This window comes from Scyliorhinus canicula, chromosome 16 (assembly GCF_902713615.1).
Source record: "Scyliorhinus canicula chromosome 16, sScyCan1.1, whole genome shotgun sequence".
NCBI classification, from domain to species: Eukaryota; Metazoa; Chordata; class Chondrichthyes; order Carcharhiniformes; family Scyliorhinidae; genus Scyliorhinus; species Scyliorhinus canicula.
Window position 1 is genome coordinate 143634990 of NC_052161.1, and position 71213 is coordinate 143706202.

At 50.4% G+C, this 71213-nt stretch overlaps 2 protein-coding genes across 2 annotated transcripts; one reads left to right on the forward strand and one right to left on the reverse strand.

Moving 5' to 3' along the window:
- Positions 1-14031: 14031 nt before the first annotated feature.
- On the reverse strand, positions 14032-42331 carry LOC119979746 (peptidyl-prolyl cis-trans isomerase H). The gene is made up of 9 exons (XM_038822351.1): positions 42191-42331; positions 36881-36945; positions 36769-36792; positions 29859-29903; positions 28770-28812; positions 26251-26343; positions 25632-25719; positions 21747-21787; positions 14032-14790 (listed from the first exon to the last, which is right to left on the reverse strand). The coding sequence occupies exons 1-9, from the start codon at positions 42254-42256 to the stop codon at positions 14722-14724; spliced, it is 534 nt and encodes a 177-aa protein (XP_038678279.1). The 5' UTR covers positions 42257-42331; the 3' UTR covers positions 14032-14721.
- A 1926-nt stretch (positions 42332-44257) lies between these two features.
- Positions 44258-48738, forward strand: taf10 (TAF10 RNA polymerase II, TATA box binding protein (TBP)-associated factor). Its single transcript, XM_038822234.1, has 5 exons — positions 44258-44438; positions 44546-44685; positions 45407-45471; positions 46015-46129; positions 47452-48738. Exons 1-5 carry the CDS (start codon positions 44372-44374, stop codon positions 47539-47541), a joined length of 477 nt encoding a protein of 158 aa, XP_038678162.1. The 5' UTR covers positions 44258-44371; the 3' UTR covers positions 47542-48738.
- Positions 48739-71213: the final 22475 nt, after the last annotated feature.

The window sequence follows — 71213 nt, forward strand, 5'->3', positions numbered from 1 at the left end:
TCACCTGGGTACTGTGAGCCTGGCACCCTGGCAGTGCCCCAGCCAGCCTGGCTTGGACATCATGACAGTGCCAGGGTGGCACCCAAGTGGCACTGCCAGGGTGCCCAGGTTGGCAGTGCCAAGTTGCCCAGGCAGCATCAGCAGTGCCAGGGTACCACCCTGCCCAAAGGCAGGCCACCCAGGCGCCTCTGATCTCCTGGGAGACTCTCCCAAGTGCCGTTTCACCTATTCCACATCTGTGGAGACCAATGCTAAATGGCGCTGGCTTGGGGGCCCGAGGCCATAATATATTGGCATGGATTGAGAATTGGTGAGCAAACAGGAAACAGAGAGAAAGAGTAAATGGGTCTTTTTCAGAGTGACAGGCGGAGACGAGGGAGTCCCGCATGGATCAGTGCTTGGGCCCCAGCTGTTCACAATTTGTAACCAAGGTTTGGATGAGGGAATCAAATGTAATATTTCCAAGTTTGCTAACGGCACAAAACGTGGTGGGAATGTGAGTGGCGAGGAGGATGTTAAGAGGTTTTAAGGTGATTTAGACAAGTTGAGTGAGTGGGCAAATACAGTATAATGTGGATAAATGTGAAGTTGTCCACTTCAGACTGAGACGTGGAATGGCAGAGTATTATTTAAATGGTGATTGGGAAATGTTGATGTGCAAAGGGAGTTGGGTGTTCTTGTACACTCGTCACTGAAAGCAAACATGCGGGTACAGCAAGCAGTTCGGAAGGCAAACAGTATGTTGGCCTTTATTGCAAGAGGACTTATGTAAAGGAACAAGGATGTCTTACTGCAGCTGTACAGGCCCTGGGTCAGACCACAGACTGGAATATAGTGAGCAGTTTTGGTCTCCTTATGCAACAAAGGATATAATTGCTGTCGAAGGAGTGCAGCACAGGTTCAGCAGACTGATTCCTGGGACGGCAGCATTGTTGTATGAGGAGAGATTAAGTTATGAAGGTCTGTATTGATGGAATTTAATAGAATAAGAAGGGATCTCATTGAGCGGTATAAAGTGACGGGGCTGAACAGACTATATACAGGGATTCCTCTGGCTGGGGCGGGGGTTAGAACAAGTGAGTCACAGACTTAGGATATGGGGTAGGCCATTTAAGACCGAGATGAGGAGAAATGTCTTTACTCAGAGGATGGTGAACCTGTGGAATTTACCACCTCAGAAAGCTGTGGAGGCCGTTACTGAATAGATTTAAGAACAAAATAGATTTCTAGGCTCAAGGTGTTAAGGAGTCTGGAGAGAGCACAGAGGGAGCACGGAGAGAGCACGTAGGGAGCAGAGAGAGAGCACGTAGGGAGCACAGAGAGAGCACAGAGAGAGCACAGAGGGAGCACAGAGAGAGCACAGAGGGAGCACAGAGGGAGCACGGAGAGAGCACAGAGAGAGCACAGAGGGAGCACAGAGAGAGCACAGAGGGAGCACAGAGGGAGCACGGAGAGAGCACAGAGAGAGCACAGAGGGAGCACAGAGAGAGCACAGAGGGAGCACAGAGAGAGCACGGAGGGAGCACGGAGAGAGCACGGAGAGAGCACGGAGGGAGCAGAGAGAGAGCACGGAGGGAGCACGGAGAGAGCACGGAGAGAGCACGGAGAGAGCACAGAGGGATAACGGAGGGAGCACGGAGGGAGCACAGAGAGAGCACGGAGGGAGCACAGAGAGAGCACGGAGAGAGCACGGAGAGAGCACGGAGGGAGCACGGAGAGAGCACGGAGAGAGCACGGAGGGAGCACGGAGAGAGCACGGAGGGGCACAGAGAGAGCACGGAGGGAGCACGGAGGGAGCAGAGAGAGAGCACGGAGGGAGCACGGAGAGAGCACGGAGGGAGCACGGAGAGAGCACGGAGGGGCACAGAGAGAGCACGGAGGGAGCACGGAGGGAGCACGGAGGGAGCACGGAGAGAGCACGGAGAGAGCACGGAGAGAGCACAGAGAGCATGGAGAGAGCACGGAGGGAGCAGAGAGAGAGCACGGAGGGAGCACGGAGAGAGCACGGAGAGAGCACGGAGAGAGCACGGAGGGAGCAGAGAGAGAGCACGGAGGGAGCACGGAGAGAGCACGGAGAGAACACGGAGGGAGCACGGAGGGAGCACAGAGAGAGCACAGAGAGAGCACAGAGAGAGCACAGAGAGAGCACGGAGAGAGCACGGAGGGAGCACGGAGGGAGCACGGAGGGAGCACGGAGGGAGCACGGAGGGAGCACGGAGCGAGCACGGAGAGAGCACAGAGAGAGCGCAGAGGGAGCACGGAGAGAGCACAGAGAGAGCACAGATAGAGCACAGAGAGAGCACAGAGGGAGCACAGAGAGAGCACAGAGAGAGCACAGAGAGAGCACAGAGAGAGCACGGAGGGAGCACAGAGGGAGCACGGAGGGAGCACGGAGGGAGCACGGAGGGAGCACGGAGGGAGCATGGAGGGAGCATGGAGGGAGCACAGAGGAAGCACAGAGGAAGCACAGAGAGAGCACGGAGAGAGCACGGAGAGAGCACGGAGAGAGCACAGAGGGAGCACGGAGAGAGCACGGAGTGAGCACGGAGAGAGCACGGAGGGAGCACAGAGGGAGCACGGAGAGAGCACGGAGAGAGCACGGAGTGAGCACGGAGAGAGCACGGAGGGAGCACAGAGGGAGCACGGAGAGAGCATGGAGAGAGCACAGAGAGCATGGAGAGAGCACAGAGAGAGCGCAGAGGGAGCACGGGTGTGTGGTGCTGAGATAGGAACAGCTATCATCATATTGAATGATGGAGCAGGCTCGAGGGCCTGAATGGCCTACTCCTGCTCCTATTTTCTCTAGGGCCAATCCTCCTGTCACTTTGTGCCCGGTGCAAATCCCGCAATGTCACGAGAATTGTGGGCCAGCCCCAAAATGGAATCTTCACTGGGTGCAATTCATTTCTGATTCCCCTGACCAGTTCCAGCTAGTGTGATCAGGATCTCACCCAGACACAGCGAGAAACTGATTACAACTAATTTCCATTCATTTTAATCTCATTAGTGAGATTAAAGTTGAATACAACTGCCTCTTATTCTTCACCTGACCCCCCCACCCCCCACCCTGTATTAGGTCACATGGGCATGATTCACGACTGGTCCCTCTGAGTGGGGGCCAGGTGCCATGGACACCAAAGGAAGGCAATACGGTGAGTACCATCCCTACACTTACCTCCAGAATGCCAAAATGGGTCCTTCAGGGATAGGAGGTCTTTCCCGGGATGGGGGCCATGTGGCAAGTCTTCCCTTTTTCATGTTGAAAACCTTTGATATCTCACCCAGCATGTCAAGTTCAAAGATCTGTCAGATCTTCCTTCTGATGTGTGGAACTCTTTGAAGTGTATTTTTCATATTCAGCTTCATTCCCATTAACCTTTTCAAGTGTCTGGGCATTATGAGAAGCCTAAAAGCTTTGAACTGCATTGTTTACAGTCAATTTCATGGTCTATTACCTTTGACAAGCCTCTTGATTGATACATCCAGACCTATTTCATAGGAGAGTCTGCTTTGTTTGTTTTTATAGCTCATCACAGCCCATTACCTCTGAGGTGCTTTCTCTTTTGAATACGTGTTGTTTCTAACCACAGTTTTTTCATGGAGGCTTTTTCTTTTAAATCCTTCCAAGAAGGACCGGGGAGGGATTCTCCATCTTGCCAGTCCCGTTTTCTGGCAAGGTGCCCCCCACCAGCAGCAGGATTCTCCGTCCCCACAGCCGGCTAATGGTGTTTCACATTGTGATCACCGCACAGTCGAGAAACCCATGGGTGTGTGCGTTGCCAGCGAAACAGAGGACCCGCCGATGGAGAATCCCGCAGCAGGTGCTCTGTCTGACTGTTTTGCAAAGTGGATCTTTTTCAACCTCTTATTCTGCTGGAGGTTATTTTCAGCCACTGAAGAAGCTGGCACAGCTTCGAAGGCGTCTCCATAGTGGAGTGTCTCTGTCTTGTGTGTGTGTGGGGGGGGGGGGGGGGCAATGATGCCTCTCACTGGGGGTGCAATGACACCTGTGACTGCGGGGGGTGGGGGGTCCTGTGTGATGTGGGGGTTGACCTGATTGTTTAATGATGGGGGAAGGATTTACCCCTCTGTAGTGAAGGGTTGGGAATGCTCTGGAGGGGGGTGGCAGGCCTTGTCAATTTACTGAGAGATTGGGGCGCTCTTGGAAAACAATGCCCTGATCTCAGAGGAACCGAATCTGCCGGCGTGTTTGGACCTCGTTCTCTCCGAGCCGGTGCAAAACCCACCCCCAATGACTAAGTGTGGGTGAGTTGTAATCAGGATCGTGCCCACCCACCCCGCGGGAATCACATTGCACCAGAAACGACTCCGAGTCATTTTTTGGGCAGAATTCCACCCATGATAAACATTTCCACCTGCACTTGTACACCTTCCTGATGTCTCAGTGGGTCATGGTCTTTGTAGGGTCTGAGTCAAGAGGCAGGTACAAAGCCATGTTCCAAACAGCGAGGTGACCTCTAGGTGCAGTATACACCTGAGAAACGCATCCGTACTCCAATATTGATTGATAAGGATGCAGATGGCCAACCTCCTCCAACCACCAGCTAGAGTATTGAGCTATTCCATTACCTGTCATTCAAAATTATCTGCACTTGGATTCCTGTTGCGATAATTTTTGCTGATCTCTTTAGTCTTTGTGAAGATTATAAGTAGACTGAACTGTCCTTTGAGACTGTAACAGTCTGTGTTTTGTCCCCTTTTTATCACATTTCTCTTGTCCCAACTTTTTACTGGAACAATTCCATAATGCGAAGAATGTCAAACCTATTAGCAGCCCACTGTCACTTGTTAAAAATCTGCTCAATAGATTGAACTCTTGTCCTTCGTCAAGGGGATGTCTGACAAATCTGTTGAGTTCTTTGAGGAGGCAACAAGGAAGTTAGACAAAGGAGAACCAGTGGATGTGATTAATTTAAATTTCCAGAAGGCCTTTGACAAGGTGCCGCATAAGAGACTGTTAAATAAGTTAAGAGCCCATGGTGTTCAGGGTAAGATCCTGGCAGGGATAGAGGATTGGCTGACTGGCAGAAGGCAGAGAGTGGGGATAAAGGGGTCTTTTTCAGGATGGCAGCCGGTGTCTAGTGGTGTGCCTCAGGGGTCGGTGCTGGGACCACAACTTTTCACAATATACATTAATCATCTGGAAGGAGGAATTGAAGGCACTGTTGTTAAGTTTGCAGATGATACAAAGACCTGTAGAGGAACAGGTAGTATTGAGGAAGCAAGGAGGTTGCAGAAGGATTTGGACAGGCTAGGAGAGTGGGCAATGAAGTGGCAGATGGAATACAATGTGGAAAGGTGTGAGGTTTTGTACTTTGGAAGGAGGAATGGAGGCATAGATTATTTTCTAAATGGGGAAATGCTTAGGAAACCAGAAGCACAAAGGGACTTGGAAGTCCTTGTTCATGATTCTCTTCAGGTTAATGTGCAGGTTCGGGCAGCACGGTAGCATTGTGGATAGCACAAATGCTTCACAGCTCCAGGGTCCCAGGTTCGATTCCAGCTTGGGTCACTGTCTGTGCGGAGTCTGCACGTTCTCCCCGTGTCTGCGTGGGTTACCTCCAGGTCCTCCGGTCTCCTCTCACAGTCCAAAGATGTGCAGGTTAGGTGGATTGGCCATGCTAAATTGCCCGTAGTGTCCAAAATTGCCCTTAGTGGTGGGTGGGGTTACTGGGTTATGGGAATAGGGTGGAGGTGTTGATCTCGGGTAGGGTGCTCTTTGCAAGTGCCGGTGCAGACTCGATGGGCCGAATGGCCTCCTTCTGCACTGTAAATTCTATGAAATAGGTTCGGTCGGCAGTTAGGAAGGCAAATGCAATGTTAGCATTCATGTCGAGGCTGTATAAGGCTCTGGTCAGACCCCATTTGGAGAATTGTGGGCCCCATATCTGAGGAAGGATGTGCTGGCCTTGGAATGATCCCTGGAATTAAGAGCTAGTGTCTTATGAGGAATGGTTGAGGACTCTACTCTAGGTATGTGAGTTCAGAAGGATGAGGGGGGAATCATATTGAAACTTACAGGATACTGCGAGGCCTGGATAGAGTGGACATGGAGAGGATATTTTCAATTGGAGGAAAAACTAGAAGCAGAGGACACAATCTCAGACTGAAGGGACAATCCTTTAAAACAGAGATGAGGAGGAATTTCTTCAGCCAGAGGGTGGTGATTCTGTGGAACTCTTTGCCGCAGAAGGCTGTGGAGGCCAAATCACTGAGTGTCTTTAAGACAGAGATAGATAGGTTCTTGATTAATAAGGGGATCGGGGGTTATGGGGAGAAGGCAGGAAAATGGGGATGAGAAAAATATCAGCCATGATTGAATGACGGAGCAGACTCGATGGGCCGAGTGGCCTAATTCTGCTTCTATGTCTTATGGTCTTCATGCCTCTCCTTACTTCCTCAAATCACATCCTTACTTTTGTTTAATCAAAGTTAATGTGCTTTGCCTGCATGAATTTGAGGAAGCTGCTTTCAGATGTGGTTTCTCAGTGCTTTTGGAAGTATATATATTATAAAAGTTAGATATATTGTACTATATATAGCTCTCACAATGCTTTACATTATGCTTCTAATATGAATAAGTTAACCCTGTGAAAATCTGCCCAGGAGTTTTTGCTGTGACCTGTTTGAAAGTACAGTATTCACAAACAGTTGTACAATTTGTTTTGGGCATGCACGTGTTTATCAGAGAGAACAGCACCTCACAAGAGAATCTGATAAAAATAAGGGGCAGTATTCTCCATTCCATAGACTAATTGATGACGCCAGTGCAGTTCCACAACAGCAAAACTGATGCCGCACGTGGACCAGCTACCGTTGAGGGGCTAGCACCGGGGCCACGTGGACCAGCTACCGTTGAGGGGCTAGCACCGGGGCCACGTGGACCAGCTACCGTTGAGGGGCTAGCACCGGGGCCACGTGGACCAGCTACCGTTGAGGGGCTAGCACCGGGGCCACGTGGACCAGCTACCGTTGAGGGGCTAGCACCGGGGCCACGTGGACCAGCTACCGTTGAGGGGCTAGCACCGGGGCCACGTGGACCAGCTACCGTTGAGGGGCTAGCACCGGGGCCACGTGGACCAGCTACCGTTGAGGGGCTAGCACCGGGGCCACGTGGACCAGCTACCGTTGAGGGGCTACGGTGGGCCACGTGGAACACAATCGATTGCAATAAGAAACGGTGCGGAATTCACCAGGTTCACGATTGACACTCAGGAGGCTGACAAGCTGCAATCGCATTTACACACTGCACTCCCCACACACACCATCCCAGCCAACAAGATGGCAGCGAAGAGAGTGGCGCCCCATTTTACCGACGGCGAGCTAAAAACTCTCTGGGCGCCGGCCGCGGTGGAGAGGTGGGTGACGCTGTACCCCGGCCGCCAGCCGCTGCCATTCTCCGTGCCTGGGTACAAGTGGCAGGGATGGTCAGCGCTATGGGCACCACTGTCCAGACCAGCTGCAGTGCCGGTAAAAACTGCACCACTTCCTCAGGGTGGCCAGGGTGAGTAGGCAGCACTGAGCCGCTGGCACTAACCTGCCTCCCACACACCCGTAACCCCAACCCCATCCCCACTATGACCGCAGCAGAACTCCCATTCTGCACCACATGCCAGCACCCATACGGCCAGCATGACTGGGTGCCCTGGCCACTGAGGCCACCAGCTACTCACCTCCTGGGCTGCACGCGCTGGACTAACATTGTTTTCTGTCGTCCAGCCCCCCCTGCTCCTCCTCCTCCACCCACGAAAACTGGAGGGGAACCTGGTAGCCCCTCACTGTGGCAGAGCAGAGGACCCTGGACATGTTCGGCAGCCCGGAGCAGGGAGGTTGCCTGGGTGGAGGTTGGCCACGGGCGAGGAAGTGAGACCCCAGAGAGGTGCAGTTCCCTGTGACATGCGTGACAACCCCTCACCCCACCCCAACCAGCTGCCGGTCAAATCATGCGTCGTCTTGTGTCTTGCTGGACCTGGTCGAGATGGGATGAGTCTGTCTTGACACCCCCCGCCCCAGCCAGTGCCACTGCCGGAGCCCCCCCTTGATTAGCACACTGACGGAGAGAACAGCTCCAACAACAGCCGCCCCCCCATCCCAAGACTCAGGACACCCTGAAGCCCGGGTCGGTGGGTGACAGATTTCCTGTCACAGCTGTCTCCAACACCCTCCACCATCCCAGAGACACTCACCTTGGTTGGGCACTTCAGTGAAGAGGTTCCGAGGATACTATCTGGTGCGCGCCACACAGCTGATCGGGTCCAGCAGGTGGGAACACCAGAGGGGGAACTTCCAGGTAGTCAGAGGGTAGGCTGATCCGAGGGACTAGCTGCCGTCCAGACGGGTTGCAGGCTTCTGGAACGGACAGTCACATCGATTGTGGATGCAGTCGCAGCCCCAGCCGGAGATGGTCCACTCCCTGTACTCCATGGCCGCGAGCATGCAGACCCTGACCGAGACCAGAGTGGGCCTCCAGTACTGGCAGTGGCAGGGGAGCCTCAGGGGATGGCTTATTTCATCATTTCAAGTGACATTTCTCTATCTGTATGATAATGTTCTTTTCCATCTTGAAATATTTGTTTAACTATTATCCTCTAACCATAAAAATTTCTTGATGGATAATTTAAAAGGAGCAAAAGTGAATCGAGACCAGGTTATCATGGACCAAGATAGAGGAATTTGAAATCCTGATGTTTACAGCACGGAAACAGGCCCTTCGGCCCAGCTTGTCCATGCTGCCCAGTTTCTATCACTGAGCTAGTCCCACTTGCCCGCATTTTGCCCATATCCCTCTATACCCACCCTGCCCATGTGACTCTGTTTTTTAAAGCATAAAATTGTACCCGCCTCTACCACTGCCTCTGGCAGCCCGTTCCAGACACTCACCACCCTCTGTGTGAAGGAATTTCCCTTTGGTCTCTTTTGTATATCTCACCTTAAACCTCTGCCCTCTAATTCTAGACTACTTTTGGGAAAATATGTTGACTATCTATCTTATCTATGGCCCTCATTATTTTATGGGCCTCTGAAAGCTCACTCCTAAGCCTCCTACACTGCAGGGAAATGGTCCCAGCCTATCCAGCCTCAAAGCTCAGATCATTAACGGCTGGTACCATCCCTCATAAATCACTCCTGCATTCCTCATGCAGAGGACTGGGACGAGACTTGCAAAACCTAAATGCCAGCCTCGGTCAGTGAGGATAAAGAACCCAGTTCTGTGAGGCAGACGCTTATTTTAAAGGTTTCAGTTGCCATCAGCCCAAAAGAGGAAATATACTATGCCCAGTTTTAATTTGTTGTTACTTGAAAGTTTCTAGTTCATGCAACAAATCAGCAACTGAAGCAGAACATAAAACCCTTTGTCTTGTTAGTCAACTATCTCTGCTGCTAAATCTCCCCATGAGACATGTCAACAATATTTGAACATGTTTCGAGGCATTTATTAAATGCCATCTGAAAATCCATATTCACCACTCTATGTACTCATTTTATCTGTCCAGTGATCCAAGAGCTGTTAAATTTATCACTTTTTGACAATAACAAATCTTTCTGCCTGCCCTTAGTAAACACAAGCCTTTTTAAATACTCACTCATTTTATTTTGAAGTTTTGTTCTCAAAGGTTGTCTCCAATAGGCATTATTTTGATTGATCTATGCATAATCTGTTTTTTATTCATTCATGGGATGTGGGTGTCGCAGGCTGGGCCAGCATTTATTGCCCATCCCTAATTGCCCTTGACGGACAGTTAAGAATCAGCCACATTGCTGTGGGTCTGGATTTACATGGCAGATTACCGAACATTAGTGAACCAGATGGGTTAACAAAGAAAATTACAGCACAGAAACAGGCCCTTCAGCCCTCCCAGCCTGCGCCAATTCAGATCCTTTATCTAAACCTGTCGCCTATTTTCCAAGGATCTACTTCCCTCTGTTCCCCGCCCGTTCATATATCTGTCTAGATGCATCTTAAATGATGCTATCGTGCCCGCCTCTACCACCTCCGCTGGCAAAGCGTTCCAGGCACCCACCACCCTCTGCGTAAAAAACGTTCCACGCACATCTCCCTTAAACTTTCCCCCTCTCACCTTGAAATCGTGACCCCTTGTAATTGACACCCCCACTCTTGGAAAAAGCTTGTTGCTATCCATCCTGTCCATACCTCTCATAATTTTGTAGACCTCAATCAGGTCACCCCTCAACCTCTGTCTTTCCAACGAAAATAATCCTAATCTACTCAACCTTTCTTCATAGCTAGCACCCTCCATACCAGGCAACATCCTGGTGGACCTCCTCTGCACCCTCTCTAAAGCATCCACATCCTTCTGGTAATGTGGCGACCAGAACTGCACGCAGTACTCCAAATGTGGCCTAACCAAAGTCCTATACAACTGTAACATGACCTGCCGACTCTTGTACTCAATACCCCGTCCGATGAAGGCAAGCATGCTGTATACCTTCTTGACCACTCTATCGACCTGCGTTGCCACCTTCAGGGTACAATGGACCTGAACTTCCAGATCTCTCTGTATATCAATTTTCCCCAGGACTCTTCCATTGACCATATATTCCGCTCTTGAATTAGATCTTCCAAAATGCATCACCTCGCATTTGCCTGGATTGAACTCCATCTGCCATTTCTCTGCCCAACTCTCCAATCTATCTATATTTTGCTGTATTCTCTGACAGTCCTCCTCGCAATCTGCAACTCCACCAATCTTAGTATCATCTGCAAACTTGCTCATCAGACCACCTATACCTTCGTCCAGATCATTTATGTATATCACAAACAACAGTGGTCCGAGCACGGATCCCGGTGGAACACGAGTCACATTTCTCCATTTTGAGACACTCCCTTCCACTTCTACGCTCTGTCTCTTGTTGCCCAGCCAGTTATTTATCCATCTAGCTAGTACACCCTGAACCCCATACGACTTCACTTTTTCCATCAACCTGCCGTGGGAAACTTTATCAAATGCTTTACCGAAGTCCATGTATATGACATCTACAGCCCTTCCCTCATCAATTAACTTTATCACTTCCTCAAAGAATTCTATTAGGTTTGCAAGACATGACCTTCCCTGCACAAAACCATGCTGCCTATCATTGATAAGTCTATTTTCTTCCAAATGTGAATAGATCCTATCCCTCAGTATCTTCTCCCAACAGTTTGCCTACCACTGACGTCAAGCTCACAGGTCGATAATTCCCTGGATTTTCCCTGCTACCCTTCTTAAATAAAGGGACATTAGCAATTCTCCAGTCCTCCGGGACCTCACCCGTGCTCAAGGGTGCTGCAAAGATATCTGTTAAGGCCCAGCTATTTCGTCCCTCGTTTCCCTCAGTAACCTGGGATAGATCCCATCCGGTCCTGGGGACTTGTCCACCTTAATGCCTTTTAGAATACCCAAAACCTCCCCCTTCCTTATGCCGACATGACCTAGAGTATTTAAACATGCGTCATGTCCCTCTCCTTGGTGAATACCGATGCAAAGTACTCATTAAGAATCTCACTCATTTCCTCTGACTCCATGCATAAATTCCCTCTTTTGCCTTTGAGTGGGCCAATCCTTTCTCTAGTTACCCTCTTGCTCCTTATATACGAATAAAAGGCTTTGGGATTTTCCTTAACCATGTTAGGGGCAGCAGGGTAGCATGGTGGTTAGCATAAATGCTTCACAGCTCCAGGGTCCCAGGTTCGATTCCCGGCTGAGTCACTGTCTGTGTGGAGTCTGCACGTCCTCCCCCTGTGTGCGTGGGTTTCCTCCGGGTGCTCCGGTTTCCTCCCACAGTCCAAAGAAGTGCGGGTTAGGTGGATTGGCCATGCTAAATTGCCCGTAGTGTCCTAATAAAAGTAAGGTTAAGGGGGGGTTGTTGGGTTACGGGTATAGGGTGGATATGTGGGTTTGAGTAGGGTGATCATGGCTCGGCACAACATTGAGGGCTGAAGGGCCTGTTCTGTGCTGTACTGTTCTATGTTAGCCAAAGATATTTCATGACCCGTTTTAGCCCTCTTTATTGCGCATTTGAGATTTGTCCTACTTTCCCGATATTCCTCCAAACCTTCATCAGTTTTGAGTCACCTCGATCTTATGTATGCTTCCTTTTTCATCTTAGCTAGTCTCACAATTCCACCCGTCATCCATGGTTCCCTAATCTTGCCATTTCTATCCCTCATTTTCACAGGGACATGTCTGTCCTGCACTCTAATCAACCTTTCCTTAAAAGACTCCCACATTTCAAATGTGGATTTACCCTTAAACAGCTGCTCCCAATCCACATTCCCTATCTCCTCCCGAATTTTGTTATACTTGGCCTTTCCCCAATTTAGCACTCTTCCTTTAGGAACACTCTCATCTTTGTCCATGAGTATTCTAAAACTTACGGAATTGTGATCGCTATTCTCAAAGTAACCATCGACTGAAACTTCAACCACCTGGCCGGGATCATTCTCCAATACCAGGTCCAGTATGGCCCCTTCCCGAGTTGGACTATTTACATACTGCTCTAAAAAACTCTCCTGGATGCTCCTTACAAATTCTGCTCCATCTATGCCTCCAACACTACACGAGTCCCATTCAATGTTGGGGAAGTTAAAATCTCCCATCACAACCGCCCTATTGCTCCTAGATTGTTCTATAATCTGTCTACATATTTGTACCTCTACTTTACGCTCACTTTTGGGAGGCCTGTAGTAAAGTCCCAACAATGTTACTGCACCCTTCCTATTTCTTAGCTCTATCCATATTGCCTCAGTGCTCGAATCCTCCATCGTGCCCTCCTTAATCACAGCTGTGATATCATCTCTGATGAGTAATGCAACTCCTCCTCCCCTTCTACCTCCCTCTCTATCCCTCCTGAAGCATTTATACCCTGGGATATTTAGTTGCCAGTCTTGCCTTCCCTCAACCAAGTCTTAGTAATACCAATAACATCATATTCCCAGGTACTAATCCAAGCCCTAAGTTCATCTGCCTTACCTGCTACACTTCTTGCATTAAAACAAATGCACCTCAGACCACCTGTCCCTTTGCATTCATCATCTCTTCCCTGTCTACTCTTCCCCTTAGTCACATTGAGTTTATTATCTAGTACTTACTGGCTTTAGTTGCTGCCTCTTTACTGACCTCTAACTTCCTAATCTGGTTCCCATCCCAGGTTCTTAACGGCAAATCGGTATTGATTTCATGGTCATCACTAGACTTTTAATTCCAGAATTTTGTTGAATTTTTCACCATCAGCAGTGGCGGGATTTGAACCTGGGACCCCATAGTCTGGGTCTCTGGATTACTAGTCCAGTGGCAATACCATTATGCCTCCGCCTCCCCCATACATAACCTGGTTTACACTTTTTTAAAGCAAAACCGTTAAAACTGGCAAGCTTCAAGACCCACTGTACATATTTCATTTTTGAAAGATTGCAGTCAGAGTATTTGCTGAACTGGTCACTGATTTCTTGCCATTGCTTAGGATTGTTAACATTGCCATCTCAACAATGATCCCATAGCCACAAGAACACCCAGTCTCACTTCCACCACAATTTGTAGAAAACACAGAGGGCTGGATTCTCTGTTTGGGAGACTATGTACTGACGCTGGCGTGGGAACGGTGGCGTTTTAAGCCTGAAAAAACGGCGCAAAACCTCCACCGATCCTCCGTCTGGTGGGGGGCTAGCAGGCACGCGGCGTAAAGTCCCCGGCTCTAGCTGCGGATATGGCCAGAGAATTGCCGGGTCCGTGCCCGCCCTTGCCTGCAGCTGCTGCGCCGTGCAACATGGCACCAGCCACGTGCAGACCCGGCCTACCTATTGTAACCCCAATTGGCCAGGCTTGCCATCCCCGGAGCACCCCCCACCAATGCCCCCACCCGACTCAGTCCACAGTCGCCACGCCGGGTTCCCCACACAAATTAGCAAACGCGCCTCACGCCATCGTGGAGGAGGGTGAGGGTGGGTGGGTCCAGAAGTCGTGCGAGTACGCCGTTTTGGAGGGGACTGCATTGGTCATCACATACAGTCACTAATATTCAAAAGTTTTATTTCAAATTTATCAATATTTATTATCCATTCGGGTTCAATAAAAAATGTTGCGGTCTGAAAAACAAATATAAACTACATGTCCAACTTAAGAAGTACAAACCTTCAGAGCTGAGTAATGCACACAACGTTATGCTTTGCCTTAACTGGAAGTAAGCAGGCTGACAGAGAATACATACTCCTTTTCAAAAAATAAAACTCAATCATTTGAAGTCTTGGTTATTAAAAAAGACCATTAAATAAACCAAGATTATACTTCCAATCAGAAAGGCCATTTTCTGGACCGTCCTTTTGTGATCAGCTGGGAAGGTTTTCCAGAATTTACACTGGGTCACTTGACATCCAGCTGTTCACCGGGGCTATTTTTTAAATCTCAAGGTGAGGTTTAAAAAAAAATCTGTGCCAAAATCATCTTCTTTTAGAAAGGGGAGAACTGTTTTTGGACTAGCCCATGCATAGCAGATCAATTTCACACGGAGCAGGTGAGAATCTCAGATGAAAAACTTTGAAGTCAAAACCCCAGATCAGCGTAGGTGTGATTCGCCAAAACAACAAAGGACCATTTAGTTTCCGTGGATATCATAAATAACATGCAGGCCAAAATGCAGATCTCTTTACACTTCTTAACAAATAATCTTGAGGTGAAGAACCAGACTTTTGTTCATCAATCTACTCTACATTTCTCCACATTGTGCAATCACCACCGGAAGTTTAGGCTTGTTGCTGGGTCCGGCAGGAACATTCTGCAGGCAGAAGATACATAAATGACGAGATAACAAACATGGAAACTTTCCTGCAGAACATGCTGCTTTATTTTCATAACCACAATCTTAATATACGAGTCAATCTTCTACATATATATGGGGTGCCAAAGCCAGAGTCAGTGATCAAATGAAGCAGTCACAGGACAGGTGAATCATTAAACCTGAGCAAGATTGATTGAGATGGCGGCCAGGAAACAGATTGAGCACGGTGAATCGCAGAAAGTCGATATGTATGTACAAAAGGTAATTAAAAAGGCAAATGGAATGCTAGCATTTATTACAAAAAGACTGGAGAATAAAAGTAGAGAAGTGTTGTTGCAATTGTATAGGGTGTTGGTGAGACCACATCTGGGGTATTGTGTACAGTTTTGGTCTCCTTATTTGAGGAAGGATGCGGTGGCATTGGAGGCAGCTCAGAGGGGGTTCACCAGATTGATCCCAGGGATGAAAGGATTGACGTATGAGGAGAGATTAAACCATTTGGCCTTATACTCACTGGAGTTTAGATGAGAGGAGATCTGATCGAGGTGTGTAAAATACTAAAAGGGATTGGCAAAGTAAACGGAGACCAAATGTCCCCCCTTGTGGGGCAATCTAGAACGAGAAGACACAGATATAGGTTGAGAGTCGGTAGATTTAGAACTGAGATGAGGAGGAACTACTTCTTGCAGAGGGTGGTCAATTTGTGGAACTTGCTGCCCCACAGTGCGGTGGAATCTGAGTCATTAAATAGTTTCAAGAAGGAGATAGATATATTGCTGATAGAAGAGGGTGGTGGGTGCCTGGAACACTTTGCCAGTGGAGGTGGTAGAGGCGGGCACGATAGCATCATTTAAGATGCATCTAGACAGATATATGAACGGGCGGGGAACAGAGGGAAGTAGATCCTTGGAAAATAGGCGACAGGTTTAGATAAAGGATCTGGATCGGCGCAGGCTGGGAGGACCGAAGGGCCTGTTCCTGTGCTGTAATTTTCTTTGTTCTAAAACGGGTTAAAGGGAAATGGGCAACAGATGGGGAGGTGGATTTGAGACCAGGAAGCAATCAGCTGCGATCTGACTGAATGGCGGAGCAGGTTTGATGGGGCAAATCTATGTCCCTAAATATTTTTTATTTGTTCTTGGGATGTGAGCATTGCTGGTTAGGCCAGTATTTATTGCCCATCTCTACTTGCCCTTGAGAAGGTGGTGGACTCTCTTCTTGAAACACTGCAGTCCACGTGGTGTAGCTACACCCACAGTGCAGTTAGGGAGAGTTCCAGGATGTTGACCCAGTGACAGTGAAGGGACGTTGATTAATTTCCAAGTCAGGGTGGTGAGTGGCTTGGAGGGGAACTTCCAGGTGGTGATGTTCCCAAGTGTCCGCTGTCCTTTGATATAGTGGTTTTGGGTATGTAAGGTGCTGACTAAGGAGCCTAGCTAAGTTGCTGCAGTGCATCTTGTAGACCAAGCAGGCTGTTTTGTCCCGGATGGTGTCGAGCTTCTTGTGTTGTTGGAGCTGCACTCATCCAGGCAAGTGGAGAGTATTCCATCACACTCCTGACTTGTGCCTTGTAGATTGTGGACAGGCTTTGGGGAGTCAGGTGGTGAGTTACTTGCTGCAGGATTCCTAGCCTAGACCTGCTATTGCAGCCACAGTTTTTATATGGTTAGTCCTGTTGAGTTTCTGGTCAATGGTGATGTTGGTAGTGGGGGATTCAGCGATGTTAATACCATTGAATGTTAAGGGGCGATGGTTAGATTCTTTCTTGCTAGAGCTGGTCATTCCCTGGCACTTGTGTGGCATTAATGTTACTTGCCATTTGACAAACCCTCAGGTCCGGATGGATTTGAACCTCATGTCTTGAAATAAGTGGCCAATGAGATAGTTGATGCATTGGTTTGAATTCTCCAAAATTGCCTAGATTCAGAGAAGGAGTTGGAGATAGCGAATGTAATGCCTTTATTTGAACAGCAAGGAAGCCAAAGCAGGAAATTATAGGCCACTTAGAATAGGGAAATGTTAGAACCATTATTAATGATTTGATTCCAGGATTTAGAGCCATTATTAATTATTTTACACCAGGAAAATCCAAGGCAATCGGGCTGAGTCAACATGGTTTTGTGAAAGGGAAATCACGTTAACCAATTTACTGGAGTTTTTTGAAAGAGTCACATCTGCTGTGTTTAAAGGGTAACTGGTGGATGTACTGTACTTAGATTTCCAGAAGCATTTGATAAGGTGCCACATCAAAGGTTATTACAGAAAATAAAAGCTCATGGTGGAGAGGGTACCATATTTGCATGAATTGAAGATTGGCTAGCTGACATGTAACAGAGTTGACATAAATGGGTGTTTTCTGGTTGGCAGGATGTAATGGGTAGTGCGGCAAAGGGATCAGCGCTGGGGCCTCATCTTTTACAATTTATATAAATGACTTGGGTGAAGGAACTGTAGGTATGGTTGCTAAATTTGCAAATGACAAAGATAGTTAGGAAAGTAAATTGCGAAGAGGACATAAGGAAGCTAGAAAGGAACAGAGACGGGTTTCACGAGTGGGCAAAGGTCTGGCAAATGGGAGTATAATGTGGACAAATGTAAAATTGCCCGTTTTGTTAGAAAGAATAAAAAAGCGTATTATCTAAGTGGCGAGAGACTGCAGAGGGATCGTTATGTCCTAGTGCATAAATCACAAAAGGCTAGAATAGAGATACAGCAAATAATTAGCAAAGCTAATCAAATGTTATTGTTTATTGCGAGGGGAATTGGTTACAAAAGTAGGGAGGCTATGCTTCAGGTGTACAGGGTGTTGGTGAGATATCTGGAGTATTGTGTACAGTGTTGGTCTACTTATCTAAGGGAAGACGGAAATACTTTAAAAACTGTTCAGGGAAGCTTACTCGACTAATACCAGGCATAGGCTGGCTGCTTCATGAGGAAAGGTTGGACAGGTTAGTTTATATCCACTAGTTTAGAAGAGTGAGAGGCAACTTGATCTAAACCGTAAGATCCAGAGTGGTGACTCTCTCACACAGACCTTCACACTTACACGCAAACTCTTACTCTCGCGCTCGCACACCCACTCGCACCCTCATTCTCTCGTGCGTATAACACACTAACTCGCATTCACACACACTTCACTGTCATCCTCACATCTTCACACATACATATCCTCACACACACACCCTCACATGCATCCTCACTCGTGCACAAGCATACCGCAACACAAACACTATCGCAGCACACACCCTCACTTTCTCAAATACACCCTCATGTTCACGCACTCACACAGGCCCACACATTCTCACACGCACACACCGTACATCTCTGAAACACATCCGGATCTCTCTCAAACACGCCCTCAAGCTCTAACATGTTCTCGCTCACAGAAACACACCTCCGCCCCTGTCTCGTCCAAACACCCCCTGCCCACACACCCTCGCCCCGTCTCTCTCATGCCCACCCTCGCCCCGTCTCTCTCGCGCCCACCCTCGCCCCGTCTCTCTCGCGCCCACCCTCGCCCCGTCTCTCTCGCGCCCACCCTCGCCCCGTCTCTCTCGCGCCCACCCTCGCCCCGTCTCTCTCGCGCCCACCCTCGCCCCGTCTCTCTCGCGCCCACCCTCGCCCTCTCTCTCGCGCCCACCCTCGCCCTCTCTCTCGCGCCCACCCTCGCCCTCTCTCTCGCGCCCACCCTCGCCCTCTCTCTCGCGCCCACCCTCGCCCTCTCTCTCGCGCCCACCCTCGCCCTCTCTCTCGCGCCCACCCTCGCCCTCTCTCTCGCGCCCACCCTCGCCCTCTCTCTCGCGCCCACCCTCGCCCTCTCTCTCGCGCCCACCCTCGCCCTCTCTCTCGCGCCCACCCTCGCCCTCTCTCTCGCGCCCACCCTCGCCCTCTCTCTCGCGCCCACCCTCGCCCTCTCTCTCGCGCCCACCCTCGCCCTCTCTCTCGCGCCCACCCCCGCCCTCTCTCTCGCGCGCACCCGCCCTCTCTCGCGCGCCCGCCCTCTCTCTCGCGCCCACCCTCGCCCTCTCTCTCGCGCCCACCCTCGCCCTCTCTCTCGCGCCCACCCTCGCCCCTCTCTCTCGCGCCCACCCTCGCCCTCTCTCTCGCGCCCACCCTCGCCCCCTCTCTCGCACCCACCCTCGCCCTCTCTCTCGCACCCACCCTCGCCCCTCTCTCTCGCACCCACCCTCGCCCTCTCTCTCGCACCCACCCTCGCCCTCTCTCTCGCACCCACCCTCGCCCTCTCTCTCGCACCCACCCTCGCCCTCTCTCTCGCACCCACCCTCGCCCTCTCTCTCGCACCCACCCTCGCCCTCTCTCTCGCACCCACCCTCGCCCTCTCTCTCGCACCCACCCTCGCCCTCTCTCTCGCACCCACCCTCGCCCCTCTCTCTCGCACCCACCCTCGCCCTCTCTCTCGCACCCACCCTCGCCCTCTCTCGCACCCACCCTCGCCCTCTCTCTCGCACCCACCCTCGCCCTCTCTCTCGCACCCACCCTCGCCCTCTCTCTCGCACCCACCCTCGCCCTCTCTCTCGCACCCAACCTCGCCCTCTCTCTCGCACCCACCCTCGCCCTCTCTCTCGCACCCACCCTCGCCCTCTCTCTCGCACCCACTCTCGCGCACCCACCCTCGCCCTCTCTCTCGCACCCACCCTCGCCCTCTCTCTCGCACCCACCCTCGCCCTCTCTCTCGCGCACCCACCCTCGCCCTCTCTCTCGCGCACCCACCCTCGCCCTCTCTCTCGCACCCACCCTCGCCCTCTCTCTCGCACCCACCCTCGCCCTCTCTCTCGCGCACCCACCCTCGCCCTCTCTCTCGCACCCACTCTCGCCCTCTCTCTCGCACCCACCCTCGCCCTCTCTCTCTCGCAGCCACCCTCGCTCTCACGCAGCCACCCTCGCAGCCACCCTCGCTCTCACGCAGCCACCCTCGCTCTCTCTCGCCCACCCTCGCAGCCACCCTCGCTCTCACGCAGCCACCCTCGCTCTCACGCACCCACCCTCGCCCTCTCTCTCACGCACCCACCCTCGCTCTCTCACGCACCCACCCTCGCCCTCTCTCTCGCGCACCCACCCTTGCCCTCTCTCTCGCACCCACCCTCGCTCTCACGCAGCCACCCTCGCAGCCACCCTCGCTCTCACGCACCCACCCTCGCTCTCTCTCGCCCACCCTCTCACGCAGCCACCCTCGCTCTCACGCAGCCACCCTCGCTCTCACGCAGCCACCCTCGCTCTCTCTCGCCCACCCTCTCACGCAGCCACCCTCGCTCTCACGCAGCCACCCTCGCTCTCACGCAGCCACCCTCACTCTCACGCAGCCACCCTCACTCTCACGCAGCCACCCTCACTCTCACGCAGCCACCCTCGCTCTCACGCAGCCACCCTCACTCTCACGCAGCCACCCTCGCTCTCTCTCGCCCACCCTCTCACGCAGCCACCCTCGCTCTCACGCAGCCACCCTCGCTCTCACGCAGCCACCCTCGCTCTCACGCAGCCACCCTCGCTCTCACGCAGCCACCCTCACTCTCACGCAGCCACCCTCGCTCTCTCTCGCCCACCCTCTCACGCAGCCACCCTCGCTCTCACGCAGCCACCCTCGCTCTCACGCAGCCACCCTCGCTCTCTCTCGCCCACCCTCTCACGCAGCCACCCTCGCTCTCACGCAGCCACCCTCGCTCTCTCTCGCCCACCCTCTCACGCAGCCACCCTCGCTCTCACGCAGTCACCCTCGCTCTCACGCAGCCACCCTCGCTCTCACGCAGCCACCCTCGCTCTCACGCAGTCACCCTCGCTCTCACGCAGCCACCCTCGCAGCCACCCTCGCTCTCACGCAGCCACCCTCGCTCTCACGCAGTCACCCTCGCTCTCACGCAGCCACCCTCGCTCTCACGCAGCCACCCTCGCTCTCACGCAGTCACCCTCGCTCTCATGCAGCCACCCTCGCTCTCACGCAGCCACCCTCGCTCTCTCCCGCGCTGCCAAGGCGCCCAGGTGGCACCAGCAGTGCCAGGGTGTCGCCCTTCCCAAAGGGGGGTCTCTGATCCCCTGGGAAACCCCCACAAGTTCTGTTCTGCCCAGTGTCAGCTTTGGAGACCAGCACTGAACGGCGCTCGCCTGAGGTGTCAGAGACAAAGGAGACAGGTCCCAAGCCTTGGGTAACTCAGGAATCAGCACATTAAGTGAGCTGAGCAGTCTCAGTCTAACATGCAGATTTGCTAAAAAAAAAAGATCCTGCTCATTTACATCGCAATGTCTCGTGAGATCGAGTTAGATCTTGTGAGACGCTGTGAGCTGGGTAGATCCTGGGAGTGGGGTCTCCTGGCTGTTAATGGCCCCACCACACCGAGTTGTTTTCCGGACGCAGTATGGTCATTAAATCGCGCCCATTTGGTTAACATCCGAATGGAGTTGGAGCTCATTCACTTGCAGGTGTCAGTAAGGCATCTGTGAAATTTTGCAGAGTTCTATTCTCTTCAAACTTTATCTGCCTGTGGGGGAGTAGACAGTGAGGGGTAAAGAACTCACTGGTGAAATTATAGATAGATTTTTGGGAAGAATCTGTATGGATGATTGAATGACCTTTATTTGGCCCATATTTCACATTGTAATTATTAAGCTGTATCTTATTTATGGAGTCCAGGCAGAGTGGCTTAACTACAACGCCCTCGCATTTCTCAAATAAATTCCATGGGCTGAATTTTACAGCTGTGGGGGCAGGGCTGTAAAATGTGGCTTTGACCCCTCGATGGGACCGGTATATCCCACTGGTGGGAGGGGCCGTAACATTTTTATCATGTACTTTTTTGGGTGAAATCCACGTGTACATTAGATGCAAACAAAAATATTTGGCAGCATTCAGCACCTCAGCACTGTTTGCATAGCAAACATTTAACTTAGCTACAGTATTTGCTTTACAGCTTGAAATACTACCAAAATAGATCACTGCTTACCTCAATTTTCCTCATTACAAGCAATCCATCAATGATTTTACCTGGATAAAATACATTAAAAAAATATATTACTGGTTTGTTCTAAAGACTAAATAAATAAAATGGGATTCTACAAGGCAGGCACAATGAAATGTATCAGTAAGAGACCAAGAGCTGCAGTTAATGTTTCCACACTATGAATTCTTGCCCTGATCGACATAAGAGTGCAAACTAGTAATGTTCCTGTGCTATAACCATTCTCTGAATACAAGCTCTGATCCACAGGGAGAACAGGAGAATAAGACACAAGACACTACTCCATTCAGAATATTTCAGCACTCCCTAGTGGCCAACAACAGTAAAGCATTGGCAGAGTCTTGGGAACAGATCATATCAGATGTTAAAATACACAAGAATAGAAATGCTAAAGAGTTTTTTCTTTAATATTGACACCCTAACACTCATTTTTTTAAACTTCTGGAAATCATTTTCCACAAATGGGAAAAACCAAATCTAAAAAAAACTGAAAACAGGAATCGGCCCTCTCAACATTATTGAGTGTGCAGTCTTGGAAAGTTAACTTTTAAAATTGATTCACAGGATGTAGGCGTCGCTGGCCTGGCCAGCATTCGTTACCTGTTCCTAATTGACCTTGAGCAAGTGGCAGTGAGTTGCCTTCTTGAATTGCTTCAGTCCAGCTGTACCTACGATTGTAGGTACACCCACTGTGCTGTTAGGGAGGGAGTTCCAGGATGTTGCCCCAGCGACAGTAAAGGAACGGCAATATATTTTCAAGTCAGGGTGGTGAGTGACTTGTTAGAGGAACCTCCAGGTGGTGGGGTTCCCAGGTATATGCTGCCTTCGTCCTTCTAGATGGTAGCAGCCTTGGGTTTGGGAGGTTCTGTAAGGAACCTTGATGAGTTACTGCAGTGCATCTTGTAGATGGTACACACGGCTGCTACTGTGCATTGGTGGTGGAGGGAGTGAAATGTTGTGGAAGGTGTGCCAATAAAGTGGGCTGCTTTGCCTTGATGGTGTCGAGCTTGTTGGTTGTTGTTGGAGCTGCACTCATCCAGGCAAATAGGGAGTCTACCATCACACTCCTGACTAGTGCCTTGTAGATGGTGGACAGGCTTTGAGGAGTTACTCGCCACAGGATTCCCAGCCTCTGACCTGCCCTGGTAGCCACAGTATTTATACGGCTGGTCCAGTTCAATTTCTAATCAATGTCAACACCCCCACACGAAGGATGTTGTTAGTGGGGGATTCAGCGATGTTAGTGCCATTGAAGGCCAAGGGTAGATTCTCTTTTGTTGGAAATGATCATTGCCTGGCACTTGTGTGGCATGAATGCTAATCGCCACTTGTCAGCGCAAGCTGTCCAGATCTTACTCCACTTGGACACAGACTTCTTCAGTATCTGAGGAATCACAAAATTATTTGCATGCAGTCTGTAGGAAGCTACAGTCCTCAATCCCTTTAAAAATAAAGAGGGAAATTGGTCTGGATTCCTGGTTCTGATCACTATCTTCTGAGCCCTAGCGTAAATGTTAGGGTTTGGATGATGACAGAATGAAGAGAGCAGGAGAACATGCCAGGAGCAACATCAGGCAGACTGAAAAATGAGGTATCAACCTGGTGAAGCTACAACACAGGACTACTTGTGAGCCAAACAGCATAAGCAGCAAGTGATAGACAGAACTAAGCAATTCCTCACAATGACTGTGACAGATCTAAGCTCTGCAGTCCTGCCACGTCCAGCCGTGAGTGGTGGCGGACAATTAAACAACTCACTGGAGGAGGAGGCTCCACAAATATCCCCATCCTCAATGGTGGAGGAGCCCAGAATATCTGCAAAAGACAAGGCGGAGGGAGGCATTTGCAACAATCTTCAGCCAGAAGTGCCGAGTGGGTGATCCATCTCGGTCTCCTCCAGAGGTCCCCAGCATCACAGAAGTCAGTCTTCAGCCAATACGATTCACTCCACGGGATATCAAGAAGCAGCTGAAGGCACTGAATACTGCAAAGGCTATGGGCCATGACAATATTTCAGCAATAGTACTGAAGACTTGTGCTCCCGAACTTGCTGCACCCCTAGCCAAGCTGTTCCAGTGTAGCTACAACACTGGCATCTACCCGGCAATGTGGAAAATTGCCCAGGTATGTCCTGTACACAAGAAACAGGACAAATCCAATCCAGCCAATTACCGCCCTATCAGTCTACTCTCAATTATCAGTGCAGTGGTGGAAAGCGTCATCAACAGCGCTATCAAGCAGCATTTACTCAGCAATAACCTGCTCACGGACTCAGTTTGGGATTCGCCAGGGTCACTCAGCTCCTGACCTCATTACAGCCTTGGTTCAAACTCCAGGGGTGAGGTCTGTGACTGTCCTTGATATCAAAGCAGGATTTGATTGTGTATGGTATCAAGCAGCCCTAGCAAAACTGGGCTCTCCGCCGGTTGGAGTCATACCTGGCACGAAGAAAGATGGCTGTAGTGGTTGGAGGTCAGTCATCTCAGTCCTGGGACATCACTGCAGGAGCTCCTCAGGGTAGTGTCCAAGGCCCAACCACATTCAGCTGCTGCATCAATGACCTCCCTTCCAATATGTTTCCATGCTGTAAACTTCTATGACTCTATAAGGTCAGATGTGGTGATGTTTGCAGATGAGTTCACAATGTTCAGCGCCATTCGCAACTCCTCAGATAATGAAGCAGTCCAGGTCCAAATGCAGCAAGACTTGAACAATATCCAGGCTTGGGGCTGACAAGTGGCAAATTACATTCGCGCCACACAAGTGTCAGGCAATGACCATCTCCAATAAGAGGGAATCAAACAATTGATCTTTGACATTCAATGGCATTACAATTACTGAATCCCCCAATAGTAACATCCTGGGGTTACCATTAATCACAGTCTGAACTGGTCTAGCTCCATTAATACTGTGGCTACAATAGCAGGTCAGAGGTTGGGAATCCTGTGACAGGAATTCACCGCCTGACCCCCCCAAAGCCTGTCCACCATCTACAAGACACGTCAGGAATGTGATGGAATACCCCCCACTTGCCTGGATGAGTGCAGCTCCAACAACACTCAAGAAGCTCAACACCATCCAGGACAAAGCAGCCCACTTGATTGGCGCCCCTTCCACAAACATTCATTCCCTCCACTGCCAACGCACAGTGTCAGCCGTGTGTACCATCTGCAAGATGCACTGCAGGAACTCGCTAAGATTCCTTAGACAGCACCTTCCAAACCCACGACCACTACCATCTAGAAGGACAAGAGCAGCAGATACCTGGGAACCCCACCACCTGGAGGTTCCCCTCCAAGGCACTTACTGTCCTGACTTGGAAATATATCGCTGTTCCTTCACTGTCGCTGGGGCAACATCCTGGAACTTCATCCCTAACAGCACAGTGGGTGTACCTACACCACATGGACTGCAGCTATTCAAGACGGCAACTCACCACCACCTTCTGAAGGGCAACTAGGGCTGGGCAATAAATGCTGCTCTAACCAGCGAAACCCACGTCCCGAAAAAAAATGAAAAACAAAAGAATCACGATTACTATGATGCCACTTTCATTTTGTATCATTCACTTGCAAGGGAGCAAACTGCCACTTTCGTGAGGTACTTGGCATTATTGAAACAGGTTTGTCACCCATCATTTACATTGCAACTATCTAGTATCCCATAGTTACCACAGAATTATTACCTTTAAGCACCAAGGAGTAGGCCGAGATGGAGTTGCTTTTATTTGTAAAATCTGGATGAGAAACCTGGACATTTGTCCTTTGTTTTATGAAAAGTTGACTTTTCTATTGACTCTAAATCATAGACACAGATCCAAAGGACAACTGCACCGACGCAAATCTTTTGGAGATATTTCTGTTTCCTTACCGAAAACAACGTGTTTCCCATCGAGCCAATCACATTTCGAGCATGTAATAAAGAATTGACAACCATTTGTATTTGGGCCACTGTTTGCCTGTTGGAAGTACAGAAAAAAAATTGGTAAACCCAGCACTTAAAAGGAAAGTTTCAATCCAGCATTGGAGTTTCCAACCATCAGGTTCAAGTTGCACTGCAGAGTTTGAGCACAGATACTTCAGTGTGTTACTGAGGGAGTGCTGTACTGCTGCAGGTACAGTCGTGCAGACGTTAAACTAAAGCCCCAGTTGTCTGCCCGGGTGAATGTAAAAATTCCATGACACTATTTTTCAGAAGATGGGGGTTACCTCCTGCATCCTGGTCAATATTTCTCTGAATTAACAGATTATCTGACTATCATCACGTTGCTGTTTGTGAGTTTGCTGTGTACAAATTAGCTGCTGCACTGTCTACATTACAACAGTGGCTACACTTCCAAATCCCGTCATGGGCTGTGAGATGCTTTGAGATGTCAGGTGACCATGAAAAGTGCTATGCAATTGCAAATCTTTCTCTCTTCTCGTAACAAATAGTCACTTTTCATTTAAGTGAATGTTATAGAAATTCCAATTACACGATGCTCCCTTACCATGGATAAAAGACCTGGGGAATTGTGCTTTTGTTTGAAGTTTTCATCTGCAAATGGTCCTCTATAAATGCTACAAACGCCAGTTCCATCTCCCTGCGAAGAAGATGTTAGCTGCATTATTATGTAACAGAAAATATCCGCAAACACAATAAAGAAAATACTCATTTTTGTTAAAAATAGTCCTATCTTACAGTTTCTACTCGGGTCTAAAGTTATGCACTTGGGTAATACAAAATTAACCCCAAGCATTTAGAAGATTACACTTGAAATGTTTTAAATTTGGATACACACAAACACATTGAAATCTCCTACAGTGCTCCCTTCCAATAAGATGTTTGATGCCTGTTTAAGGTTAAGAGGTAAAGGATAGAGTGCATCTATGACCGACATCAAATTTCTCCTCTTCTGGTTTGTACAAGTATTTCTCAAAGTTAAAGAACAGCTGCTCCCACAGAATGGTCACGAATCCTCAAAACTCAAAAGGTTCATTCAAACTGGGCAGCACGCTTCATGCTGATGTATTTCAGAGGTGTCCGAGCTATGACTAACCATACTGAATACGATCCTGGCTGATCCTCTGTCTCAATGCATATTCCTGCTCTCGTCTCATACCCGTTGACACCATTAAAGTCGAGAAATTACTGCTGCATTTCTGAGACGTAGGCAATTCAACCAATGGTGTTATGGTCGTCAGGGATTTGTGGCGACATTTATATTTATATAATACTCACTTCTGTGTTTTCCATCACAGTAAACGATGCCTCACCTTTCTGCTCCCCCTCTACCATAAACATGGGGTCCTAGCATTTGCAGCCTGCTTACTTGGATGATTTATACAGTGATGCATTAATGGAGGAACACATTATTTAATTTTTGGTCTCTTCACCAGAAGAAACTTGGCGGTTGCATAAAGTTATAGTAGCGGATTTACTACATTCTTTCCCATCAAATCCTGTCCATACATAGAAGATAGGAACTGGAGGAGGCCTTTTGGCCCTTCGAATCTGCTCTGCCATTCATCACGATCATGGCTGATCATCCAACTCAATAGCCTAATCCTGCTTTCTCCCCATAGCCTTGGATCCCATTCTCCCTAAGTGCTATATCCAGCCACCTCTTGAATATATTCAAAGTTTTAGCATCAACTACTTCCTGTGGTAATGAATTCCACAGGCTCATCACTCTTTGTGTGAAGAAATGTCTCTTCATCTCTGTCCGAAATGGTTTACCCTGAATCCTCAGACTGTGACCCCTGGTTCTGGACACACCCACCATTGGTAACATCTACCCTGCATCTACCCTGTCTAGTCCTGTTAGAATTTTATAAGTCTCTATGAGATCCATCCCCTCATTCTTCTGAACTCCAGCGAGAACAATCCCAACCTAATCAATCTCTCCTCATAGGACAGTCCCGTCATCCCTGGAATCAGTCTGGTAAACCTTCGCTGCACTCCCTCAAGAGCAAGAACATCCTTCCTCAGAGAAGGAGACCAAAACTGCTCACACAATACCAGTGTTATTGTCGGTAAACATGTGTCCACCAGAATCAGGTGGGAATATCTTAAATTCAGGGAAATAGGAGTCCAATGAAGTAGACAGGATCTGATGCGCTTTTGAATGGCGAATCCCTTCCTAAAAGTAGATCAAGCCTTGTCTGCACCTATTGGGATGGGGTGGAATAGTTCAAATTAATCCGATTATGTCAGATATATACAGCAACCAGAAATGGACAGGGTGGATAGCAACAAGCTTTTTCCAAGAGTAGGGGTGTCAATTACAAGGGGTCACGATTTCAAGGTGAGAGGAGGAAAGTTTAAGGGAGATGTGCGTGGAAAGTTTTTTACGCAGAGGGTGGTGGGTGCTTGGAACGCTTTACCAGCGGAGGTGGTAGAGGCGGGCACGATAGCATCATTTAAGATGCATCTAGACAGGTATATGAACGGGCGGGGAACAGAGGGAAGTAGACCTTGGAAAATAGGAGACAGGTTTAGATAAAGGATCTGGATCGGCACAGGTTGGGAGGGCCGAAGGGCCTGTTCCTGTGCTGTAATTTTCTTTGTACTTTAAAAAACAATGTCAGCCCAGCTCCGCACATTATTGGGATATTTGAAATATTGCTGGTTCTGCTACATCGTGCTCTTTCACCCCCCCAACTGAATTCTAGAACCCTGGAAGGTGAGAGTTCCACCACATCCAACTGCTATAGAATGCGGACCACCTTTGAATCTCATTTTTCATGCTGCATGTTCCACCCATTACAAGTTTAGGGAGGGCCCGACTCCATGTCATACACTGCCACGCGGGAGGGCGGTGGGTATTGCTGCTGTTGGACACAAAGGCTGGATGTAACCTTAGGCGATAATTCTAATCAGAGGGTTTCCAACTGTTGTTCAACTTATTTGTTGGGGTGTCTTCATGTATCCTCTAGTCTCTACTCCCCTCCCCCCGCCTCAGCCAACAGCTTTCCCTCAACTTCCATATTGTTACTGTTACAAATTGACTGGCATTACTTTACTTACATTTACAAAGTCTCCCCCTTGTATCATAAAGTCCTTGATTACCCTGAAAAATAGAATGCACTATTATAATTAATTTTAACTGTAGCCAGAATATATTTGAATATACATCAAATACAATAACATTAAACTAACAAACTATACAAAGAGCAGGTGAGTTAGCAATTTAGGTATAAACCTTTATCAGAACTGGAAGAATTTACAGATGAACAACATTTAAAACTTAACAGAATGAAAAGAAGACAGGAAACCACACAGATATATACAAAAAGGAAATGGGTGTCTTCCCTAAATTCTGTGTTCCAATTCTGAATAATGAAGAGTTAGATTTGAAATAATGGCCTAGATTTTGCAGCGGTTGTGATGATGAAATGGCCAATGTTCATTGTCATTACCCATTGAAGCTCACATCAGCCCCTGGAGTTCATATGTGCACAAAAATTGCTGTCACTGATTCCATGCTTCTCCAGGGAGTACGCTGCTTTTAAAATTTTTTTAGCGTACCCAATTTTTCTTCTCCCCAATTAAGGGGCAATTTAGCATGGCCAATACACCTAGTCTGCACATCTTTGGGTTGTGGGGGTGAGACCCACGCAGGTTAAATCAAGGCATTCAAGGGGGAATTAGATTGTTATCTCAAAAGGAAGAATGTGAAGGGTTAAAGGGAGAAGGCAGGTATGTGGTTCTAGGTAAATCGCTCCCACAGAACCAGTATAACTACCACTGGCCAAAGGCCTACTTCCTTGATGTAACAATTCTGTTCTAAATATAACCTTGCAGTTCTGGTATCATCCTTGTAAATCTTTGTTGCACCCACTCTATTGGCTCTGTATCCTTTTCATAATATAGCAACCAGAAATGGACATTGTAATCCAAATGTGATCTCACAAAGGCTCGATATAAGATGGTGAGGAGCCCCATTCCAGTGTCAAAGTTTCTTTGTTGAATCTGATCCTTGTTATATTTATTCCGTGTTTAGGTAAATTAAGTCACAGCCAGAGCCTAGGACTCATGGAGTGGTGATTGATGATGATATTTAGTACAATAACTAGGTCAAAAGCCAAATAAAGAGTCTTAAAGTTGAAGACATACCTGTGGAATGTACTTCCTTTATAACCTATAGGGACACCATCCTTCCTGTTTGAAAGAAAAAGTCATCTTCAATCTGTGAAGTTAATAGATTAATTCAAGGTAAAATGATACAAACCATTAGCCTTGAAGAAGTTTGTGCGCTTTCCTAATTTAAAACAATTGCAATCTAAAATTATTAGCACCTGAGCCAAAGTCACAAATCAAACAATTGGCTTTATGCAGGTGAAATGCAGTCAGCAAAAAGATTTCACGGACAGTTGATGGTCGCTGGTGCATAATCTATTATATAACTGTTATAACAATGGGAGAGAAGAGGAGAATGGCACCAGGAGGCACTCATGAGTATCTCCCATATATGGAAACAAATTTCACAAGTATTATGGTGAGAAGGTAGGAAGATTAGAATGTGAAAGCTGGTTTCCATTGCTAACAAAACGGAGTAGCATCGATGGGCCAAATGGCATACTTCTGTTCTTATACAAGTGCTCAAATTTAAATAGAAACCCCAGTTTTCATCTCCACTCTGGAAAGTTTGGTGATCTCAGACATGATAGTTGTCTTCAACACCCCAGCACTTGGACAAGGTGGCTAAAAATTAAATCAACCAGGTTTGCTGCATTTTCTTGTTATTCAGTCACTATTTCCTGAAAAGTAGATGTGACCCAATGGGTAATTCGGGGCATGGGCTTAATTGCAATGGTCCTCATAGTAGGAAACAGTGTCATCAACAACAATCATAGAAGTTACAGTGCAGAAGGAGGCCATTCAGCCCATCGAGTCTGCACCGTCCCTTGGAAAGAGCACCCCTTCTTAAGCCCACACCTCAACTCTATCCCTGTAACCCACTCGAATCTTTTCTTTAAAAAATAATTTTGATTCAAATTTTCACAAAGAAAACAGTAACAGAAAATTCTAAGAACAAAAAGAACAACCCCCCACCATGTATACAAAAGAGAAAAAAATAAATAAGCGCCCGTCGTTGGCAAAAATTCAACCCAAAACAAAAACAAAGAGACAACCCCCCCCCCCCCTCCCCGGGTTGCTGCTGCTGACCTTTTGATTTTACTGTTCTGCCAGGAGATCTAGGAATGGTTGCCATCTCCTGAAAAACCCCTGCACTGACCCCCTTAGGGCAAATTTCACCCTCTCCAATTTAATAAACCCCGCCATATCGTTGACCCAGGCCGAAGAATCCTCCGCCGGGCTACTAGGGACGCAAAGGCACGAACACCGGCCTCTTTCACCTCCTGCACTCCCGGCTCCACTGCAACTCCAAATATTGCGAGTCCCTAGCCTGGATTGACCCTGGATCCTACCACCCTCGATACCGTCCTTGCTACACCCTGCCAAAATTCCCCCAGCGCTGGGCATGCCCAGAACATGTGGACATGGTTTGCTGGGCTCCCTGAGCACATAATACACCTGTCCTCGCTCCCAGAAAACCGGCTCATCCTTGTCCCGGTCATATGAGCCCTATGCAGCACCTTAAACTGTATGAGGCTAAGCCTCGCACAAGAAGAGGAGGAGTTCACCCTTTCCAGGGCATCCGCCCACGTCCCCTCAATCTCCTCACCCAGCTCCTCCTCCCATTTATCTTTCAGCTCCTCCACCGAGACCTCGTCTACCTCCTGCATCAACTGGTATGCTTCCGAGATCCTCCCCTCTCCAACCCACACCCCCAAGAGCACCCTGTCCTGAACCCCACGCGGCGGCAGCAGAGGGAACCCCGCCACCTGCCAAACGCCCTTACTTGCATGTACCTAAAGGTGTTCCCCGGGGGGAGCCCAAACTTCCCTTCCAGCTCACCCAGGCTCGCGAACTTCCCGTCTATGAACAGGTCCCCCAGCCTCCTGACACCTGCCCTGTGCCAACTCAGGAACCCGCCATCAATTCTCCCCGGAACAAACCGGTGGTTCCTCCGTAACAGGGACCCCATCGAGCCCCCCACCTCCCCCCTGTGCCGCCTTCATTGCCCCCAAATTTTGAGGGTAGCCGCCACCACCGGGCTTGTGGTATACCTCGTTGGAGGGAGCGGCAGCGGTGCCGTTACCAGCGCTTACAGGCTCGTGCCCACACAGGACGCCATCTCCATCCTCTTCCATGCTGCCCCTTCCCCGTCCATCACCCACTTACGCACCATCACTGCGTTGGCAGCCCAATAATACCCACAGAGGTTGGGCAACGCCAGCCCCCCCCCCATCCCTGCCCCGCTCCAAGAACACCCGTCTCACCCTTGGAGTCCCGTGTGCCCACACAAACCCCGTAATGCTCCTGTTAACCAGCCTAAAAAAGGCCTTCAGGATAAGGCTGGGGAGGCACTGGAACAGGAACAGAAACCTCGGGAGCACCGTCATCTTGACTGACTGCACCTACCCGCCAAAGACAGCGGCAGCATGTCCCACCTCTTAAACTCCTCCTCCATTTGCTCCACCAGCCTTGTGAAGTTTAGTTTATGCAAGGCCCACCAGCTCCTGGCCACCTGAACCCCCAAGTTCCTGAAGCTCTTCTCCGTTCTTTTCAGTGGGAGCCTCCCAATACCCCCCTCCTGGTCCCCCGGGTGTACCACAAACAGCTCGCTTTGCCCAAAGTTAAGCTTATACCCTGAGAAATTCCCAGAGAATCCCCATCACCACCGGCATTCCCTCCACCGGGTTCGCCACATACAACAAAAAGTCGTCCGCGTAGAGCGACACTCGGTGCTCCTCCCCACCCCGGACCAGCCCCTTCCAATCCCCCGACTCCCTCAACGCCATAGCCAGGGGTTCAATTGCCAGCGCAAAAAAGTAGGGGGGACAGGGGACACCCCTGCCTCGTCCCTCGATATAATTGAAAATACTCCGACCTCCTCTTATTCGTGGCCACACTCGCCATCACGGCCTCATACAACAGCCTCACCCAACTGACAAACCCCTCCCCAAACCCGAACCTTTCCAGCACCTCCCACAAGTACCCCCACTCAACCCTATCAACGGCCTTCTCGCATCTAGCGCCACCACTATCTCCACCTCCCCTTCTACCGCCGGCATCATTATAACGTTCAAGAGCCTCCGTATATTAGTGTTCAGCTGCCTCCCCTTCACAAACCCCGTTTGATCCTCGTGGATAACCTGCGGCACACAGTTCTCTATCCTCGTGGCTAAAATCTTTGCCAACAACATGGCGTCCACATTCAAGAGTGAGATCGGCCTGTATGACCCACACTGCAGGGGATCCTTGTCTCGCTTAAGAATCAAGGAGATCAGCGCCCGAGACATCGTCGGGGGCAAAGCCCCCCCCCCCCCCCTCCCTTGCCTCGTTGAGGGTCCTAACCAACAGGGGGCCCAGCAGGTCTGCATACGTCTTGTAAAATTCAACCGGGAACCCATCCGGCCCCGGTGCCTTCCCCGACTGCTTGTTCCCTATCCCTTTGACCAGCTCCTCAAGCTCAACTGGCGCCCCCAGACTCTCCACCCGTCCCTCCTCCTCCACCCTCGGAAATCTCAGCTGGTCCAAAAAGCGCCCCATCCCCCCCTCCTCCGCCGGAGGTTCGGACCGATATAGTCTCTCATAAAAGTCCCTGAAGACCCCATTAATGTCTACCCCCCTCCGCACCACATTTCCTCCCCGATCCTTAACACCACCAATCTCCCTGGCCGCATCCCGCTTACGGAGCTGGTGTGCCAGCATCCTGCTCGCCTTCTCCCCATACTCGTACACCGCCCCCTGTGCCTTTCTCCATTGAGCCTCCGCCTTTCTGGTGGTCAACAAGTCGAACTCAGCACGAAGGCTGCACCGCTCCCTCAGCAATTCCTCCTCCGGGGCCTCCGCGTACCTCCTGTCCACCCTCACCATCTCCCCCACCAATCTCTCCCTTTCTCTCTGCTACCCTCTCGCCATGTGGGCCCGAATGGAGATCAACTCCCCCCCCGAACCACCGCCTTCAGCGCCTCCCAGACCGTCCCCACTCGGACCTCCCCATTATCGTTGGCCTCCAGGTACCTCTCGATGCATCCTCGAACCCGCCCCCTCACATCCTCGTCCGCCAGCAGCCCCACCTCCAAGCACCACAACAGGCGCTGGTCCCTCTCCTCCCCCAGCTCGAGATCCACCCAATGCGGGGCATGGTCCGAAATGTCTATCGCCGAGTACTCAGCGTCTACTACCCCCGCAATCAGCGCCCTACTCAAAACGAAAAAAATCGATCCGGGAATAGGCCTTATGCACATGGGGGAAGTATGAAAATTCCCTGGCCCTCGGCCTCGCGAACATCCAAGGATCCACCCCTCCCATCTGGTCCATAAACCCCCTCAGCACCTTAGCCGCCGCAGGCCTCCTACCCGTCATGGAACTGGATTGATCCAGTGGCGGATCCAGAACCGTGTTGAAATCCCCCCCCATTATCAGGCCCCCCGCCTCCAAATCTGGAATCCGGCCCAACATGCGCCGCATGAAACCCACATCATCCCAATTCGGGGCATATACATTGACCAGCACCACCCGCTCCCCCTGCAGCTTGCCGCTTACCATCACATACCTCCCGCCGCTGTCTGCCACCACAATCGACGCCTCAAACAACATCCTCTTCCCCACCAGGATCACCACCCCCCCTGGTTTTTTGCATCCATCCCCGAATGAAACACTTGGCCCACCCACCCCTTCCTCAGCCTAACCTGATCCGCCACCTTCAGGTGTGTCTCCTGAAGCATAGCCACGTCCACCTTCAGCCCCCTCAGGTGCGCGAACACGCGGGACCGTTTGACCGGCCCATTCAGTCCCCTCACATTCCAGGTGATCAGCCGGATCGGAGGGCCACCTGCCCCCTCCCCCGTCAACTAGCCATCACCCTTCCGTAATCAGCCACGTGCCCGCGCCCCCCCGCTCAGCCCGTTCCCACAGCGACAGACCCCCATCCCAACCCCCTCTGCACCCTCCAGCTCCTTCTTGGCCATTCCAGCAGCAACCCGGTATCCCTCCCCCCCTCCCCCCAAGCTAGGGCCCCCCTAGCTGTGTAACTCCGGTCATTGTACTTCCATAAGTCAGCCAACTCCTGCTGACCCCGGCTGCTCCCGCCACCCCAATTACCCTCCCCAGTGACACACACCCATTCCCCCAATGCCGACCCCGCCCACTGCTTCTCCAGCGCAGGAGAAAAGCCCGCACCCCCATTCCAAGCCCCGCCCCCGACCCAAAACGCAGGAAGACAAGACATGACCCAACAGGGCCGCGAACCCCACCCAAACCCGCAACCAGTGAAATAATAAAAATCCCAACATGATATGATAAAACACCCAAGTAAACAGATAACAGTCCCGAAAAGCAGAAAAGAAAAAACAGAACAGCAAAAAAAACATCGTCCAATAGAACCAAAAAAAAAGCAAAAGGATATCAAGGAGGACAAAGTCTCCAGGCTGCGTACAACCTTCCCCAGTCTTCAGTTCCAAGTCCAGCTTCTCTGCCTGGACAAAGGTCCAGGCCTCCTCCGGGGAGTTAAAATAAAGTTGGCAGTCTTTATAAGTGACCCACAGGCGTGCCGGCTGCAACAGGCCAAACTCGACCCCCTTCTTGTGGAGCGCTGCCTTCGCCCGGTTAAACCCAGCCCTTCTCTTTGCCACCTCCGCACTCCAGTCCTGGTAGATCCTGATCACCGTATTCTCCCACTTACTACTCCTCTCCATCTTCGCCCAACGAAGCACACACTCACGGTCGACCAAGCGGTGAAAGCGGACCAGCACTGCCCTGGGCGGCTCGTTCGGCCTGAGCTTCCGCAGCAGCACCCAATGGGCACCCTCCAGCTCCACGGGTCCCCAGAACGACCCCGTGCCCATCAGCGAGTTCAGCATCAGGACCACGTAGGCCCCCAAATCCGAACCTTCCAGCCCCTCCGAGAGGCCCAAAATCTGCAGATTCTTCCGGCGGGAGCGATTCTCCATCTCCTCCATCCTTGCCAACCATTTCTTGCAAAGCGCCTCGTGCGACTCCACCTTCACCGCCAGGCCCGGGAGTTCGTCCTCGTTCTCCAAGGCCTTCTGCTGCAGCTCCCGAATCTCCGCAGCCTGAGCCATCTGAGTCACCCCGAGCCTGTCCAGCGATGCCCTCAATGGCTCCAGGATCTCAGCCTTCAGTTCCTGGAAGGAGCGCAGCAGCAGCTCCTGCTGCTCCCTCGCCCACTGCTGCCACGCTGCCGGTTCTCCGCCCGCCGCCATCTTGTCCTTTTTGCCTCGCACCTTCTTCTGCTGTAAAGTTGATTTTCTGGTCGCTCCACTTCTAGTCCAGCTCATCCACCGGCCGCCAAGCACCGAGGCTGCGTTCCCACCCGGGGAAAAGTCAAAACAGCGCCGTTGCGGGTTCTTTACTCAGAGAGTAGTAAGGGCGTGGAATGCCCTGCCAGCAACAGTAGTGGACTCGCCAACATTAAGGGCATTCAAATGGTCATTGGATAAACATATGGACGATAAGCGAATAGTGTAGATGGGCTTTAGAGGGGTTTCACAGGTCAGTGCAACATCGAGGGCCGAAGGGCCTGTACTACACTGTAATGTTCTATGTTCTAAAGCTGACCATTATCGTCAATAAAATTGTCGATTGTTTTAATAACTACGTTGTTCACTAATATCCTTGAGGAAGGAAATCCGCCCTCCTTGCCTAGTCTGGCTGACGTGATTCCAAATCCACAGCAATGTGGTTCACTCTTATCTGCCCTCTGAAATTACCGAGCAAGACACTCAGTTCAAGGGCAATTAAAGGCGGGCAACAAATGCTGCACCAGCCAGTGGTGCCTATATCCAGTTAATAAAAAAAGGAAAAATAAAATCTTAAGTGTACAGGGAATGCTGATCCTTTGTCATCTAGTTTTCACAACACTGATAATAATATCAAACCAAATGATGCTGAATCATGTTACATTTTAAATGTAATAATAACTGATACTAACCTGAATTCTCCAGTACAGAACTGCCTAAAATAGGAAAACAAATAGAATCAGCAATAATGACTAGAAAGAATATTATTGAAATAAATTTTGTAAATTAACAGCAGCACCGTACCTGATGTTCTCTGCTACCCTGGGCACTACGTCAGCGAACAGTTCAATCTTCAGCCGTCCCACTTCCTGAGAGAGATAAACAGGTTCAACTTCACAATTTGGTGTGTGTTTATTGCGTCACTTCAATCAATTTTTAAAAGTTTGAGCAGGTTAACAAACCAAAATGTAGAATTTTGAAAGGTGAAAAGTTGTAGTACGCCACGTTACTAAATAGGTCCAGGATATTGTCTCAACATTGTTGATATAAACAAAGTTCGACATTCTGAAAACTACAGCACAAAGCCACTGCCTCGTTAGGATTCAGAAGGTCGTGTGGAAACCGTCCCATTAGACATATTGCGGCCGATTCTCCCGCTCCCCTTACACAGGCACAAATCACATTGTGGTTGGAAACTCCTGCGAGAGCCATAAAGCGATTTGTGCCGGTGAGAACTCATTTTGAGACCCTCCTCAATCGGTGACTTAATCTGGTTTCCCGCCTCGCTGAGCATGAACTAGATTAATTTCTAATTTAAATATGTGGAATCGGATTTAAGCTGAATTCACTCGGATTCTGTAATTCTCCCACCCACTGGTGCAATGACTGGGCTCCAAAAACGGAGATCGACCTGATGACCACGCTGGGGGAGGGGCTCAAGGCCTGAAGGGGATTCTCTGAATGGGATGGGGCCCCTGATAGAGGGGGAGGAAGGGAGTGTCTGAGCTGAGGGGGGTGTCTGAGCTGAGGGGGGTGTCTGAGCTGGGGGGCTGAAAGAGAGAGCCTTTGCGATCCCAAAGCGGAGTGTTGCTCACTGGGGGGAGGGTTGCCTGATGACAGTAATGGGAGGGATGATCTTTGCCGGCGAATTGGAGGGGGGAGGGGGATTCTGTAGGGATGTCTTAAGATCAGGGCGCCCTTTAGAAATGGTTCACTGTTCTCTGAGGAGCCGGACCTGCCGGGTCTTTACGTCCTGCACATCACATTCATGGTGCAAAGTCATGCCAACCGCCAAAAGAAATTCGAAGTGTGGGTGGATAGTGCTCTGGATCTCGCTGACCCCGTAGTTGCCACCAGAGACCACACTTCAAAATCTTTTGGAAGAATTGCGTCCATATTTCCGAATGACACCTAATACCAACTACTACCAGCACAACTCTATGTAGTGCAGACTGACATCTAGATTTCATGTACAACTCTTGCAGTGCACTGCCACTTTCCTCTGCTCCCCTCCAAACGCTGCAGCTTGGTGATGTTCATTGGGATCAAGTAAATTCCGGACACCTAGACGAAGCAATTGCGTTGAACAATTTGTTCCTCTTTGAGCAGCTGGTAACAACACCCTGTGCTAGGGTGTACTCAATTTCAGCCCCCTTCACTCAGAGTCGCAATACAATTCAATTAATCAATAATTCTTAGAAAAATACCCAAGCATGGCAGGTGAAATCCAGGAGACCTCGCTCCCAGGATCTAGCCGGCTCACAGCGCCTCATTGAGATTTAATGCAATCTCACGAGACGCTGCAAGGGGAATCCCAGCCACAATGGACGGGATGAGGGCGAATGAATGGGTGTGGGGGGGGGGAGATTGGGTGTGGGGGGGGGGGGGAGAGATTGGGTGTGGGGGGGGGGAGATTGGGTGTGGGGGGGGGGGGAGATTGGGTGTGGGGGGGGGGGGAGATTGGGTGTGGGGGGGGGGGGAGATTGGGTGTGGGGGGGGGGGGAGATTGGGTGTGGGGGGGGGAGATTGGGGGGGGGAGATTGGGGGGGGGGAGATTGGGGGGGGGAGAGATTGGGGGGGGGGAGATTGGGGGGGGAGATTGGGGGGGGGGAGATTGGGGGGGGGGAGATTGGGGGGTGGGAGATTGGGGGGGGGGAGATTGGGGGGGGGGGAGATTGGGGGGGGGGATTGGGGGGGAGAGATTGGGGGGGAGAGATTGGGGGGGGGAGATGGGAGTGGGGGGAGATGGGTGTGGGGGGGAGATGGGTGTGGGGGGGGAGATGGGAGTGGGGGGGGAGATGGGAGTGGGGGGGGAGATGGGAGTGGGGGGGAGATGGGAGTGGGGGGGGAGATGGGAGTGGGGGGGGAGATGGGAGTGGGGGGGGAGATGGGTGTGGGGGGGGGAGATGGGTGTGGGGGGGGAGATGGGTGTGGGGGGGGGGAGATGGGAGTGGGGGGGGGAGATGGGTGTGGGGGGGGGGAGATGGGAGTGGGGGGGGGAGATGGGAGTGGGGGGGATGGAGATGGGAGTGGGGGGAGATGGGTGTGGGGGGGGGAGATGGGAGTGGGGGGGGAGATGGGAGTGGGGGGGGAGATGGGTGTGGGGGGGAGAGATGGGTGGGGGGGGGGGGGAGAGATGGGTGGGGGGGAGAGAGGAGAGATGGGTGGGGGGGGGAGAGATGGGTGGGGGGGGGAGATGAGGGGTGGGGGGGAGATGGTGGGAGGGGAGAGATGGGTGGGGGGGGGAGAGATGGGTGGGGGGGGAAGGAGAGATGGGTGGGGGGGGGAGAAGAGAGGGTGGGGGGGGGAGAGAGGGTGGGGGGGAGAGATGGTTGGGGGGGGGGAGAGATGGTTGGGGGGGGAGAGATGGGTGGGGGGGGGAGAGATGGGTGGGGGGGGGAAGAGATGGGTGGGGGGGGGAGAGATGGGTGGGGGGGGGAGAGATGGGTGGGGGGGGAGAGATGGGTGGGGGGGGAGAGATGGGTGGGGGGGGAGAGATGGGTGGGGGGGGAGAGATGGGTGGGGGGGAGAGATGGGTGGGGGGGGGAGAGATGGGTGGGGGGGGAGAGATGGGTGGGGGGGGAGAGATGGGTGGGGGGGGAGAGATGGGTGGGGGGGAGAGATGGGTGGGGGGGGGAGAGATGGGGGGGGGGAGAGATGGGGGGGGAGAGATGGGGGGGGGAGAGATGGGGGGGAGAGATGGGGGAGGTGGGGAGAGATGGGGGGGGGGAGAGATGGGGGGGGGGGGGAGAGATGGGGGGGGGAAGAGATGGGGGGGGAGAGATGGGGGGGGGGAGAGATTGGGGGGGGGGGGAGAGATGGGGGGGGGGGGAGAGATGGGGGGGGGGGGAGCGACTGGGGGGGGGGGGAGAGATGGGGGGGGGGAGAGATGGGGGGGGGGGGAGAGATGGGGGGGGGAGAGATGGGGGGGGAGAGATGGGGGGGGGGAGAGATGGGGGGGGAGAGATGGGGGGGGGAGAGATGGGGGGGGGAGAGATGGGGGGGGGAGAGATGGGGGGGGGGAGAGATGGGGGGGGGGAGAGATGGGGGGGGGGGAGAGATGGGGGGGGAGAGATGGGGGGGGGGGAGAGATGGGGGGGGGGGGAGAGATGGGGGGGGGGAGATGGGGGGGGGGGGGAGAGATGGGGGGGGAGAGATGGGGGGGGGGGGAGATGGGGGGGGGGGAGAGATGGGGGGGGGAGAGATGGGGGGGGGGGGAGAGATGGGGGGGGGGAGAGATGGGGGGGGGGGAGAGAGGGGGGGGGGGGAGAGATGGGGGGGGGGGGAGAGATGGGGGGGGGGAGAGATGGGGGGGGGAGAGATGGGGGGGGGGGAGAGATGGGGGGGGGGGGGAGAGATGGGGGGGGGAGAGATGGGGGGGGGGGGAGAGATGGGGGGGGGGGGGGGGGAGGATGGGGGGGGGGAGAGAGATGGGGGGGGGGAGAGATGGGGGGGGGGAGAGATGGGGGGGGGGGAGAGATGGGGGGGGGGAGAGGTGGGGGGGGGGAGAGATGGGGGGGGGGGGGAGAGATGGGTGGGGGGGGGAGAGAGGGGGGGGGGGGGGGAGAGAGGGGTGGGGGGGGAGAGATGGGTGGGGGGGAGAGGGAGAGATGGGTGGGGGGGAGAGATGGGGGGGGGGGAGAGTGGTGGGGGGGGAGAGCATGGGTGGGGAGGGGGAGAGGATGGGTGGGGGGGGAGAGATGGGTGGGGGGGGGAGAGAGGGTGGGGGGAGAGAGAAGAGATGGGTGGGGGGGGGGAGAGATGGGTGGGGGGGGGAGAGATGGGTGGGGGGGGGAGAGATGGGTGGGGGGGGGGAGAGATGGGTGGGGGGGGGGGAGAGATGGGTGGGGGGGGGGGAGAGATGGGTGGGGGGGGGAGAGATGGTTGGGGGGAAGGAGAGATGGGTGGGGGGGGGAGAGATGGGTGGGGGGGGGAGAGATGGGTGGGGGGGGGGGGGGGAGAGAGGGGTGGGGGGGGGGAGAGATGGGTGGGGGGGGGGGAGAGATGGGTGGGGGGGGGAGGAGATGGGGGGGGGGGGAGAGATGGGTGGGGGGGGGGAAGAGATGGGTGGGGGGGGGGAGAGATGGGTGGGGGGGGAGCGAGGAGGTGGTGGGGGGGGGAGAGATGGGTGGGGGGGGGAGAGATGGGTGGGGGGGGGAGAGATGGGTGGGGGGGGGAGAGATGGGTGGGGGGGGGGGAGAGATGGGTGGGGGGGGGGAGAGATGGGTGGGGGGGGGGAGAGATGGGTGGGGGGGGGGGCAGAGATGGGGTGGGGGGGGAGAGATGGGTGGGGGGGGGGAGAGATGGTTGGGGGGGAAGAGATGGTTGGGGGGGAGAGATGGGTGGGGGGGGAGAGATGGGTGGGGGGGAAGAGATGGGTGGGGGGGAAGAGATGGGTGGGGGGGGGAGAGAGAGGGTGGGGGGGGGGAGAGATGGTTGGGGGGGGAGAGATGGGTGGGGGGGGAGAGATGGGTGGGGGGGGGAGAGATGGGTGGGGGGGAGGAGAGGGGGGGAAGGAGAGATGGTTGGGGGGGAGAGATGGGTGGGGGGGGAGGGAGAGATGGGTGGGGGGAGAGATGGGTGGGGGGGGAGAGATGGGGGGGGGAGAGATGGGTGGGGGGGGGAGAGATGGGTGGGGGGGGGGAGAGATGGGTGGGGGGGGGAGAGATGGGTGGGGGGGGAAGAGATGGGTGGGGGGGGAGAGATGGGTGGGGGGGAGAGATGGGTGGGGGGGGAGAGATGGGTGGGGGGGGAGAGATGGGTGGGGGGGGAGAGATGGGTGGGGGGGGAGAGATGGGTGGGGGGGGAGAGATGGGTGGGGGGGGAGAGATGGGTGGGGGGGGGGAGAGATGGGTGGGGGGGAGAGATGGGTGGGGGGGGGAGAGATGGGTGGGGGGGGGAGAGATGGGTGGGGGGGGAGAGATGGGTGGGGGGGGAGAGATGGGTGGGGGGGAGAGATGGGTGGGGGGGGCAGTAGCGACACGGGGGGGTCGAGCGGCCTCCTGGCCGCTGATCACAGACCCCCGCGCGCGCTCCCGCCTCTCCCCCCCGCGCGCTCCCGCCTCTCCCCCCCCCCCGCGCGCTCCCGCCTCTCCCCCGCGCGCTCCCGCTGACCTGGCCGCCGATGGTGATGTCGAAGAAAACGACGGGATTGTTGGGATTTTGCGGCACACCCGCCATTGCTCAGAGACTGACCCCTGACCCCGGGGGTGGGGCTGAACCTTAACCCCGTAGCCCCGCCCTCGGGGTGATTGACAGGCGGGGTTCCCGCCCCCCGGGATGATTGACAGGCGGGGTTCCCGCCCCCCCCGGTTGATTGACAGACGGGGTTCCCGCCCCCCAGGGTGATTGACAGGCGGTTCCTCGGCCCGGGGGGGGGGGGGGGGGGGGGGTATATACTGACTCTATTAGACCAACTGAGCTAATCCCACTGCCATTTCTGCATCGCCCTGCAGATTGTTTCTCTGGATGATGATCACATTCCCCTTTGAAAGCAATGATTGAATCAGCCTCCACCGGGCTCCCAGGCTTGCTGTATATAAATGTATTTCAGCCCCTCTGCTTCTTTTGCCATTCATCTAGCATTGCAGGTCCCGTGGGCAGCACGGTGACGCAGTGGTTAGCTCTGCTGCCTCACGGCGCTGAGGTCCCAGGTTCGATCCCGGCCCTGGGTCACTGTCCGTGTGGAGTTTGCACATTCTCCCCGTGTCTGTGTGGGTTTCACCCCCACAACCCAAAGATGTGCAGGGTAGGTGGATTGGCCATGCTAAATTGCCCCTTAATTGGAAAAAATTAATTGGGTATTCTAAATAAAAAAAAATTGCGGCCTCTGTTTCTTGACCCTTCTACCCATAGGAACAGTTGTTCCATCTACCCTGTCCAGACTTCTCATGATTTAACACCGCAAATCTGTGTCTGACTTTTCCAATAAGTTAGAGAACTCGGGCCCGGGGTGCGGGGCCGGCAGGAGGCCGGGCCGGGGGGGGGCAGTGCCTGGGGGGGGGCAGGGCCGGGAGGGGGTGGGGCAGGGCCGAGAGGCAGGGCCGGGGGGGGCAGGGCCAGGGGGCGCAGGGCCCGGGGTGCGGGGCCGGGGGGGCAGGGCCGGGGGGGGCAGGGCCAGGGGGCGCAGGGCCCGGGGTGCGGGGGCCGGGGGGGCAGGGCCGGGGGGGGGGGGCAGGGCCAGGGGGGGCAGGACTGAGAGGCAGGGCCGGGGGTGCGGGGCCGGCAGGAGGCCGGGGGGGGACAGGGCCCGGGGTGCGGGGCCGGCAGGAGGCCGGGGGGGGGACAGGGCCCGGGGTGCGGGGCCGGCAGGAGGCCGGAGGGGGGGGGGGGGCAGGGCCGGGGGGGGCAGGACTGAGAGGCGGGGCCGGGGGGGCCAGTATCTGGGAGTAGGGCGGGGCCAGTGTGCGGCGGGTATCTGGGGGTGGGGTTTATATCTGGGGGTGGGGTTTGTATCTGGGGGTGGGGTTTGTATCTGGGGTGGGGTTTATATCTGGGGGTGGGGTTTGTAACTGGGGCGGGGTTTATTTCTGGGGGTGGGGTTTGTATCTGGGGTGGGGGTTTATATCTGGGGGTGGGGCTGGTATCTGGAGGGCTGGGCCGGTACCTGGGGGCGGGGCCAGTACCTTGGGGAGGGGCCGGTACTTGGGTGGGCAGGGCCGGGGCTGGTATCTGGGGGCGGGGCTGGTATCTGGGGGCGGGGCTGGTATCTGGGGGCGGGGCAGTATCTGGAGGAGGGGCCATTGTATTGGGGGCAGTGTGGTACCCAGGGGGCGGGGCCGGTACCCAGGGGGTGGGGCCGGTATCTGGGGGTGGGGCTGGTATCTGGGGGAGGGGCCGGTATCTAGGGGAGGGGTCGGTATCTGGGGGCGGGGCCGGTATCTGGGGGGCAGTGCCAGTGTCTGGGGGAGGAGCTGGTACCTGGGGGTGGGGCTGGTATCTGGGGGAGGGGCCGGTATCTAGGGGAGGGGTCGGTATCTGGGGGCGGGGCCGGTATCTAGGGGAAGGGCTGGTACCTGGGGTGGGGCTGGTATCTGGGGGGCAGTGCCAGTGTCTGGGGGCGGGGCCGGTGTCTGGGGGCGGGGCCGGTAACTGGGGGCGGGGCTGGTATCTGGGGGGCAGTGCCGGTGTCTGGGGGCGGGGCCGGTACCTGGGGGCGGGGCCGGGGCCGGTACCTGGGGCGAGTTCCGCCGGAAGCTGCGCGGGGACTGTGTTTGGCGGCGGACCGGAAGGGAGCGGTTTGTGGAGGGACGGACATGGCGGGCTGAGGCTGAAGCGGCTGTGACAGGAATCGGCATGAACTCGGAGAACCTGCAGCTGAGTCTGGCGGCCGGGGGCTCCGGGGCCGCTAGCAGTGCGGCCGGTGGGAGGACAATACATTCTTTCTGAATTGTAAAGGCTGCTGTATATAAATGGTGATAATCCTGGTGCTATAATTTGTTGACAATATAGCTTCCTGTTTTGTTTCAGTTCCAGCTGCTGCTGCTGATGCTTCCATTTCAAATGGTGTCTATGTTCCTCAAGGGATTGCCAATGGCGATGTCAAACCTGTCATATCCACAACACCACTGGCAGACTTCCTGATGCAGTTAGAGGATTATACACCCACTGTAAGTTCATTTATATTGTTTTCATTGTTCAAGTTGATTTTTGAAACCATGTTTAAGCTTAGAGTTATGACTTGCTTTCCACATTTTCAGTTTGCTTATCAGTTAACCAAGTAAATAATGCTTGTAAAAGATAATTAGCTGCAGTGTAAGAATAAAGTTATTTGTGTGACATTTAAACCAGCAAAGTTTCCAGTACCAGTGTCAACACTCAGCAGATCTTTATAGACTTGGCAATCGGCAAAATGGAGATGATGTTAGATTGTAGGGAGGCCAGAAGTAAATCGAATACAGATGAATGTATAGTTAAAGAATTACTTTCTGCTGGCTGGATAAAATCAAGTTTACGAATGATGGAACCAGAGAATTTGGAATGCCCAACAAGTTGTTCTGGACTTGAAGAAGGAATTTATTTTAGATGTGACCCTTCATCAAAAATACAAAGGATTGCGTTATTTAAGATTCCATAGGATATACGGCCCAGAAACAGGCCATTTAGCCGAAAGGTTGGGAGTAGAATGTGTTTATAATCTCTCATGTTTAGGAGAATGAGAAGTGAAACATGGAATGTTTTTCGAGGGTGTGACAGGGTTGAAGCTGCGAGGACAGCTGATGATGAAATTTGTCAAAGAGCTCGATGATGCAGTGTTTTGATTTGAATACCTATTTCAATGATTTTAAATGTCGCACTGAGTTCCTATCTCTTGTCTTTTGTACATTTCAGATACCAGATGCTGTAACAGGGTATTATCTAAATCGAGCAGGCTTTGAAGCTTCTGATCCTCGAATGTATGTTCATGTTTTGCCTTGCTTCCATTCTGGTTTGTGCAATAATGTCAATTTACATAGTCTCTCGTGAGAAATGGTCAATTTTAAAAGCACTTTTAATGTTAAATGTTCCAAAGAGCCATGTGCTTCACAGACCTATTGATTAAATATATATATATATGTACTCTACTGTTGTCACAAATATGATTGCAGAAGTGCCTTCAAGAAATGTTTTCCACTTTAGTAAGCAGCTTTGCAATTAGACAGAATAGGAGATGTTTATAGTCAGATGACGATTACACCTGTTAGAATTTGTAGATTGAATAACTTTTCTGAATATTTTTACCCTCAGATTCTGCAGGAAGTTTAAAAAAAAATTTTTTTCTACTCGGCAATATGGAAGCATACTGATTTCATGAAAGATGATAATCTAATTTCATTGAAAATACTTTTGATAATTTTTGAAGAATTAACATCTATTTACTGTGAAATAGAACCAAATATATGCAAGCTACTGAGTGTCCATTACTTCAGGCTTTTGACCGTATTGTCTTTTCTAAACAGAATTCGTTTAATATCTTTGGCTGCACAAAAATTCATCTCCGATATTGCAAATGATGCCTTGCAGCATTGCAAAATGAAAGGAACTGCATCAGGAAGCTCCAGAAACAAAAGCAAGGTTTGTTCAGATTGTCGGAAGCATGGCACCGTTATTATGTTCCGTGCAAAGCACCCGCAGCAAGGCTTTCATCGCCAAAACAATATTACAAGAACAGAATGCAGTTCTTGTCTCTACTTCTGAAAATCGCAGTGCACTTTGTGCAAAGTTGTGAAATTGCAGCGTTGTGATTTAGTTTAGAAAATTATTCTGCCTCCAATCCATGAGAGTTCTTTAACCCAGAATTTGTATTTGTCAGTATTTATTCTGCTAATGTTTTGGCAACGCAAACTCATTTTCAGAAACCAACAGTTCAAAGAAACGGCAGACTCGTTAAAAAAAGTTTCCATCTCACACACACTATAAATACAAACCAGTTTTTCAATGAAAAAGCTCTGAAAAAGGAGTTCCAACGTTGTATTGAAATGTGTACCGTGGGCAGCATGGTAGCACAGTGGGTAGCACTGTTGCTTCACAGCTCCAGGGTCCCAGGTTCGATTCCCGGCTTGGGTCACTGTCTATGTAGAGTCTGCACGTTCTCCTCGTGTCTGCGCGGGTTTCCCCCGGGTGCTCCGGGTTCCTCCCACAAGTCCCGAAAGACGTGCTTGTTGGGTGAATTGGACATTCTGAATTCTCCCTCTGTGTACCCAAACAGGCGCCTGAATGTGGCGACAAGGCGGTTTTCACAGTAACTTCATTGCAGTGTTATAGTAAGCCCACTTGTGACAATAAAGATTATTATAAAAGATTATTATTATTATTCCAATTACGGGTGGCACGTGGCACAGTGGTTAGCACTGCTGCCTACAGCGCTGAGGACCCGGGTTCGAATTCCGGCCCTGGGTCACTGTCCGTGTGGAGTTTGCACATTCTCCCCGTGTCTGCGTGTGTTTCAGCCCCACAACCCAAAGATGGGTGGATTGGCCACGCTAAATTATCCCTTAATTGGAAAAAAAATAAATGGATACTCTAAATTTATTTAAAAAAAAGAAATTCCAATTACTTGGACTAGTCTCATAGAAATTAAGGACATGGAAATAGGGTGCATGGCACATCCAGTTCAATTTAGTGTTTATCTTCACATGACCAGTATCCTAATGCCACAGGCTTGTCCTGTTCCCTTGTCCTTTCCTTCAACCACTCATCCCCATAAAGAATCCTTTGGTCTCCGGAATTACTTCCGGTTTTGGCTGCTTTTAATGGCGCAAATGAGAGAGAAAAAAATCCCAATTAATATTTTTAATTTGCCGATAATTGAAATTTGGACTCTTGCGAGCTATGTATTCTGAGTGGTAATTTCCTGCTTTCCGCATCATTGTTTAAATGCATTTTGTTGTTTTTAGGACAAGAAATACACCCTCACAATGGAGGATTTAATTCCTGCTCTCACTGAGTATGGTATAAATGTGAAGAAACCTCATTACTTTACATAAAGACCTGGAAACACCTTCATCAGCAAACTAGTGACTACTTGGTAACATCCGACAACTGCTGTACATTGTCAGCTCTGAATGCCTTCACAAATACGGTGGTGGAAAAGAAATATGCCACAAGTTGAGTTTTCCAAATTGACAAACCTCGGAAGTGGTTTTGAATCTACGTCCAACATTTGTCCATCGTTTAGAGGGCTGCATTATTTTTCAATGATTCCCCCATTTCCTTTTGAATTTTTACTTGTGATAGTCGGGTTGAAATAATTGTTGGACCTGTATACAATGAGTTTTGAAGGTATTGTTTCATTTTTGTAAACCTAGTCAGGATCAGTTAGAGCTTCAATTAATATCCGGGAATATAATGGACTTTAGGAAATGCTCTGTATAATAGTTTTTCAAATGTAGCAAGATAGTATTACCACCAGTAAGAGAATAGCCATATTACTTTCAAATGGAGTTGCATGTTTTCACAGGGTGCATTTCAAAAGTGTTCACTTGTAAATCTGGTCCTGTTTTAAAAACAAAAAATGTGTGGTCAATTTATTTTCTTTTTTAGGGAAACCTTTGCTTGTATTTCTAGGCAAACTTCTGCTTTTCTCCTGTGACGTCAGGTATTCCAGCTCATCTAAACTGACGTAGAAGGGAAAATAGGTTAGGCCCAAGAGAGACGAAGATGATAATTTTAAGTCCTAGCCTAAAGTCTACTAAAATTTGAAACTGCAGTTTCACGTTATTGATCCGAATAGGAGTATGAATTTAAACTTGCTTTAATCGGTTATTTCTGGGACTCTTAAAACAAGTCTAACAAAATAATTACCATGTCTTTAAAATTGGGATTTTTTTGAATAAAATTAGTTGATCTAATCTTTGTTTAAATTGGTCTCCTGTTTTTTAAAGCTGAGGAGTTCAATTTATATTGTTGTCTTCAATGTTTAAAAAGTTCAGGTAACCATTTGATTTGCCTTTTAATTACCTTGGATTCCACAACTCTTACCATAGAATTTCTGAAGGGTGCAAGCTTTGGGGCACCTTTGAGTTGAGCGAGTGGTTTTGCTACTTTGAGGAGCAGGGGACCTATTACATTTAAAGATGTTCAGTCATATAAATGCAGATTTGCTTTGATTTGCAATCTTGATCGATGAAAGATTGCTCCATTCCATAAATGTCCATTTCTTACAATAAATTTACCAAATTTTGTGTTTTGACAGAATTATTGATATAAAAACTGACTTGGGAGGGATGGTTCTAATTTTAATGGTTTTGAATAAAACCGGCATTTCAATTTTCTATCATCTTACATCAGTTTCTCTTCCTCTGAGCTGCTGATCCTTGTCCTGCTGCTCACTCATTAGCATCAATCGCTGCAAACCTCACAGCCTAACCCTCTTCTGTTGTGGCCTATTGATTCTTTTAAAAGCCTTTAATAGTGTTAGGTATTTAAAAACGTGGTTGATGCAAACATGCCAAATTTTATTTTGATGCTGACACATGGTAATTATTTGATAATAAATGTCAGGTAATGGGACTGGGATTTCACGCTTTGCTGAAATAAGTGGGGGTTCGTTGGATTGGATTTGTTTTATTGTCATGTGTACTGAGGTACAGTGAAAAGTATTGTTCTGCGTACAGTCCAGACAGATCATGGACATCAGTAAGGCCTTTGACAAGGTCCCTCGTGGCAGACTGGTACAAAAGGTGAAGTCACACGGGATCAGGGGTGAGCTGGCAAGATGGATACAGAACTGGCTAGGTCATAGAAGGCAGAGAGTAGCAATGGAAGGGTGCTTTTCTGATTGGAGGGCTGTGACTAGTGGTGTTCCGCAGGGATCAGTGCTGGGACCTTTGCTGTTTATGTAACTGGTCTGATTAGTAAATTTACAGACGCCACAAAGGTTGGTGGAATAGCGGATAGCGATGAGGACTGTCAGAGGATACATCAGGGTTTAGATAGTTTGGAGACTTGGGCGGAGAGATGGCAGATCTAGGTGTACAGGTCCACAGGTCACTGAAAGTGCAACACAGGTGGGGAAGGTAGTCAAGAAGGCATACGGCATGCTTGCCTTCATTGGCCGGAGCATTGAGTATAAAAGTTGGCAAGTCATGTTGCAGCTGTATAGAACCTTAGGCCACATTTGGAGTATCGTGTTCAATTCTGATCGCCACATTACCAGTAGGATGGGGACATAGCCTCAAAATAAGGGGAAGTAGATTTAGGATTGAGTTTAGGAGGATCTTCTTCACCCAAAGGGTAGTGAATCTATGGAATTCCTTGCCCAGTGAAGCAGTTGAGGCTCCTTCATTACATGTTTTTAAGGTAAAGATAGATAGTTTTTTGAAGAATAAAGGGATTAAGGGTTATGGTGTTCGGGCCGGAAAGTGGAGCTGAGTCCACAAAAGATCAGCCATGATCTCATTGAATGGCGGAGCAGGCTCGAGGGGCCAGATGGCCTACACCTGCTCCTAGTTCTTATGTTCTTATGGAGGCTTTGGAGAGGGTGCAGAAGAGATTTACCAGGATGTTGCCTGGTATGGAAGGCATTAGCTATGGGGAGAGGTTTTTGTTCTCACTGGAACGACAGAGGTTGAGGGGTGACCTGATAGAGGTCTACAAAATTATGAGGGGCATAGACAGAGTGGATAGTCAGAGGCTTTTTCCCCAGGGTAGAGGGGTCAACTACTAGTGGGCATAGGTTTAAGGTGCGAGGGGCAAGGTTTAGAGGAGATGTACGAGGCAAGTTGTTTTTTACACAGAGTAGTGGGTGCCTGGAACTCGCTGCCAGAGGAGGTGGTGGAAGCAGGGACGATAGTGATGTTTAAGGGGCATCTTGACAAATACATGAATAGGATGGAATTAGAGGGATACGGACCCCGGAGGTGTAGACGATTTTAGTTCCGATGGGCAGCATAGGCGGCACAGGCTTGGAGGGCCGAAGGGCCTGTTCCTGTGCTGTACTTTTATTTCTTCTTTGTCTTGTTCCATACATGAAAAAAAACCCATACGGTATACATAAATACACAATGTAAATACATAGCCACAGGCAGCGGGTGAAGCAAAGTGTAGCACTAAGTAGAGGAGATGTATGAAGAGATCAGTTCAGTCCATAAGAGGGTCATTCAGGAGTCTGGTAACAGTGAGGATGAAGCTGTTTTTGAGTCTGTGTGTGTTTTCAGACATTTGTATCTCCTGTCTGATGGAAGACATTGGAAAAGTGAATAAGCCGGGTGGGAGAGGTCTTTGATTATGCTGCCCGCTTTCCCAAGGCAGCGGGAGGTGTAGACAGAGTCAATGGATGGGAGGCGGATTCATATGGTGGACTGGGGTGTGTTGACTTTCTTGCAGTCTTGGGCCGAGCAGTTGCCATACCAGGCTGTGATGCAGCCAGATAGGATGCTTTCTATGGTGCATCTATAAAAGTTGGTAAGATTCAATGTGGACATGCCGAGTTTCCTGAGGAAGAATAGGTGCTGTTGTGCTTTCTTGGTGGTAGTGTTGACGTGGGTGGACAAATGGGACATGGTGTACACGCTGATACAGTGACCTGCATGAAAATATACTTTTTTCAGACCTAAGGTTAACAGCAAAGTTGATCTATTGACGCCACATTTAGTGCAGTGTGGTGATGCACTCTAAAATGAGTGCTTACTCTCTTAGTGATCTGGGAGCCATGTGAATAAAAGCTCCAGCCAGGTGCCTGAGCTGCCAACAGATTGGAAGCTGTGACTGAATCATGACCTGTGTATGGAGGAGGCACATTCTGAAGTTCAAAAACCTATGATGCTCATTGTGAAATTAATATTTCTTTGATCATCCTGTTTAAAGTTAATTGAATTTTTTTACATTTATTTAATTTATCTTCCACTCTCTATGTTGCATTTCATTCTTATTTACCTTTTACTTAAAATCCCTGCAGTGCACATTGCTGATTTACTGAATAACGTTGGTCCTCGGTGATGTTTAAATGTAATTTGGAGGGACATGTTACTGCTGCAATTCCAACCACTCAAACTCATTCGTTTTTTTTTCCACCTGTTTCAATTGAGACCTTTTCTCAATTTGAACTTGGAAAATTTAATTTCCTTTTGTCACATTGAGAAATGCCAAAACTTTATATTTCCCCCCATTAGCAACGTTACCGATCAGGATATTTAACCACCTGAGAAAATTCAGGATTAGAATTGTAAATAGCTTTTCCTGTATATTGTAAACCTGAATTCTGCTACATGATCATGTCATAAGAACATTAGAACACGAGATGGGAGTAGACCGTCCAATATGATCCCAGCTGATTGACTACCTCAACTTCACCTCACACGCTCTCCATATCCTTAGATTCCCTGAGAGATCAATCGATCGTGGTGTTTCTGTGTGAAACTTCAACATATTATAAGTAGTTGTTATTGGCCTCAGGCTTGTACTTCAGAATGGAGTGCAACATGGATATATGCTCCTCTTTCATAACTGTGTTTTGCAGTTTTATCCAAGATCAGGTGGGAGTGCAGGCTTCTGTACAATTGTTGACCTTCAGCCAGCAATACTGCCCAATTTAGCAGCTCGGAACATTGAATTGAGGGAGGCTGCGACACTCGGTGAATCTGACTGTCCTTGCTGGAGATCCGAGTCAAGAAGCTGCAAAAACATAAAGCAGCAACACAGACCGCAACTTGCCATGAACCTCCTCAGAAAAAACGGCACAGCCACAAGAAGGCGTTAATTTACCAAAGGATTAGGTTACAAACTTAGTTTGGCCTCTGGACCATATTCTGCTGTTGGGGATGTAGAGCAGGTCCACAGGAAATCATGAGCTATCTAATTTTGCAAACTTTTACATACATAACATAAAAAATAGAAGCAGAAGTAGGCCATTTGGCCCCTTGAGCCTGCTTTGCCATTTGATAATATGGATGATCTGTTTGCGTTGAATATCACATCCCCTATTACCCCCAATAATCTTTCATTCCTTTGCCTAACAAAAATCTATTTACCTCTGCCTTAAAAACATTGAGTGGAAACTCTTTAGATCAAATAGTTTGGATGGGGTAGTGTTTGTGCAGTGTGTCCAGGAAGCTTTTGTAACACAATATGTAGATTGTCCGACCAGAGGGGAGGCCATATTGGATTTAGTACTTGGTAATGAACCAGGGCAGGTGATAGATTTGTTAGTGGGGGAGCATTTTGGAGGTAGTGACCACAATTCTGTGACTTTCACTTTAGTTATGGAGAGGGATAGGTGCGAGCAACAGGGTAAGGTTTATAATTGGGGGAAGGGTAAATACAATGCTGTCAGACAAGAATTGAAGTGCAGAAGTTGGGAACATTACAATATTTTGAGATTTACATTGCCAGTAATCCTGTAGATGCAATCAAATATATGGACCGTAATCCCTGACTGTTTTTGGAAATATTTTGAGATCAGAACACCAGATTATTCCAAAGGAACCCGTTGCTACAACCATTTCATTTAAAAATCATGGGCAGAATTCTCCGTTTCACCGATGGCGATTCTGTAATGGGCGATCTGGTGGAGAATCCCTTCTGACACCGAAATCGTGGGCGGTGCCTGTTTGACGCTTTTGTAGATTTTGGATTTTATATCCTCCGCCCCCAACAAAATGGCATCGTTATGTGGATGCCGCACGCCGTTGGAACGTCACCTGAAGGCCCTCCCCGATGTTCTGCCCCCTATGGGCTGAGTTCCCGATTGCGGGGTTTACGTGTGGTCTGAGCGGTCGTGAACCCGGTGTGGAGGCTACGGACTGTGTCCAGCGCCTCCACAGTCAGGCAGAAGCTGTGCTGCGGGCCAGGGAGTCTTCTGCGAGGGCTGGGGGGGCTGTTGAAGGATGGCCAGGGGTCACTATCTGTCAGGTCAGGTCTACGGGCGGCTGGCGGCATGTTTTACGGTGTGATAGGTCGCTGCAGGTGCACATGCGCGGCCACGGATTTGGCCATTCTCCAGGCATTTATATTGTGGGAGCCGGGAGTTTTACTCGGTGCGGCTTGTAGCCCCTCACTGGTCGCAGGATCGGTGAGGGATCGATGCCGATTTTTCCATCGTAAAACCACAGTTCCTCCACTGGAGTCAACACTTAGCCTCAAAAACGGTGAATCCAGTCCCATGTTCTTCATCTATGTAATGGTTCAGGAAATAGAACAGCTAAGAAATGATTGAGAAAGGAAAGTGTCTTTTAAATTAAGACGCTTCATTTTTTAAAAAGGGGTCGTGTCAGGAATCTGGTAATTTTATAAGATTAATAGTGAATTTGAAGTGAAAATTAAATTATCAAAAAGGAACAATATTAGCAGGCACCTGGAGATCCGATTGGCCCAGTAACAAGATTAGAAGGAATCTAAAGACATTGAGGGTGGCACGGTAGCACCGTGGTTAGCACAGTTGCTTCACAGTGCCAGGGTCCCATGTTTGATTCACCATTGGGTCACTGTCTGTGTGGAGTCTGTACGTTTTCCCTGTGTCTGTGTGGGTTTTCTCAGGGTGCTCCGGTTTCCTCCCACAAGTCCCGAAAGACGTGCTTGTTGGATGAATTGGATATTTTGAATTCTCCCTCTGTGTACCCGAACAGGCGCCGGAATGTGGCGACTAGGGGATTTTCACAGTAACTTCATTCAGTGTTAATGTAAGCCTACTTGTGACAATAAAGATTATTATTATTATTATTATTATTAAATGGCCATATCAGAAATAAGGGATTCTTGCTAAAATTATACAAGGCACTGGTTAAACACACCTGGAATACTGCGAACATTTTTGATGCCCTTGTCTAAGGAAAGTTACACTGGCATTGGACAGTCCAGAGAATGTTCACTGGGTTGATCCCGGGTGGGGAGGGATTTTCTTATGCGGAGAGATTGAGTGGGTTGGGCCGGTGCTCATTGGAGTTTAGAAGAATGAGAGACAACCTTACTGAGACATATCGGATTCTCAGGGGGTTTGACAGGGTTGATGCTGTGAGGTAGTTTCCCCTTGTGGGAGAGTCTAGGGCTGGGAGCATAATCTCAGAGTGGGGGTTGTCCATTTAAGACCGAGATGAGGAGGAATTTCTTCCCACGGAGTGAATCTATGGAATTCTTTACCGCAGAGAGCTGTAGAGGCCGGGTCGTTAAATATGTTCAAGGCTGAGAGAGACAGATTGTTAATCAGTGAGAGAATGGAGGGTTATGGGGATTAGACGGAGACAGTGGAGTTGCGGATTATCCTATCAGATCGGGCAAAATTTCATTGAATGGTGGAGCAGATCGATGGGCCGAGTGGCCTATTTCTGCTCCTATGTCTTACGTTCTTGTGGATCACAGGGTTCGCTACTCAAGAATGGCATCTGCTGCCTGGATGGAGAAGTAGAATAACATTGTTTGGTTTTAATGACAGGATGAAAATGAATGCAGGATCAAAGGAATTGCTGGGCTCTGCATAGTTGCTAACAAAATAATTTCACTGTTTCCTCCTCCTCAGCTGCTGAGTGTTTGCAGCATTTTCCATTTTTGTTTCTTAGCTGGGAATAGAGGACATATAAACCTAGCAGTTAGCAGCAGGAGTGAGCCATTCGGCCCATCAAGCCTGCTCCACCATTGTCAAGATTATGGCTGTTCTGGCTGTGGTGCCAACTCCACTTTCCTGTCTACCCCCCCCCCCCCCCCCCCCCCCCCCCCCCAATAACCCTTAACACCCCTGTCCACTAAACATCTATCTAACCCAACCCAGAATGAGTTCAATGACCCAACCTTGGCTCTGGGATTGTTGATTGCTATTCTGCAAAATTACGTTTCCCAATTCTGGAAAAACTTTATGAAGTCAGATTATAACCCAAAAATGTCTGCAAAATACCATGATCGATTGATGAACATAGGAGTAGTGAGGTGGGCCATTCGGCCCCGTGAGCCTGCTGTACTATTCAAACAGATCGTGGCTGATCATCCATCTCTCGCAGCTATATTCCTCCCTATCACTTGATGTCTTTGCTATCCAGAAATCTATGGATCCCAGTCTTGAACACACTGAGTGACTGAGTCTCCGCGGCCTCGTGAGGCAGAGAATTCCACAGGCTCAACACCCTCTGAGTGAAGAAATTCCTCCTAAATAGCCTGGCCCTCGTTCTCATTCTGTGTCCCCTGGTCTTCGAATCAGCAGTAACGGAGGTTGTGTTCAGGCAGAGCTCGGTTCCGAATCATGATTCTGATTTTGAAGAACACACCCCTCTTTGTGCCGCTGTGTGAAATTAGCAGCGCAGAAATACTCCCCCCGTCACCCAGTTGGACTGAGTTTACCATCAGGCTGCAGTTGCGAATCTCTGGCCAAGACGCATTGGACTAGATTCTCTGATTTTGCGGCTATGGCCGGAGGAAGTGTCTGGTCTTATGACCAAAAAGTCGGCGGCACCCCTGCACTGGTACTCCGCCTGGTGGGGGGGGCTAGCAGCCGCGCCACATAAAGCCCCCGGCTTTACCTGCAGGGTGGCTGGGTCTGTGGCTGCGCATACGCATGGCTGCCACCTGTGGCCATGCTGTACAACATGGCGCAGTCGCGCATGGACCCAACCTGCCAGATAGTGCCCCCCTGTAACCTCCCTCGCCACCTCGGACCACCCCCCACCAGTCTCCCCCCTGCCAGTGGAACGGCTCCCCCCCCCCCCCCTCCCCGACTGTGGCGGTGCTGGACACAGTACGTAGCCCCACGCGAGATCCCCGATAGTTGGGGACTCGGCCCATCGGGGGCGAAGCATTGGGGGAGGTCCTCATGTGACGTTGTGAGGTCGTCCCTGCGGCGTAATCACAGAGTACGGAAAACGTCGCCGCCCCCGATTTCGGCGTAAAAACGGATTCTCCGGCCAATCACTGAACATGATTTTGGCGTCAGCAATCAGAGAATCGCGGCCATTGAGTCTCGGAGATTTTCGAGGGAAACGGCTTCTGTGCTCCAAATGCTTTCTGAGTTAGAGGATGAATTTCAAGCTTTCTCCTGGAACCTGCTTGTACCAGTACATGTCATCCCAGCTCCTGGTCTGTGTGCAGCTGATTGCCACAAACATTGTGACAGGAGGAGATTGTGTGAAAATATTGTCAGAAGCGGCGCCTGAGGAATGAAAACATTCAAATAAAACATTGAAATTCCAAGAATTCTAAATGGATTTAGCATAAACCGAAGTATTTCCTCAGCTAACGGAAGGTAGGTTTGTTAATGAAGTGTAAAAGTATAACTGAGAGCTGTGATAATCACTGTCACGTTACTGAAATACTCACCTGGCCATGACAGAAAGATTAGGACAATGAATTGAGCAGATTGCATCTTGACAGGAGGTGACACTGGCACAGCGAGAGCTGCTTTATACAGGGCGCTAACTGGTGCGACCATCAATTTACGCAAAACAGAGAGTAGATGTAAACTGTGGCTTTAATCGCCTAGAACAGTGCCTGCCTGCGACTGCTCTGCTACTGGGAGCCGCCTACAGAGCTACTGCTCTTTATACCTCCCCTCAAGGGGAGGAGCCTGGGGCGGAGCCCACAAAGACACCAACATGATGCATCACGTGTAATACCTTACAATAGTCCATAGGTGGAGCCCTCATGGGCAACAGCGTGATACAGTTACATACATGGTGAATGGTTACTGCAATACGTTCACAACACTAACTCTCTGATGTTACATTGGAACCCAGCAGTCAAAGTCACAAACTTCCCTCTCTCTTTAACTCCTTTAATGCCCAAGGTAAATAACACTGGTGACTGTGCTTTCTTCAATCACCCTTAACTGCTATCTTAATTGGTTCTTCTGCGTTAATATCTGAGGCTCCAAACATTCCCATCGCCTCCCGCAGCCCCACTGAGAATGGAAGAAGGTTGCAGACTTTAAGAGTAAAATTTTAAACCAGGGTTTTTTTTTAATAAATTTAGATTAGCCAATTATTTTTTCCAATTAAGGGGCAATTTAGCGTGACCAATCCACCTACTCTGCACATTTTTGGGTTGTGGGGGCGAAACCCACGCAGACACGGGGAGAATGTGCAAACTCCACACAGACAGTGACCCAGAGCCGGGATCGAACCTGGGACCTCAGCGCCGTGAGGCGGTTGTGCTAACCACTAGGCCACCGTGCTGCCCTATTTTAAACCAGGGTTGAGAATGGAATTGGGAGAAAGGAAATATAAAGAGGGGAGAAACCAACAAGATATCAGCTTTTGAAATGCAATTCAGTGGCTTGGAGGAAGATCGAGTGGAAAAATAGCAGATTTGCTTTGGGTTATTTCATATTTAGCACCTGAACAAAACCAAAATGGCTTTACACTAAAGTCAAATCCAGCAGAACTGAGTAAATGTTAGTGTGTGAGTCAGTGTAACCTTGGGTTATTTTACCAATTTAAGGTGTTATGTAAATGCATTTGTTGATGTAATGTTGAAGTATAAGAACATGCAAAGCCTGTTACAATCCTAGCGGCCTTGCTGAGTATCCCACAAGCACGGGGCCCCCTAATGGGCTGAGAGTTATTTTATTATCAGCGTTTGAGTGAGTTGGGTTTCAACGGTCTGGAATTTCACACAAAAAATAGCACAAGTTTGGAATTCCCTCCTGAAAATGGCAATCAACGCAAGATCAATTGTTAATTTTAAATCTGAGATTGCTAGATTTTTATAAGCTGAAGGCATTACGGAGTATGGGACAAAGAGGGTTATATAGTGTTAGGTTACAGATCAGCCATGATCTCACAGAATTGCAGAACCTAGTGGAGGAATTAGATTGCTTCGTCCTGTCCCGACAATCCTGTACTGTTTGGACATTCTGATAAAAAGGAAAAATAAGAAATCCAATGATTGGATGTGTTCTGCGGGCTGTCGGTTTAAAGGAAAGAGAAGCAATTCATTTAGAGATGGAATGCAGACAAATTGTTGATAGAACTAGGGCTTTGATGTGCGGAATAGCATAGCAACACTGGGAACAAATGTTTACCGAAGGCAAGCTTGGTAACAGTGCAAGGCGGGAGTGGATTTCACATTTATAGAACATAGGACATTACAGCGCAGTACAGGCCCTTCGGCCCTCGATGTTGCGCCGACCTGTGAAACCCCTCTAAAGCCCATCTACACTATTCCCTTATCGTCCATATGTCTATCCAATGACCATTTGAATGTCCTTAATGTTGGCGAGTCCACTACTGTTGCAGGCAGGGCATTCCACGCCCTTACTACTCTCTGAGTAAAGAACCTACCTCTGAGATCTGTCCTATATCTATCTCCCCTCAATTTAAAGCTCTGTCCCGTCGTGCTAGACATTACCATCCGAGAAAAAAGGCTCTCACTGTCCACCCTATCTAATGCTCTGATCATCTTGTATGCCTCCATTAAGTCACCTCTTAACCTTCTTCTCTCTAACGAAAACAGCCTTAAGTCCCTCAGCCTTTCCTCATAAGATCTTCCCTCCATACCAGGCAACATCCTGATAAATCTCCTCTGCAGCCTTTCCAATGCTTCCACATCCTTCCTATAATGCGGTGACCAGATCTGTACGCAATACTCCAAATGCGGCCGCACCAGAGTTTTGTACAACTGCAACATGACCTCATGGCTCCAAAACTCAATCCCCCTACCAATAAAAACTAACGCACCGTACGCCTTCTTAACAACCCTCTCAACCTGGGTGGAAACTTTCAGGGATCTATGTACATGGACACCGAGATCTCTCTGCTTATCCACACTACCAAGAATCTTGCCATTAGCCCAGGACTCTGTCTTCCTGTTATTCCTTCCAAAATGAATCACCCCACACTTTTCTGCATTAAACTCCATTTGCCACCTGTCAGCCCAGCTCTGCAGCTTATCTATGTCCCTCTGTAACTTGTAACATTCTTCCGCACTGTCCACAACTTCACCGACTTTAGTGTCATCTGCAAATTTACTCACCCATCCTTTTACGTCGTCCTCCAGGTCATTTATAAAAATGACAAACAGCAGTGGCCCCAAAACAGATCCTGTGGTACACCACTAGTAACTGGACTCCAGTCTGAACATTTCCCATCAACCACCACCCTCTGTCTTCTTACAGCTAGCCAATTTCTGATCCAAACTGCTAAATCACCCTGAATCCCATGCCTCCGTATTTTCTGCAATAGCCTACTGTGGGGAACCTTATCAAACGCTTTACTGAAATCCATATACAGCACATCAACTGCTTTACCCTCGTCCACTTGTTCGGTCACCTTCTCAAAGAACTCAATAAGGTTTGTGAGGCACGACCTGCCCTTCACAAAACCATGTTGACTATCTCTAATCAAATAATTCCTTTCTAGATGATTATAAATCCCATCTCTTATAAACCTTTCCAAGACTTTGCCCACAACAGAAGTAAGGCTCACTAGTCTATAGTTACCGGGTTGTCTCTACTCCCCTTCTTGGACAAGGGGACAACATTTGCTATCCTCCAGTCTTCTGGCACTATTCCTGTAGACAATGACGACATAAAGATCAATTTAGATTTACATTCGAAAAGATGAGCTCAGGTAATTGTGGGTAACTTCTGAGAAAGTTAACTCAAATAAGGGAAGATCAAAAAGAAATACAGTATATCAGAGGCAAATTCTGTACAGGGAGTGAGTTTTGAGATTGCACCCACACAGCAGGAAGCTGTGCTCATTCCCAACAAGCTTTGCCTGGAGAAAGCCTGTTTTGAGAAACCAGAAGCGATCCCAAAAGATATAGGTGCCTAGTGTATTAACTATTGTTGGATTTTGCTTATATTTTAAAACCTATGGGATGTTGTTTGGGGAGATTTAGTTCAGAGGTTAGGAAAACAGAGGGTTTGAACTGGGTAAATTTAAATTTCTTGTAGCTAGCCATTACTGTGGTTAACTATATTTTTAAGCGACTTTCTTGTTGCGTGTTTTACTGTTGAATAAAACTTTATTTTGTTTAAAATCATCACAAAAGAGTCAGGAACATCTTTCACTGGTCTTCACATCTTTCCGCACAGTATGCAAATTTCCATTCTGTGTTTTGGGACGACCTTAGCTTTTACCATTAGCTGTGCTCTTAACACGATGCACCACTGCCATACTTTCCCCAACATCCTCCCACTACCAACCCTCTTGCGTCCCCCCCCCCCTCTAGCACTCCCCCTCTCCCCTTCCATCACCACCCACAATGCCGAAGTCTGTCTGAAACCTGCTCATAGTCCAAAGATGTACAGGTTAGGTGGATTGGCCGTGCTAAATTACCCTTAGTGTTCAAAATTGCCCTTAGTGTCCAAAATTGCCCTTAGTGTTGGGTGGGGTTACTGGCTTGTGGGGTGGGGTGGAGGTGTGGGTAGGGTTCTCTTTCCAAGAGCCGGTGCAGATTCGATGGGCCGAATGGCCCCCTTCTGCACTGTAGATTCTATGATTCTCTGATAGTCAAAATCAATCCCTTATCTTAATGGCCACGGTTGTAGGCGATGGCAATTCATATTTGCTTTATATTAAAATGTTATTTAATAAAATATAGAGTGAAGAAATTGGGAGTCTCGCTTATATTGGTAGAAATTTCTAGGAGTTTCACCAGCCCCTTGGAACCAAATTAGGCACAAATAAACACACACTATAACATAATGATATTAAATGTAGCGGGATTCCACACATTAAAGCATTACTATACTTCAAAGATGTTTGTCTAGCTAAACATATAATTGATTTCCACCTAACAGATGTACAGGTGGCTTTCTGCTAGAATGTATTTTGTGGTTAACAGCAGGGTATAAGTGTGGTGAATGTCACTTAGTAATTCACACTGTATTTACCAATACTATTGTAAGCGCAGTAGCGTTATCTGACCACTAGGGGGAGTAGCTCTGGGAATGCTCAGGAGTTTGTACAGGGCTCCACCCTTGGCTCCGCCCACGACTCCTCCCCCTAGACTGCTGTGTAAATTACCGTGTCCAGAGCCAGCCTGAGTTCATCGAGAGTTCAACGGGTAACAGGCTGGCTCTGAAGTAAGTAGATTAAAACCACTGTTCATATCTGAAAGCACGTGTCTAGTGAATTGATGGTTCCATCAATTTAATCTACTTAAGAACAGTCAGGATCGATCATGGAATCAGCCCTCAAGCCTGGACGCCTAGAACTCGACCCACAGGATGCAGAGGCTAAATAAATCTTCTCCCACTGGCTGTGGTGCTTTAAGGCCTACCTGGCAGAAGCGAGCTCAGCCGAAACGACAGAGGATCAGAAGTTAAGTCTACTGCACGCGAGGGTGAGCCACAGAATCTCTACGCAACTAAACTCGGCCGGTTCATATACTGCAGCGCTAGCGATACTCGATAAGATGTATGTAAGGCCCATTAACAAAGTTTACGCACGCCATGTGTTCACGACTCGCCACCAGCGGCCTACAGAATCACTCACCGAATTTCTAAGAGAGCTCAATAATTTACCAAATGACTGTAATTATCAAGCGGTTACCGCGGCTGAACATAGAGAACTTGCTGTACACGATGTTTTTGTAGCGGGCCTCAGGTCTAATTATGTGCGCCAACGACTGCTGGAAAAGGGGGCCCAGGACTTAGAAACAACTGCGGAAATTGCTACCACGATGGAGGTCTCCTTCCGCATCCTCACCTCGTTCCCCGCGGACCCCGCGACCCAATCATGGGCCCCCGACCAGCGACTCCCCCTGGCCTGTGCCACGCGGCCGCCCAGCCACTATGCTGCCCCAGCCACTATGCTGCCCCAGCCACCATGCTGCCCCAGCCACTATGCTGCCCCAGCCAGCCACTATGCTGCCCCAGCCACCATGCTGCCCCAGCCACTATGCTGCCCCAGCCAGCCACCATGCTGCCCCAGCCACTATGCTGCTCCAGCCACCATGCTGCCCCAGCCAGCCACTATGCTGCCCCAGCCAGCCACTATGCAGCTCCAGCCAGCCACTATGCTGCCCCAGCCAGCCACTATGCTGCTCCAGCCTGCCATTTCTGCGGCCAGAATCAGCACCCGCGACAGCACTGCCCGGCCCGCAACACGACCTGCAGCAGCTGCGGGCGGAATGGCCATTACGCGAGAGTGTGCGGCGCTAAAAGGGCCCCAGCTTCCAACTCCCCAGCGGCACGAAGTAATCGCTCCCCTCACCCGCAGGCCCGCGGGGCCCAAAACGCTGCGGCCTATGCCCCGACCCCGCCCCCTCCAGCCACATGCGATCCATGGGGCTGGCCATCTTGGCAAACCTCCACCACGCGGCCGGCCACGTGTGACTCATGGGGGCCGCCATCTTGGACACCATCTTCCTCGCCGCCCGCCACGTGCGATCCACGGGCCCGACCTGCATCTCCACACTCGGACAACTCATCGGAAGAGTACGACTACGAATTCAGAGGGCAGTCATCACGGGGCCACTCCAGCACAGCTGATCGAGCCGCCGACTACCCGCAACTCAGCGCAGTCACCCTGGATCAATCGCGCCCGAAGCATCTGCGAAACTTGATGGCAGAGGTCCAAATCATCGGGTACAGCACGCCATGCCTCTTCGACTCCGGGAGTACTGAGAGCTTTATACACCCAGATCTGGTAAGACGCTGTTCGCTCCCCGTTTTCCCCGTGCGGCAAACTATCTCTCTCGCTTCAGGCTCCCACTCTGTCCAGATCCAGGGGCGCACCGCCGTGACACTCACAATCCGAGGCGCTAGCTATGCAAAATTTCAACTCTACGTCTTGCCCGAACTCTGCGCCCCACTCTTATTAGGCCTAGATTTTCAATGTAATCTTAAGAGCCTCACCCTCAGCTTCAGAGGACTCCTGCCCCCACTCACTATCTGCAGCCTCGCTATGCTGCGAATCTCCCCCCCTCCTCTCTTCGCCACTCTCACAAAGGACTGTAAACCCGTAGCCACTCGTAGCAGGCGATACAGCCTGCAGGATAGGGTATTTATCAGATCAGAGGTCCGAAGGCTTCTCAGTGAGGGGATTATAGAGGCCAGCAATAGTCCCTGGAGAGCTCAGGTGGTGGTCGTTAAGACCGGGGAAAAATTCCGCATGGTTGTCGACTATAGTCAGACCATAAATAGATTTACGCTCCTCGACGCGTATCCCCTCCCCAGGATTGCAGACGTGGTTAATCAAATCGCCCAGTATCGGCTCTCTTCCACGGTGGATCTGAAGTCTGCATAACACCAGCTCCCAATCTGCCCAGAGGACCACCACTACACCGCATTCGAGGCCGATAGCCTCCTCTTCCATTTCCTCCGGGTCCCCTTCGGCGTCACTAATGGGGTCTCGGTGTTCCAACGAGCAATGGACCGAATGGTGGACCAGTACGGGCTGCGGGCCACGTTTCCGTACTTGGACAATGTCACCATCTGCGGCTATGACCAGCAGGACCACGACGCCAACCTCCACCGTTTTTTCCAGACGGCACAGAAATTAAACATCACCTATAACAAGGAGAAATGCGTTTTCCGCACAAACAGACTGGCCATCCTCGGCTACGTCGTGGAAAACGGAGTCCTGGGCCTAGATCCGGACCGTATTAGAACTTAGAACTCCTCCTCCCATGTTGCCCCAAGGCCCTCAAATGGTGCTTGGGCTTCTTCTTCTTCTACGCCCAGTGGGTCCCTCAATACGCGGACAAAGCCCGCCCACTCTTTCAGGCCACACGATTTCCCCTGTCAGCTGAGGCGCGCCAGGCCTTCAACAACATCAAGGAGGACATCGCCAAAGCGGCATGCGGGCGGTGGATGAATCCACTCCATTCCAGGTTGAAATGAAAAATGAAAACCGCTTATTGTCACGAGTAGGCTTCAATGAAGTTACTGTGAAAAGCCCCTAGTCGCCACATTCCGGCGCCTGTTCGGGGAGGCTGTTACGGGAATCGAACCGTGCTGCTGGCCTGCTTGGTCTGCTTTCAAAGCCAGCAATTTAGCCCTGTGGCGACGCCTCAGAGGTAGCTCTAGCAGCCACTCTAAATCAGGCAGGGAGGCCCGTTGCATTTTTCTCCCGTACCCTCTCCGCTTCAGAACTCCGACACTCCTCAGTCGAGAAAGAAGCACAAGCCATTGTGGAGGCTATTCGTTACTGGAGGCACTACCTCGCAGGTAGGAGGTTCAGCCTCATCACCGACCAACGATCGGTTGCCTTTATGTTTGATAACTCGCAAAGGGGCAAAATAAAAAATGATAAAATTCTTTGGTGGAGGATCGAACTCTCCACCTATAATAACGATATTAAGTATCGACCCGGGAAGCTCAACGAGCCTACGGATGCCCTATCCCGCGGGACATGCGCCAGTGCGCAGATTGACCGACTGAAAGTCATCCACAACGACCTCTGCCACCCGGGGGTCACCCAGCTCGCCCACTACATCAGAGCCCGAAACCTGCCTTTCTCCAACGAGGAGGTAAAAGCGGTTACCAGAGACTGCCCGATCTGTGCGGAGTGCAAACCGTACTTCTATAGACCAGACAGGGCCCACCTGGTCAAGGCTTCTAGGCCCTTTGAACGCCTCGCGATTGATTTCAAAGGGCCACTCCCCTCAACTATCAAGAACGTTTACTTTTTAAACGTCGTAGACGAGTTCTCCCGTTTCCCATTCGCTATCCCGTGTCCCGACATGACCTCCCACAAAGTCATTAGGGCCCTGCATAGCATCTTCACCCTGTTTGGTTTCACCAGTTACGTACACAGCGACCGGAGTTCGTCCTTAATGAGCGACGAGCTGCGTCAGTACCTGCTCGACAAGGGCATTGCCTCGAGCAGGACTACCAGCTACAACCCCAGGGGGAACGGGCAGGTGGAAAGGGAGAACGCGACGGTCTGGAAGACCATCCTACTGACCCTCCCGTCTAGAAAGCTCCAAGTCTCCCAGTGGCAAGAAATCCTCCCAGATGCGCTCCACGCTATTAGGTCCCTCTTATGCACAGCGACCAATCAGACCCCTCACAAGAGGCTCTTCATTTTTTCCAGGGGCACTACCACGGGGGTCTCACTTCCGGCATGGCTGAGGACACCGGGCCCGGTACTCCTGAGGAAACACGTCAGGGCACACAAAACTGACCCCCTTGTTGAGAAGGTGTGCCTGCTCCACTCCAACCCCCAGTACACCTTCGTCGAGTTCCCTGACGGCCGTCAGGACACAGTATCCCTCCGGGATCTGGCACCCGCCGGATCCAGCGCCCCCTCTTCCGGGATCTGGCACCCGCCGGATCCAGCGCCCCCTCTACCCCCACAGAAGGACCCCTCACCCTACACCCCATGCTGCCGCCCCCTTGCGCTCCCGAGCCCACGAGCTCGCTCCACCAGTTCCGTGCACCCGCGCCGGCCAGCCCCCAGCGCCCCCAGTCCCCGGTCGAACCAGGAGAGTATGAAGCTCGGCTACAACCCTCCCTGGAGTCCGCCATCGTACCCCAGCACACAACACCCATCCAGCCACTGAAACAGGCTGCAACCCCGGTGCTCCGCAGATCACAGCGGACAGTTCAACCACCGGACAGACTTACTTTGTAAACCACCACCCCCGCCGGACTTGATTTTTTTTTGCAGGGGGTGAATGTGGTGAATGTCATTTAGTAATTCACACTGTATTTAGCAATACTATTGTAAGCGCAGTAGCGTTATCTGACCACTAGGGGGAGTAGCTCTGGGAATGCTCAGGAGTTTGTACAGGGCTCCATCCCTTGGCTCCGCCCACGACTCCTCCCCCTGGACTGCTGTATAAATAACCGTGTCCAGAGCCAGCCTGCAGTTCATTGAGAGTTCAACGGGTAACAGGCTGGCTCTGAAGTAAGTAGATTAAAACCACTGTTCATATCTGAAAGCACGTGTCTCGTGAATTGATGGTTACGTCAAAAATGACACATTTACACTTTGGGTGAAGGTACAAACTGCTGTTTGTTGTCAGACAGTATTGAGGTCACGTGACATGATTTTGTAAACCATTGCAAGAGGCAGAGGCCAGCCAAACAACAAGTGTCTGCAGAATCCCTTGTATCTCTTACATTTATATTACTGACTCACTTCTGCTCAAAGCTCTTCTCATTAATCTTGGTTAATGATGCGGAGTCTGTCCTGCAATACAAGCAATATTTGGACACTTTACTCCCCCTTTAGCTTCACAAATGTGTCCAGGTTTAATAAATATCAGCTCACTCTGAACTAAATGCCAACACGACTTCTCTCACAATCCGCCCCCTACCCCAGGTGATTGTCACATGAGAGTTTCCATGTTCCACTCCCAAAAGGGAAACTATAAATCTTCTTTCAAACAATGTTTTCCATCATGAGATGGCACAGTGGTTAGCACAGCCGCCTCACAGCAGCCGCCTCACAGTGCCAGGGACCCGGCTTCAAATGAGAGATTTGTTTGGGGGGGGGAGGGAGTAAGTGAACTGCATCAAAAGAACATTAGACATTCAAAGGTAAATTCTTGAGCAGAGTCTGAGTTTGGGGCCCTGATGGAGGGAAGGTACACCCGGGGGGGGGGGGGGGGGGGGAGTGTGAATCCCTTTGCAGTGTGAATCTGCCGGTACCAACTCAGCCAAGGATGGGTAGTTGGTTTAATGAAGATTAAACGTTGGGTCTGAATGAGCGTTTCATGCACTTTCTGCTCACAAAACATTTTAAAATGTTTTTGAAAAGACCAATCATGCTCTGTACTAGCACTGATTGGCCATGGGGTGGGGTGCTAATCACAATTTCAACAGTCCTCTCAGTATAAACACCAAGTGGAGCGTGTAACCAGTTCATTGTTTCCTTATTAACAAAAGAAGGTGTCAGTAACAATGACATGGGCAGATGTCTGCTTTAATGAATAGAAATGAGTTGTACAAGATAATGTAAACAATTAATAACATCGACTCTAATGGCTCTTTATAATCTGACTTCTAAAGATCATGGGCTGGATTCTCCGTTTGGGAGAAATGTTTGGGAGCTAGTTAGACGCTTGATTAACAATGGGGTTAACAAGGGGTTGAAATGTTATTGGGGTCAGCAGGAATGTGGGGTTGAGGTTACAATCATGATCAGCCACGATCCTATTGAATGGCTGAGCAGATCGAGGGGCTCCTCCTGCTCCGAGTTCATATATATTTTTTCATTCATGGGATGTGGGCTTCGTTGGCTGGGCCAGCAATCATTGCCCATCTCTACTCGTCCTTGAGACAGTGGTGGTGAGCTGCCTTCTTGAACCGCTGCAGTCCATGTGGTGTAGGTACACCCACTGTGCTGTTAGGGAGGGAGTTCCAGGATTTTGACCCATTGACAGTGAAGGAAAGGCGATATATTTCCAAGTCAGGATAGTAAGTGACTTGGAGGGGAACCTCCAGGTGGTGGGGTTCCCAGGTACCTGCTGCCCTTGTCCTTCTAAATGGCAGTGGTCATCGGTTTGGAAGGTGCTGTCTAAGGAGCCTCAGCGAGTTCCTGCAGTGCATCTTGTTGATGGTACACACGGCTGACACAAGGAATGAATGTTTGTGGAAGTGTTGCTGATCAAGTGGCCTGCTTTGTCCTGGATGGTGTTGAGCCTCTTGAGTGTTGTTGGAGCTGCGCTCATCCAGGCAAGTGGAGAGTATTCCATTACACTCCTGACTTGTGCCTTGTAGATGGTGGACTGGCTTTGGGAAATCAGCAGGTGAATTAATCAGCGGAGGATCCCCAGCCTTTGACCTGTCCTGGTAGCCACAGTATTTGTATGGCTAGTCCAACTCAGTTTCTAGTCAATGGTAATCCCCAGGATGGTGATAATAGGGATTCAGTGACAGCAGTGCCATTGAATATCAAGGGGTGATGTTTCGATTGTCTGGTGTTTACATGGTGGAAATGTTACTTTGCTACTTGCGACCCCAGCCTGGATATTGTCAAAACCTCACAGCATTTGGACATAGACTGCTTCTGTATTTGAAAAATTACATTGGTGCTGAACATTGTGCAATCTTCAGCGAACATCTCCACTTGTGACCTTATGGTGGAAGGGAGGTCATTGATGAAGCAGCTGAAGATGGTTGGGGCCGAGGACACTACCCTGAGGAACTCCTGCAATGATGTCCTGGAGCTGAGATGATTGATCTCCAACCACCACAACCATCTCCCTTTGTGCCGGGTATGACCCCAACCAGCACAGGGTTTTCTCCCAATTTCCATTGACTCCAGTTTAGCTCGGGCTCCTTGATGCCACACTCGGTCAAATGCTATATTGATGTCAAGGGCAGTCACTCTCACCTCACCCCTGGCATTCAGCTCTTTTGTCCATGTTTGAACCAAGGTTGTAATGAGGTCAGGAGCTGAGTGACCCTGGCGGAACCCAAACTGAGCGTCTGTGAGCAGGTTATTGCTGAGTGTCTGTGAGCAGGTTATTGCTGAGTGTCTGTGAGCAGGTTATTGCTGAGTGTCTGTGAGCAGGTTATTGCTGAGTGTCTGTGAGCAGGTTATTGCTGAGTGTCTGTGAGCAGGTTATTGCTGAGTGTCAGTGAGCAGGTTATTGCTGAGTGTCTGTGAGCAGGTTATTGCTGAGCGTCTGTGAGCAGGTTATTGCTGAGTGTCTGTGAGCTGGTTATGGCTGAGCGTCTGTGAGCAGGTTATTGCTGAGTGTGAGCAGGTTATTGCTGAGTGTCTGTGAGCAGGTTATTGCTGAGTGTCTGTGAGCAGGTTATTGCTGAGTGTGAGCAGGTTATTGCTGAGTGTGAGCAGGTTATTGCTGAGTGTCTGTGAGCAGGTTATTGCTGAGTGTCTGTGAGCAGGTTATTGCTGAGTGTCTGTGAGCAGGTTATTGCTGAGTCTCTGTGAGCTGGTTATGGCTGAGTGTCTGTGAGCAGGTTATTGCTGAGTGTCTGTGAGCAGGTTATTGCTGAGTGTCTGTGAGCAGGTTATTGCTGAGTGTTTGTGAGCAGGTTATTGCTGAGTGTCTGTGAGCAGGTTATTGCTGAGCGTCTGTGAGCAGGTTATTGCTGAGTGTCTGTGAGCAGGTTATTGCTGAGTGTCTGTGAGCAGGTTATTGCTGAGCGTCTGTGAGCAGGTTATTGCTGAGTGTCTGTGAGCAGGTTATTGCTGAGTGTCTGTGAGCAGGTTATTGCTGAGTGTCTGTGAGCAGGTTATTGCTGAGTCTCTGTGAGCTGGTTATGGCTGAGTGTCTGTGAGCAGGTTATTGCTGAGTGTCTGTGAGCAGGTTATTGCTGAGTGTCTGTGAGCAGGTTATTGCTGAGTGTCTGTGAGCAGGTTATTGCTGAGTGTTTGTGAGCAGGTTATTGCTGAGTGTCTGTGAGCTGGTTATGGCTGAGCGTCCGTGAGCAGGTTATTGCTGAGTGTCTGTGAGCAGGTTATTGCTGAGTGTGAGCAGGTTATTGCTGAGTGTGAGCAGGTTATTGCTGAGTGTCTGTGAGCAGGTTATTGCTGAGTGTGAGCAGGTTATTGCTGAGTGTCTGTGAGCAGGTTATTGCTGAGTGTCTGTGAGCAGGTTATTGCTGAGTGTCTGTGAGCAGGTTATTGCTGAGTGTCTGTGAGCAGGTTATTGCTGAGTGTCTGTGAGCAGGTTATTGCTGAGTGTCTGTGAGCAGGTTATTGCTGAGTGTGAGCAGGTTATTGCTGAGTGTGAGCAGGTTATTGCTGAGCGTCAGTGAGCAGGTTATTGCTGAGTGTCTGTGAGCAGGTTATTGCTGAGTGTCTGTGAGCAGGTTATTGCTGAGTGTCTGTGAGCAGGTTATTGCTGAGTGTGAGCAGGTTATTGCTGAGTGTCTGTGAGCAGGTTATTGCTGAGTGTCTGTGAGCAGGTTATTGCTGAGTGTCTGTGAGCAGGTTATTGCTGAGCGTCAGTGAGCAGGTTATTGCTGAGTGTCTGTGAGCAGGTTATTGCTGAGTGTGAGCAGGTTATTGCTGAGTGTCTGTGAGCAGGTTATTGCTGAGTGTCTGTGAGCAGGTTATTGCTGAGTGTCTGTGAGCAGGTTATTGCTGAGTGTCTGTGAGCAGGTTATTGCTGAGTGTGAGCAGGTTATTGCTGAGTGTCTGTGAGCAGGTTATTGCTGAGTGTGAGCAGGTTATTGCTGAGTGTCTGTGAGCAGGTTATTGCTGAGTGTGAGCAGGTTATTGCTGAGTGTCTGTGAGCAGGTTATTGCTGAGTGTCTGTGAGCAGGTTATTGCTGAGTGTGAGCAGGTTATTGCTGAGTGTCTGTGAGCAGGTTATTGCTGAGTGTGAGCAGGTTATTGCTGAGTGTCTGTGAGCAGGTTATTGCTGAGTGTCTGTGAGCAGGTTATTGCTGAGTGTCCGTGAGCAGGTTATTGCTGAGTGTCTGTGAGCAGGTTATTGCTGAGTGTGAGCAGGTTATTGCTGAGCGTCTGTGAGCAGGTTATTGCTGAGTGTCTGTGAGCAGGTTATTGCTGAGTGTCTGTGAGCAGGTTATTGCTGAGCGTCCGTGAACAGGTTATTGCTGAGTGTCTGTGAGCAGGTTATTGCTGAGTGTCTGTGAGCAGGTTATTGCTGAGTGTGAGCAGGTTATTGCTGAGTGTGAGCAGGTTATTGCTGAGTGTCTGTGAGCAGGTTATTGCTGAGTGTCTGTGAGCAGGTTATTGCTGAGTGTGAGCAGGTTATTGCTGAGTGTGAGCAGGTTATTGCTGAGTGTGAGCAGGTTATTGCTGAGCGTCCGTGAGCAGGTTATTGCTGAGCGTCTGTGAGCAGGTTATTGCTGAGTGTGAGCAGGTTATTGCTGAGTGTGAGCAGGTTATTGCTGAGTGTGAGC

Coding starts and splice junctions, on each gene's coding strand:
- LOC119979746 (XM_038822351.1), bottom strand. CDS start 42,256: ATGGCGGGTGTGCCGCAAAATCCCAACAATCCCGTCGTTTTCTTCGAC. Junction 29,904..36,768: donor TTCTGTACTGGAGAATTCAG/GTTAGTATCAGT, acceptor TCTTTCAAACAG/GAAGGATGGTGTCCCTATAG. Junction 21,788..25,631: donor TGGGAAACACGTTGTTTTCG/GTAAGGAAACAG, acceptor TATTTTATCCAG/GTAAAATCATTGATGGATTG.
- taf10 (XM_038822234.1), top strand. CDS start 44,372: ATGAACTCGGAGAACCTGCAGCTGAGTCTGGCGGCCGGGGGCTCCGGG. Junction 44,686..45,406: donor TAGAGGATTATACACCCACT/GTAAGTTCATTT, acceptor TGTACATTTCAG/ATACCAGATGCTGTAACAGG. Junction 46,130..47,451: donor GCTCCAGAAACAAAAGCAAG/GTTTGTTCAGAT, acceptor TGTTGTTTTTAG/GACAAGAAATACACCCTCAC.